The following is a 72089-nucleotide window of genomic DNA, read 5'->3' as shown; positions in this document are numbered from 1 at the left end:
AATAAATGCTGGAGAGGGTGTGGAGAAAAGGGAATCCTCTTACACTGTTGTTGGTGGGAATGCAAACTAGTACAGCCACTATGGAGAACAGTGTCAAGATTCCTTAAAAAAACTGGAAATAGAACTGCCATATGACCCAGCAATCCCACTGCTGGGCATACACACTGAGGAAACCAGAATGGAAAGAGACACGTGTACCCCATGTTCATCGCAGCACTGTTTATAATAGCCAGGACATGGAAGCAACCTAGATGTCCATCAGCAGACGAATGGATAAGAAAGCTGTGGTACATATACAGAATGGAGTATTACTCAGCCATTAAAAAGAATACATTTGAATCAGTTCTAATGAGGTGGATGAAACTGGAGCCGATTATACAGAGTGAAGTAAGCCAGAAAGAAAAACACCAATACAGTACACTAACACATATATATGGAATTTAGAAAGAAGGTAACGATAACCCTGTATGCGAGACAGCAAAAGAGACACAGATGTATTGAACAGTCTTTTGGACTCTGTGGGAGAGGGTGAGGGTGGGATGATATGGGAGAATGGCATTGAAACATGTGGAATAACATATGTGAAACGAATCACCAGTCCAGGTTTGATGCATGATACAGGGTGCTCAGGGCTGGTGCACTGGGATGATCCAGAGGGATGGGATGGGAAGGGAGGTGGGAGAGGGGATTCAGGATGGGGAACACATGTACACTCATGGCGAATTCAAATCAATGTATGGCAAAACCAATACAATATTGTAAAGTAAAATAAATAAATTAATTAATTAAAAAATAATTAGGTAGAGATAAGAAAAAAAAGAAAAGAGGGAGAAGATAGGATAGTGATAATTGTCTCAGCACAGAGAAGACAATTACAGCATAAATGCAGGAGTGTGGTATCATGCAAAGCCAGCTCCTTTGTCAGGTAGAAATCTAGAAGGCGTCAAGAAATAGAATCACCTGATTTGGTGAAACGTGGTAAAAGGAGAAAGAGGCAAGGGCTAAAAATAGGGGAACTGGTTGAAAACTTGCAAATCCAACAGCCCTCCTCACCATCTCCCCAGCCGGACAAGGCCCCCATCGTCACATTAGGGATGTGTTCATTTCTCTGGGGATAATAACAAATAACTAAACTGGAGGGCTTCACACTTGGAGTCCCAGGCCCAGCAGAGGCAAGTGAGTCAATGACTGAGCTGAAAGTTAGACATCTACCCCATACCTCCCTCACTTCTCCCTGAGCACTTCTGGGAGAGAGGGGCTATCACTTCTCTTTCCAGAGAAGGAAAATGGGTATGGAAAGTAGGGGAGCTGTCAGGGGGGGAAATGAGGTCAACAAATTGCTGTTTTACAAGTTTGAACTTAAATACAAAAACATAACCATCTTGATTACTGTAGCTTTGATTGCTGTAGCATGGAAGCAATCTAAATGTCGATCGACAGATGAGTTGATAAAGAAGATGTGGCACATATATACAATGGAATGTTACTCAGCCATAAAAAAGAACACAGTCATGCCATTTGCAGCAACATGGATGAACCTTAAGATTGTCATATTATAATAAGTGAAGTAAGTCAAATACAGAAAGACAAGTATCGCTTATGTGTGGAATCTTAAAAAAAAGAGGTGGGGGTTAGAAATGAACTTATTTACAAAACAGAAGTAGAATCACAATTGTAGAAAACGAGCATGCAACCGGGGGAAAGTGGGGGGAGGAGTTAATTGGGAGATATGGACAGACATATACACACTACTATATATAAAAACACATAGCCAATAAGGACCTACTGTATAGCACAGGGAACTCTATGCAGTACTCTGTTATGGCCTATATGGGAAAAGAAACTTTTAAAAAAAAGCGTGGGTACATGTCTGTGTATAACTGATTCACTTTTGTTGTTCAGCAGAAACTAACACAACATTGTGAATCAACTATACTCCAATAAAAATTTTAAAAAGTACAAAAATAAACAATCATCATGTTGTTTAAAAGAAATATTTCTGCAATAAAAAAACACAAAAAGATATTTTTTTTTTTTTAGCTTGAAGGCTGGCTTCTCTCATCACTATTTTACAAACTATTTTTGTCAAATTGACATTTTAAAAGCAGTTATGACATCATCACTGTTATTACTATTTTAAAAATTCAATTAAATAAATAAAAAGATATTTTATACAGGATATTTAACAAAAGTAAAAAGCTGCTCTAAAAATATTGATATTAGGTAAAATACATGTGGAAAAAAGCACCAAGAGAGGGGCACTATTAAAAATAAAAATGAATGAAAAAATAAAAATGAATGAATCAAAGAGTTGATGATTACATTTCTCTTCACTTCAAATGTTAGCCTAAAGAATTAAAGCAAAAACTGACAGAACTCTAAGCAGAACATGATATAGCCACAATTATAGTAGATATTTCAGAAACTGAGTTCTCAACCAGACAAAAAATTAGTAAGACTATAAGAATTTTGATAAAAATTAACAAGCTAGAAGATGTCGTAGATGTTTTATTTTCTTGCAGACTGTTACATGCCCATTGTCTAGAATAGTGCTTGGCCCATAACAGATACTAAGTATTCCCTGAATGAATTATTGGATGAATATAAAGAAAACTTTACTAACACATTTGTAAGTACTTGTGTGCATGCCTGCTAAGTCACTTCAGTTGTGTCTGACTCTGTGCTACCCTATGGACCACAGCCTGCCCGGCTCCTCTGTCCACGGAATTCTCCAAGCAAGAATACTGGGTTGGGTTGCTATGCCCTCCTCCAGGGAATCTTCCCAACCCAGGGATCAAACCCACTTATCTTACGCCTCCTGCATTGACAGGCAGATTCTTTACCACACTTGTTTAAAAACTGACTAGATACTAGGCTATACAGAAAACCAAAAAAAATTACAAATGATGGAGTTTGCATCCTATGACAAGATGGTGTTCATAATGACTTTTTAGAAGAATGTAAATCCTTCCTTTCTGAACATTTAAAAGAAGTTTGTATTTCCAGAGAGTAAAATATCGACGTTATAGAAAGGAAATGTGTGAACATTCTTAGTAGTTTCTGCTTTGCCAGAGTAGCTAGATTTGTAACTGGTCCCAAAGGAAGCACGTCACTTAACTCTACGGAAGCTTCAGTGCTCTGTTTTATAATCTTTCTGAGTTGGCCAATTTGTATCTTCAGCCCGTTCCAAGACTTATCTGTTGTTGTTTAGTCACTCAGTCGTGTCTGACTCTTTGCAAACCCATGGACTGTAGCCCACTGGGCTCCACTGTCCGTGGAATTTTCCAGGCATGAACACTGGAGTGGGTTGCCATTTCCTTCTCCAGGGGATCTTCTCAACCCAGAGGTCAAGCCTATATCTACCTGCAACAGCAGGTGGGTTCTTTACCACAGAGCCACCAAGGAAGCCGCAAGACTTATCTGCTTATCCATATAAAAGTCCTGTCCATCTTTCCTTTTTACCTCCCCAAATTTGTCAACCAAAGAATGCAATGTGGCTTATTTTTAATAATAAAAAGCATTCCAATTCACCCTATAGTAGGTTAAAAAGACATCTCCAGTAAAGAAGATATGGTACATATATACCATGGAGTATTACTCAGTCATAAAAAAGAACAAAACTGGGTCATTTGTAGTGATGTGGATGAATCTTGAGTCTGTCACAGAGTGAAGTAAGTCAGAAAGAGAAAAGCAAATATCATGTACTAATGCACATACATGGAATCTAGAAAAATGGTCCTGATGAACATATTTGCAAGAATACAGACAAGACAAAGAGAATGGTCTTGCAGACACAGTGGGGAAGAAGAGGGTGGGACAAATTGAGACAGTAGCACTGACATATAGACATGACCATGTGTAAAATAGATAAGCAGTGGGAACCTACAGTATAGCACACAGTTCAGCTTGGAAAGGAGGATCAAGAGAGAGGATATATGTATACACAGAGCTGAGTCACCCTGTTGTACAGCAGAAACTAACACAACATTGTAAAGCAGTTATACTCTAATTTAAAAAATAAATTTAATACTAGAAAAAAAAAGACATCCTCAGAAAGTTTTCACCTTGAATATGGCAACATTACCAGGTATAGAGTGAAGCCCAAATAAAATACACCACAGGGTAGGAACTGTCAACTGAAGGAGAGTTGATAAAGACACACATGTATAAATGGTATCCAAATTTAAAGAAGTTAATTTCTGAAATGTTTAAAGTTGCCCTCTTGGGGTTCACAATTTCTTCAGAAGGGAAAGAAACATCCCATCTTGATCTGGAATGGTCTTGGCATCCTCCCCCTGCTTCCTTCCCAAGTTTAAAGCCTCAATATCCATTCAAACTGGCACAGTCCTCCAATTAACTCTGCTTCAAAATATACCCCAGTTCAGTACTGTAAGACATTGTGTGGCTTATAAATGACTTAAGTTTTGTCCTCACTGATAACATTTTCCCAAAGTCAAACAGACTCTGCTTTTGTCTCTCTCCTTTTCTTGGTATAGCTTCACTTTATTTCAATACTTCTCTTATAATTGAGCAATTCCATAAAATCAAATAAAATGATTTATAATGGAATGATTACTCCAGGGTAACATTTCAAGTGAAATTAAGATTGAAATCTAATTTAAAAGCTTTAATGTAAATGGGTCATTAGAGGAGGCTCTTCGGGGAATTTGCAATTAAACTAAAGTGACAAGGGTTTTGTAGGGTGATAGACCTAAAGGTGTTAGAATACTGATACGTGCTCATCTCAGATGCAGCTGGCCTTATCACGACTGCTCAAAAAGATCAGAGTTGCTGAGTGAAGGCTGCAATCAGAGTCGAACAAAAACATTCCAACCCATTACAAGAATTTCTCATGAAAAGAAAAGTTTCGATTTATGGAAGGGATTTAATGAATTCATTATGTTTAATTGACATTAATTAATTGAATTAACCGTTGTTAACCATCACCATATTATTTTCATTTCAGTATCTTACTTTTACTAACTATCAGATCAGTCGCTCAGTTGTGTCCGACTCTTTGCGACCCCATGAATCACAGCACGCCAGGCCTCCCTGTCCATCATCAACTCCCGGAGTTCACTGAGACTCACGTCCATCGAGTCAGTGATGTCATCTAGCCATCTCATCCTCTGTCGTCCCCTTCTCCTCCTGCACCCAATCCCTCCCAGCATCAGAGTCTTTGCCAATGAGTCAACTCTTCGCATGAGGTGGCCAAAGTACTGGAGTTTCAGCTTTAGCATCATTCCTTCCAAAGAAATCCCAGGGCTGATCTCCTTCAGAATGGACTGGTTGGATCTCCTTGCAGTCCAAGGGACTCTCAAGAGTCTTCTCCAACACCACAGTTCAAAAGCATCAATTCTTCGGCACTCAGCCTTCTTCACAGTCCAACTCTCACATCCATACATGACCACAGGAAAAACCATAGCCTTAACTAGATAGACCTTTGTTGGCAAAGTAATGTCTCTGCTTTTGAATATGCTATCTAGGTTGGTCATAACTTTCCTTCCAAGGAGTAAGCGTCTTTTAATTTCATGGCTGCAGTCACCATCTGCAGTGATTTTGGAGCCCCCCAAAAGAAAGTCTGACACTGTTTCCCCTGTTTCCCCATCTATTTCCCATGAAATGATGGGACCAGATGCCATGATCTTCGTTTTCTGAATGTTGAGCTTTAAGCCAACTTTTTCACTCTCCACTTTCACTTTCATCAAGAGGCTTTTGAGTTCCTCTGCACTTTCTGCCATAAGGGTGGTGTCATCTGCATATCTGAGGTGATTGATATTTCTCCCAGCTTGTGTTTCTTCCAGTCCAGCATTTCTCATGATGTACTCTGCATAGAAGTTAAATAAGCAGGGTGACAATATATAGCCTTGAGGAACTCCTTTTCCTATTTGGAACCAGTCTGTTGTTCCATGTCCAGTTCTAACTGTTGCTTCCTGACCTGCATACAAATTTCTCAAGAGGCAGATCAGGTGGTCTGGTATTCCCATCTCTTTCAGAATTTTCCACAGTTTATTGTGATCCACACAGTCAAAGGCTTTGGCATAGTCAATAAAGCAGAAATAGATGCTTTTCTGGAACTCTCTTGCTTTTCCCATGATCCAGCAGATGTTGGCAATTTGATCTCTGGTTCCTCTGCCTTTTCTAAAACCAGCTTGAACATCAGGAAGTTCATGGTTCACATATTGCTGAAGCCTGGCTTGGAGAATTTTGAGGATTATTTTACTAGCGTGTGAGATGAGTGCAATTGTGCGGTAGTTTGAGCATTCTTTGGCATTGCCTTTCTTTGGGATTGGAATGAAAACTGACCTTTCCAGTCCTGTAGCCACTGCTGAGTTTTCCAAATTTGCTGGCATATTGAGTGCAGCACTTTCACAGCATCATCTTTCGGGATTTGGAATAGCTCAACTGGAATTCCATCACCTCCACTAGCTTTGTTCATAGTGATGCTTTCTAAGGCCCACTTGACTTCACATTCTAGGATGTCTGGCTCTAGGTCAGTGATCACACCATCGTGATTATCTGGGTCGTGAAGATCTTTTTTGTACAGTTCTTCTGTGTATTCTTGCCACCTCTTCTTAATATCTTCTGTTTCTGTTAGGTCCATACCATTTCTGTCCTTTATTGAGCCCATCTTTGCATGAAATGTTCCTTTGGTATCTCTGACTATAGAACTATTCATTTCACAATAACTAAGTTTTCTACTGATGCAATCTTTGATATATGATTTGTTACTATATTAATACAATCTCTAGACACAATAATTGCTGGGAAAGATTGAGGGCAGGCAGAGAAGGGTACGAAAGAGGATGAGATGGTTGGATGGCATCACTGACTCAATGGATGTGAGTTTGGGTAAACTCCAGGAGTTGGTGATGGACAGGGAAGCCTGGCGTGTTGTGGTTCATGGGGTCGCAAAGAGTCAGACACGACTGAGTGACTGAACTGAACTGAACTGACACACAATAATAGAATACTCTGCCTAGCCTCTTTGAATCCTACCCATCTTCACCTTCAGAGATTTCCTTTCTGCCTGTGTGGGTCTTTGACAATTAGTCATTTACTTTATTTTCTAAATTCTTTCTATTTTTGTTCTTAGCTCGTCTATTTAATAATGAAGCTTCCATGTGAATAGGTCCTAGTTCTCCAAAAAGAAACCATGATGAATTATTTTTTCTACAGTTGGAATACTGCCCTGCACATAAGAAGGGTAATAAATGTTTGATCTTATTAAGAATATGCTATGTGCTCAGTCACTCAGTCGTGTCCGACTCTTTGTGACCCCTTGGACTTAGCTCACCAGGCTCCTCTGTCCCTGAGGATTCTCCAGGCAAGAATACTGAAGTGGGTTGCCATGCCCTCATTCAAGGGATCTCTCAACCCAGGGATCAAACTCAGGTCTCCTGCATTGCGGCAGATTCTTTACCATCTGAACCACAAAGTGAGTGAAGTTGCTCAGTCCTGTCTGACTCCTAGTGACCCCATGGACTGCAGCCTACCAGGCTCCTCCGTCCATGGGATTTTCCAGGCAAGAGTACTGGAGTGGGATGCCATTGCCTTCTCCATCTGAACCACAAGGGAAGCCCAATTATATAAGGAGTTAACTTTTATTGATCATTTTAAATCAACAAGGCATTGTTAAGCCCTTAATGTAAATGATCTCATTTAATCTTTGCAATCATTCTAGATAGCAGAAATATTATTATCTCCATTTTTTAAACCTATATACCAAAGTTTAGAAATGTTTCAGTAACTTGTTCAAGGTCACAGAGTTAATGAGTGGAAGACACAGAATTTAAAACCACAATTACATGTAACCAAAGCCCGTGATTGTATCTATTATGCTTGACAGTTGAAGTTTGAGGTGAAACATGATCACAGGAAAACCAAGGTTATGATGGTTTCTTCCTACTGTGTATATCCATACATCTGATTGATTTTGTACATTAACAGATATAATTGGCCCCAGCTTTTCAAAAGCTGGACTCATTCAGAAAGAATAAAAATAAAATTCCTGAGCCATCCAACAGATGTTTCCAAATGTTTAGATTTATTTTTATGAAGGTTTTCTAAAAATCAATTTCAATTTATACACTTTATTTTTGTGGATGACAGAGATTTGAAAAGCTCTATTGAGAGCAGTGGCTGAAGTTTTACTTATTGCTTTTGAAACTCTCCAATTTTATATATTGATATATGACAGCTTTTGCAGAAGAAGCAACACAAATGGTTCATAAACCACTCTTTTTTTCTTGGCTAGCACCTAGAAGGCAAGGGTCTGGTGAGTGGAGAGGTGTTCAGATCATGAACCATATAGCTCAACAGCAGAAAATCAAGAGATTGCAAAAATCTCTTCAAGTAAAGGCATTTGGAGAGAAAATGAACAGTCTGAGATGTATACTTTTTTGCCATCCTCTCATAAGATACACAATCTTTCCTTCAGATGATTAAAATAATTATATCATTCATTTCAACGTTGTCATATTTGGCAACTTGCATAGATCTGACTGATGGAGCAGTGGGGGTGAGGGTAGATTAAGCTAGGTAATAGTTTCCAGAGAGAAGGAGAGAGCCAACAGCTAATAGATCATTAAGCACCTAGGTAGTTAGAAATATTGGCAACTCCTTTCAGCTTGTTCTGCCAGAACTTCACATGAAAAAGCAGATATTGTTGAACTATCTCCAATAATAGTCAGGTATCTGCCTGCCCTCTCAAGAATGAGCCTGGGTTGGCTTTTGTGGTCAGAGAAATGCTGTCTGGTTATTAGGAGTCATAGCTTAGTTCCATCTAGATCTGTTTTTTGGAGACTTATGTTTTATGTTGTGCAAGACACAGAGGAAATCTTCCAGGAAAGACGTCACATGTACAACCACAGCCTTCAGTCACGTGTACCCCGGCCCTCCACTCCAGCCGTCCTGGTCTTCCAGTGTTCCTTGCACATGTTCAGCTTCTTCCTGGCTTGCCTGCCACAGGGCCTTTGTGGGTGCTGCCCCTTCTACCCAGACTCCTCTTTTCTAAGCTCTTTTCATCCCTTGTAACTTCTCATCTTTTAAACTTAAGTTTCTATTCAAGTGCTACCTCCAGAGAAAGTTCCCTGACCATTTTGTGTACACACATACACACAAACACAAAATGGTTTGATACTTACAGAGAACTCTCTTTCCTTTTAAAAGCCATCCACTAATGAAAAAACAAAGAAAGATGGAGAAACTGCTACAGAATAGAAAAGACTAGAAGACCAGATGAATGTATACAGTGTGGTCTTCTGTATCAGATCAGGGGGGCAAAAAATAATATTAGTGAGAAGCCTAATGAAATCCAAGTAAAGTCTCTAGTTTAGTTCACAGAATTGTGTTGGGTTGGCCAAAAAGTTCCGGAAGTTCCAAAAAGTCCCACAACAGCACATGGGAAAACCCGAACGAACTTTTTGGCCAAGCCAATACCAATGTTCATATCTTAGTTTTGTCAAAGGTACCACAGTTAAGATTTCAGCACTAAGAAAAAGCTGGGCAGAAAATATATGGGAATTCTCTGTACTATATTGGCAAGTTCCCTGTCAATCTAAAATTATTCCAAAATAAATAGTATAGTGAAAAAAATTAACTTCTACATAATGTCTATACGTCCCAATAACTTTCCGTGTCATGAAGCACAACAATCAGCTACTTTTCCTGTTGCCTTGGTTTTCTTTCCCTTTCGTTGCTCCTAGCATGCTCAGATCTCAGTTTTCCAAAGACTTCTGAAAGAGGGCTTGCGTCCCTGGTTCGTTCAGGTGGGGGCATGATGGATGGGAAGTGTCATGAGAAGGGACGACTCCTGACAATCCTGGGCGCTGGGCTTGGTTCCTTTCTTTATTTCTGGGGTGTACTCCCCACAACTCGCTGGGCACAGACATCAGAAGGTTTCCTCTCTCCTTCCCTCAGATGGCCTATATTAGCCAGGTGTTTTGACACACTCGGAGATTTATTAAAAACTGTGGGTGTCACATTCCTGGTGGCGAGTTACAAAACATTCTGTACGGCCAGATGTTCTAAACGTAGAGACACATTTTCATTTGATATAAAAGAAAGTAAGATTTGGTTACAACAGGTAACAGCAGTCAGCAAGTTGTTTTCTTAACCCTTTGGGGACACAAAGATTAATCAGACACTGCCCCCAGAGAACCCATTAGAGAACAAAATATGTCTTCAGAGGGCCAGCTCTTTTGAAAGAGAAAAGCTGTGTTTATGACACAAAAATCACAGAATGAGTGGCCCCTTCTGATAATCTATATTTTAAGTAAAAGCTCTGCAACCCAGGCTCTGCCACTTACTAGCTGAATAACACTGGGCGATTTCCTTAACCTGTATACTCTAGTTTGTTCATCTGTAAAATGGGAACAATAATGATACTTTCACATGTGGATTTAATGAGTTAATTTCTATAAAATCCCGAGAATAGTGTCTGGTACACAGAAAAGTGTGTGCTCTGGTGGCTCAGACAGTAAAGAATCTGCTTGCAATGCAGGAGATCTGGGTTCAATCCCTGGGTCAGGAAGATTCCCTGGAGAAGGGAATGGCTACACAGCCCCGTATTCTTGCCTGGAGAATTCCATAGACAGAGGAGTCTGGCAGGTACGGTCCATGGGGTCGCAAAGAGTTGGACACCACTGAGCTACTAACACTCACTTTCACTTTTCCCCCGAGAATAGTGTCTGATACACAGAAAAGACTCAATAAATACCAGCTGCTACCACTGTTATTAAAATAAATATGTAAATAGCAAATAATGCTAACAGGATTAGAATTAGGTTGAAAAACTACCATCTATTACTGCTCTTCAATAACTTATTGTAAGCCATTCTTCTACTTCATAGTTCATGGAACCTACCATTAAAGTAAGAGTATCATTTTATTTGCTGATTAGTGCAAAGCATAAGCAAAAGAGTAATGTACACATCTATTCTTTTCCAATAGAATACAATACCTTTCCCCTCGCTTTGCCCAAAAGATGTTTCTCAAAGTAGAGTGCAAAATAATAATTCTGTCATTTGAGAAAAAACTCTCATTAACTTACATTATTATTATATGTGATTGGTCATCCTTCTTGAGATACGAAATTCTGGTATTTCCTGTTTATTTAATGTTCCTATCAGGTAGCTAATGATATATGTGATTTTATAAGGCATTTTTCCACTACCACTATCATTTCAATCTCCTGGATCAATTAAATGGCTCTGATGATTTGTGACAATCTTCAGGTATTGCAAGATAAAGCTTTTGCCATTTTAACTGGTAGGTTAATTCTGATAACGATGACAGACTGGAATGAGCTCATGATTTCATGAGACAGAATCCCTCAAAATCCCCATGCTACTAGAGAGAGCACGAAACCTCTCCAGTAGTAAGGCCTGTCTGTCCTGCCCCTGCCTTACTTTCTGCCATCTTACCTTAAAGGTGGGTTTTAAGGAAAAAACAAAGGAAGAGAAGAGAGAAAAGTTGTGTGATTGCTTTTTTAAATATTTATTTATGTAGTCACTTCTTTAGCTGCATCAGGCCTTAGTCGTGGGCACGCAGGTTCTGGAGCACACGGGCCCAGTAGCTGCATATGCAGGCTTAGTTACCCCGTGGCATGTGGGATCTTAGTTCCCAGACCAGGTGTGGAACCCACATCCCCTGCATTAGAAGGCAGATTCTTACCCACTAGACCACCAGAGAAGTCCCCGGGGAGGAAAGCTCAGTGGTCTTTCTATACAGGTTTGTCAAACCTCAGAACTAGGAAAGCAGAGATTATGTCCCCAGGACACTATCTTGTAAACATAACCTTCTACTTTGCTTAATATGATTAGCTTTATGGAAAGACTTCCACATTATAGAAAAAACACCCTCAAAGAAACAACTGAAGGTGACCCTTGAACAACCCAGTTTGAACTTCATGGGTCCACTTGCATGTGGGGGAAGTCGCTCCAATTGTGTCTGACCCTTTGTGACCCCATGGCCTGTAGCCCGTCAGGCTGCTCTGTCCATGGGATTCTCCAGGCAAGAATACTGGAGTGGGTGGCCATGCCCTCTTCCAGGGGAATCTTCCCAACCCAGGAATCGAACCTGCATCTTTTGCATCTCCTGCACTGGCAGGTGGGTTCTTTACCACTAGAGCCACCTGGGTGACTTTGGACAAGGTCACTCAAATTTCATCTGTCAAACAGGTAACATTTCATGTATCAATGCATAGAAGACCCCTAGGTTCTATGATGACCTGATGTACATAACTCATTCCAGCAATTCTGAGAGGTCTCATGAGAGATGAGGACACCGAGGCTGAGGAGAGAGGGCCTTACTCAAGGTCGCAGTAATTGCTAGAGCGGGAGATCAAACTGATATCTCGTCTGACGCTAAATAACAAAATTAGCTATCCTGCTGAGCTCCTGCAAGAAGCCAGTACAGCGCCCTCTACGTATCAACTGATGTAAATTTTGCAGTAATTGTTGGAGGTAGTACTATCATCTGGGTTTCCCAGGTGGCGCTAGTGGGAAAGAACCCACCTGCCGACACAGGAGGTGTGGTTCAATCCCTGGGTCGGGAAGACTCCCTGGAGAAGTGCAGGGCAACCCACTTCAGCACTGTTGCCTGGAGAATCCCATGGACAGAGGAGCCTGGTGACTACAGCCCATGGGGTCCCAAAGAGTCAGACACAACCGAAGTGACTTAGCACGCATGGGCACAAGTACTATCATTATCCTTACTTCCCAGACTACAAAATCCATTCTGAGGATACATTTCTCATCGTGTAGCCCCCTCATTTATATGTGCATGTATGACATTTTCCTAACGTCTTTGTGACACATTTAAACACAAAGTGCTAATATAAGCCATGCACATGTTTCCCAAAATGTTTTGAGTGGGTTTTCCCTTTCGCTCTAGCTTCCTATCAAATACTTTTCTCCAGGCTCCTTTGTGGCGTATGGAGAAGGACAGAATTTATCCTCAACTGACAGAGCTCCTTTAGGTCTATATGCGTATGTGCTAAAATGCCAATCTCATTTACAAGACATCACCATCAGTGTAAAAACTGCTTGTGGAGTGGCTTCCCTGGTGGTCCACCGGGTAGGAATTGGCCTGCCAATGGAGAGGATATGAGTTTGAGCCCTGGCCCAGGAGGACCACACATGCCATGGGGCAACTATGCTTCATCAGCCATAAAGAGAGAAGCTGGAGTGTCCCAGAGCCTGTGCACCGCAACAGCAGAGCAGTCCCTGCTCACCGCAAATAGAGAAAGCCGGAGAGCAGCAGCAAAGACCCAGCACAGCCAGAAATAAATGAATACAAATTTACAGATAAAAATAAACACTGATTGTGATTTTCTACCACCTCTACATTTTCCTCCTGAAGAACAAGATAACATTTTATTGTTTCAAAACCACCAAGAAGCCACAAATTTAATGAGAAATTAATGACCAGGAGAATGATTGCAGTCAAATTCTGAACCAAGTTGAACCTCCGGGTTTTTTCAATGTTCAATCAAATATCACCATCCTGGCGTGTGAGTTTATTTTTTCTTGGCATCATGTAACTTCCTGTTTCTAAGAAAAAAGGATTAAAGTGTCCCATAAAAAAAAATAGCTCCAAAAGCTTCTTGGACATCAAAGGGACCTTACACAACAACATTTTGATGAGTTAAGTGTAAAGGAATCAAAAACACATGGATTAAATTTCCCATAAAACCCACATGTGTTTAAAAATCAAGGGAAAACGTGCTTGGCCAAATGCGTTTGGGGTTTTGTCAAACCCCAAACATTTGAGGAATAGTGTGAGATGTTTAAGGAACACAAAACACAGCTGGATCGGCCTGTATCAGTCCAACAGCATATGCCAGTGGGAGATGATAAGGAAGATAAACCCACAAAACTGTAGCTTGGGCCTAAAAACCACATCCCTGATGACTGATAAGTAATGTTTTCACTGCCTCTAAACTTAGAAAATTACAATTTATATAACCTGTTAGAAGTCGCTTAGTAAAGAACTCTCTACTTTAAAAAAAAGGGGGGAAAGAATCATCATTTTCAACCTTTCGATTTTCCAGCCTAACCAGATGGAATCTTTTCCACCCCTTTCAAACCTTAATCAAGTTGCCCCATGCTTTGTATTATCTTTGACTTAGCTTTGCTAGACTAAGCACATTATTAATTGATTCTCCTTTTATTTACAATACTATTGCTTGAAATATATACTAGAGTGTATAATTGAATTTGGGGTTTACTGTAATTAAAAAAGTCAAAAGAGCAATAAACATAAACGTTGGTAAATAATTGCCTCTGAGAACCAGCATAAATCATCAAGATTAAATGATTTTATATCACATTTCAACTCCTTAATTTTAATTTATGATTGCCAACCTACTTCAGTCATTGCTGACTAGAATTTCTTGTCAGTGCTTTCCATCTTTAGAGGTGATGGCAAGGAACTCCTGAAGATTCTCTTTCTCTGGGGGCTGAAATAATGGATCCATGTCTTTTCCTTCCTATCATTTTCCCAGAGCATTCTACTTATTTTAAAAATTAGCCCAAGTAATGGGGAGCACAATTTGATTGTGGATTTAAGTACTTTTTCAAATCTACTTTCCAATTTAATAGATAAGATTTTTCATTTGGGGGAAGATCTAGTTTATAGATGTATAAATAAATAGAAACAGTGACAGATTTTATTTTCTTGGGCTCCAAAATCACTGTGGATGGTGACTGCAGCCACAGAATTAAAAGACACTTGCTCCTTGGAAGAAAAGCTATGACCAACCTAGGCAGCATATTAAAAAGCAGAGACATCACTGCCAACAAATGTCCATATAGTCAAAGTGATGGTTTTTCCAGTATTCATGTACAGATGAGAGAGTTGGACCACAAAGAAGGCTGAGCACCAAAGAATTGATGCTTTTGAATTGTGGTATTGGAGAAGACTCTTGAGAGTCCCTTGGACTGCAAGGAGATCTAACCAGTCAATCGTGAAGGAAATCAGTCCTGAATATTCATTGGAGGGACTGATGCTGAAGCTGAAGCTCTGATACTTTGGCCACCTGATGCAAAGAACTGACTAATTGGAAAAGACCCTGATGCTGGGAAAGACTGAGGGCAGGAGGAGAAGTGGGTGACAGAGGATGAGATGGTAGGATGGCATCACTGACTCAGTGGACTTGAGTTTGAAGCAAGCGCCGGGAGTTGGTGATGGACAGGGTGGCCCGGCATGCTGCAATCCATGGGGTCTCAAAGAGGTGGACACGACTTAGTGATGGAACAACAACAAATAAATAAGTGTTTCCTTTGGCTAAGCAATACTGAATATAATGTTTTGAGTGATAAAAATAATTATTGAGAGCACTGACACGATTTCCAAGATGGTATAAAAGTTCATGATCCCATGGTTTGTGCTTTCTTGACCTCGCCCACAAGTAGTTAATCAGCAATATTGCAAATTCCTAATTCTTCTTTTCAATACAGACAACACAGAGTACTCTGTAAGAACATAATGCAATGAAAACATAAATAAACACCAAGTATTTTTCCCAAATGAAAGCACACAGTTATGGGAACTCAGTGCATATTTTTCTACTCTCCGTCTCAGTCTCTGCAACACGAATTAGCAGCTTCTCCACACTTGAGTCCGAGCTCTGCTCTCCACGTGACAACGTCCGGCGAGGTCACGTCTCAGGAGCTAACCCTGTACATGAATGAAAACAGCAAAAGCACCCAGGAGAGAATTCATTGCTAATCATTCGCTTAGCCATCATTTGCTAAGATCGGAGTCAGACACTTTAAGACATTAGCTTTAAAGCTCACAGCAACAACCTGGGCAGGGAGATTTCCACTGCTTCTGTTTCACCACCGAGGAGGACGCTGAATCTCAAAAAGATTAAGCTGCTTGCCCATGAATAAGCAGACAGACGTGTTTGGTCACAAAGCCCATACCCTCTCCTCAACTCTGTTGCCTCTTATATATTTAAGGCAAATAAAAGAAAACAGTGACCATGTCTTAGGAGACTGAAGAGAGGGACCACAGGAGAGACAAGAGGAATATAATCCTGTCTTAAGAGACTGGCAGCCTCTCACATCGATATGGTTTGTAGTCTCTGAAATCGCAGATCCTGTTCTGTTGCCCACCCTAACGGCTATTCTATGTCCCAGCGTGATACATCTTTCTCTCCAGACATGACTTGGATCGGTTTGCTGCATTTATACTCTTTTAAATTTCTTTTGCACATGCTCAGGGCATCATTTTGGAGAGCAGTCAATTGCTCAGGGAACTGATTCCATGATGCTTTCAAGGCTGTCACCTGTTTCTCATTATTTCTTTCCTGAGCTTAGCGAACGGACATGAGTGTTCTCTACGGTGGGAATGAAAAGTCTGTGGCCAGAAAAACAAAATCACACTCACCATCATCGTGCTCTTCCTATTATAGTCTCGTCTCCCTGGTCAGCGTGATGCGTCCTGGAATGAAGAGAAAACCTGCTCAACAACAAGGACTTTTATTCACTGCAGCCTTAGAGGCCTTCCCGTTAATGTCCAGGGTCAGGAACTAGGCTGATGGGTCACATGAGGTTGGCAGCATATGGTAAAATAATTAGCAGGTCATCCTAGACTCGAGCAGGTGCTGTCCTGTGAATGAGAACCACAGAGAGTTTGCAGCAGGCCAAGATCATGCAGAATGGTGCCAAAACCCAAAATCACTACATGAGAGCAAATCAACAAAGTGAGACCACGAAAGAGGAACAGCTCCTCCAAAAAGAGATGAGAAAAATGTGCTGTCTTGACAATAAGAATAATTTAAATTAAGTTAAACTAAGATGGGAGGAAATGAGAAGAGATAGAAAAAACAGATACATTCAGCTATAAAATACCAAATACATGCATTTCAGGCAGTTTAAGAAAACTGGAAGCAAATATCTTTAAAAGCCTAACATGAGTAGTCAATAGATAAATGGACAAATAAAGAGAATAGACAGTTTACAAAGAGAAGAAATATGAAGGAAAATATCCCTTTTCACTAGAAATAAATCTACTTTTTCAAATGGTGTATTCTTCTGGTCAGTTAAATTCATACTTTTTAAAGTGCATCATTCCCATTGAAGATGAGAATCAAAGGAAATAAACACTTTCAAACATTGCTGATGGTACTCTGAATTAGCATAAATCTTTTACAAAGAAATCTGGCAATGGATATCAAAGTCCCCCAATATTTATATATTTTGGCTGCCTTAGAAACTGACTCTAAGGAAAAAATCTTTAGTATACATACAAAGATATTCGTTACAGCATTATTTATGGTCAACATACAGAAATAAACCCCAAAATATCCTGAAAAGGAAAAATGACAGATCCAGTCAATGAAATATGACAGCAAAAGTGATTTTGTGTATGTGTTTGCTACATTTATTTTGATTTTTTTTAGCTTTCTGTTTTATATTGGAGTATAACTGATTATCAGTGTTGTGGTGGTTTCAGGGGCACAGCAGAGCGACTCAGCCGTACACACACCCGTATCCATTCTGAAAAAGTGATTATTATGAAGACTAAACACTTTGGAAGTGCTTTTGCGATCATATTGATTGAGAAAGAGCAAGCAAAAAATTCTATGATAATAAATACAAACAAACAAATTTTGTATCAGAAAAAGGAGACTGAAAAGAAACATACTAAAATAACAGCAAGGATTGTACAAGCATGGTGGAACTCTCGCTATTATATATTTTTTCTTCATTTGCCACACCTTCCTCAATGTGATTGCATCACTTTTATTAATGCGATTTTTAAGGAGTAGAGCTAACATTTTAAAATCACTGTCTTTTTAAATAACTCATTGAAGGATCAGAGAAAAAAACCCAAACACTGACAAGACACACACAGCATTTATATTTAAGGGAAAGATAACAGGAAGGCATCTAAATAGGTCCTATAATCTATAAAGAGATAAACCTCTTTTATCTGGAAGACAATGTATTGAATGTATTGAAACATGCAGAAAAGCTTGGTGAAGAGGAATACATGCCAAAAGAAATGAATTTCCTTCTAAAATACGTTGAAATGTACATAGATAAGGAAGTAAAAAACAGATTTCTATGAGGTAGCCTGGGCTACAGTCTTCTGTTCTCGCCATTTTAGGCCGTATGGACTCAGTAAACAAGTCTGTTTGACATTGTCTCAGAGTATCTTCCCTGAGGCCAGAAGGCTCTATTAGATTTCTTGAATCCTATTCTGACTCTGTAATTCTACAGACTGTATTAAACAATAAACAATTAAGAATTAAATAATAAGGAGGCTTCCCTGGTGGCTCAGTGGTAAAGAACCGCCTGCCAATGCAGGAGACGTGGGTTCGATCCCTGGGTCAGGAAGATCACCTGGAGAAGGAAATGGCAACTTCCTCTGGTATTCTTGCCTGGGACGTCCCATTCACAGAGGAGCCTGGCAGGCTACAGTCCATGGGGTCACTAAAGAGTCGGACAAGACTTAGTGACTAAAACAACAACAACAAATTGGGATGTCTCATGGTATCATATTGGGTAGGTGGTACTGGAGGCCAGGTGGGGATAGGAGGGGTTAGAAGAAGACAAGTTCTTCCACCGTCTTCAGAAATACCTTCATCCCACACTTGTAGAGACCACATCAAGACAATATTCCATCTGGCTCCAGAAATGAGAAGTTAAAACATAGGTGTTTCCAATGTAGGTGGAGCAGACAAGAAACAAAATCAATTGTATAAAGGGCTTGCTTTTTTGCAGAGTGTGCCATAGATAAGGGCATCCCTGGAGGCGCTAGTGGTAAAAGAAACTGCCTGCCAAGGCAGGAGACCTAAGAGTTGCCGGTTCGCTCCCTGGGTCAGGACGATCTCCTGGAGAAGGGCATGGCAACCCACTCCAGTATTCTTGCCTGGAGAATCCCATGTACAGAGGAGCCTGGCGGGCTACAGTCCATGGGGTCGAACAGAGTCAGACATGACGGAAGGGACTTAGCATGCCCAGCACACCCATAGATGAAGGTCATTAAGAGTTTAGATATTGTCTGTGATATTCTGAAGAGTTAATAATCTAGTTCTAAGATAAACATAACTGCATAAAGGAAGAGATAGTTAATTTCTAAACAAAAAATGAAAAAGAACAAAGGAGGCAAGAACTATTATAGAATAAAGCCCTTGGTTGGTGTAACATTTGCTCCTGAAGTATACAGTCTAACATCTTTGCCCAAGGAATGCGTCACAGAAACTTTACTGGGAACAGCAAGACATCAGAGTGGAGACGTTATTTGTCTCTCTGGTTGTAGGCATTTGTTCGTGAAATATACACCAAACGATAAGACCCTCTTCATGTTTTAAAGCACATTCTTATAAGCATCATGGCTCATCAGTTTTCCATTCTTAGTGGTATTTTGTTAATTATATTGTTAAGATTCAACATGTTTTTAAGAAGTTGTATTTTACAGGAACTACCCCTGCGCTAGAGTCAATAATTTCTCTTTGGCTGATTATGGACCAAATCAAGGGACAAGAGAAGCCCTGAGATTCGATACAGTAAAGTGTTCTGCACTCCTCAAATTCACAAGAGGACTCATTAAACTTGGTTGTCCATCCTCAACTGAATTCCACACAGTTTCGATGTTTGGGTGAGAGAGAGGCTGTGTAAAGATAACAGAAGAAAGATGGACTGTTCCTCTATACCCTTGTCTACTTGTTTGCTTTCTTGCTCTTAAATTTCAAAATCCTACAGCAACTGAAAAGGGCTTATCTGTGTTCTGCTGAGAGGGGATTTAGGCAATAATGAAAGGAAATTGAGGTTCAGCTTGAAGAATGCCTGCCTGTGCTGGCATGGCAAGTATGTTGTTTTCTGGAAAATATATGCAACTCCTCTTCCCTAAAAAACTCTGTGTTTTGTTATGATGGTAAATATGCCACCTTTTCCTGTGGGCCTGCTGTTACTCTGCTTGGTATTTAGCAGAGAGGACAAAAGTCTACTTTCGTGCCAAGGATAAAGTCTCAAATTGATGAGACTTTGCAAATGAGAGCTCATGGCAGTCTTTTAGAAATATTGTTATTGTCCCTGGAAATAGAAGTAGACGTCTCCTCTTCATCCAGACTTTCAGAGCATCTATTGTCCCCAAATGACTCCACCAGCCTGGAATTTACCGAGTTTGAAGCCATTGATTTAAGGTGCTATATGTAGCTCATACCTGCAGTTTTGGGTAAGGTGAAAGCAGTATTTTCAACCAAACAATACTGTGCTCGAATTATCCCTTCTGTCTTCTTTAAAATACAAAAGATTGCTCCTCAGACAAGAAAAATTACTATAAAATACACTAATTGATTAAATATATACTAGAATAATACATCTACTTGTAAGCTGTGCACTTACTTTTCTAGCAATCCAGTCTTAATTCAGAAAATATCATAAATAAATATGACACTTTGGCCAGAAGAGGACCTTAATTTCAATGATATCAACCATTATTTCCTGAAATCCAAGTGGCAGGAAGTGACATTTACTGGGAACTCACTCTGGAAAAGAGATGATATCAAATCGTTTGGCGACAGAAAATGAGATGGTTGGATGGCATCACTGACTCAATGGACATGAGGTTGAGCAAACTCTGGGAGATGGTGAAGGACAGGGAAACCTGGCCTGCTACAGTTCATGCAATTACAAGGAGTTGGACACAACTTAGCGAATAAACGACAAATGTCTATTATCTCCGTTGATTATAAAGATCTACTTTTGAAATAAATGTCATTATCCCTATTGCATAGATAAGGAAACCGAGGCAGAGAAAAATTAAGTAAACTTCCTAAGGTAATTCAGCTGATAAGTAAAAAATCCAATAATGAATCTCAAATTTTACGCTATTTACTACATCATTGCTAAATAACTATTATGGAAGTGCTAGTGGCTTATAGAATTCATTAATTCATCTCTCCTTTAAAAAAAAATATGCATCTATGAGCACAAAACTGAGAGTATTCAAGAGATTAAAGAACAAGGAAAATAAATACAGAAGGAGCCTATAAAGGTTCCTAAAAAGTCAAAGGGCAGGATTAGCAGGTGTTACAATAGGATGTAATTAAGACATACCATGATAAGCACCAAATATTTCATCCTGAAACATTTAAGAGAATGATGTATCTAGATTAAGATTGATAAGAAAATTATTCATATGAGACAAGTTGTACTGGAGTTTCATTTTGAGGTCTTTTTAAAAAAATATAATTGTGTAAAAGTTCTGGTGTAATGGGTTTCATTGGGATGGAATTTTTCTGCCAATGAGTGAGTGTCCGATGTGAACATCCTGCTGTCTTAGAATGGTCACCACTGGAGGTCAGAGAGCACACTTGATTGATTTTTGATGGAGAAATTGATACATTGATAAAGCAATCTAGTTGATTTTGAGGCAGCCCCTGATGGGATCTACCACGCTTGGAGAGAAATGGCTTTGACTCTGGGATTTGGTGACAAAAATGTAAGAGCCTGCCGCACCTGAGGCTGAGTTCATGCTGGTTCCTGGTCCAAAAGTCAGATATGTTTTAGGCCTGATGGACGTGTTTCAATGCCAACGTCGGCTTCTCTCGGTTGTATTCTGTTGGCTTCTGCTGGCCCCAGTCCATGCCTAGCTACTGGCACGGCTCCTCCTCCTTGGTTAAGTAGGGGGTTCTAACACTTGCAGATTACTCTTATCCCTGAGCCCCCCACCTTTCCCAGAATCTTCCTGTTTAAACTATTATCTGGTCATAACAAGCTGGGCAAGATTCATGAAATCCCCACACACAATCCAAAAGCATTTTGTCATGTTTCTCTGCCTAGATGGTGCAATTCACAGCAAAGTGGGTTTGAGGGGATGGGCAGAAGTGGGGGAGCATTCTTCTCATTCTTTTTCTCAAGCACCTTCTGGAGATTTTTTTGCTTTTCTGTTTTGCTTTTCCATTGTCATGACTGCTCAGAAATAAGAAAGCATCCCAAATATTTCGACTTACATTTTCTTACATGGAGACATGTCAACCATGCGTTCGATGACAGACGGTTGTATGTGTGTGTGTGTGTGTGTTTAAATAACTTTGCCCCATTCTCTAAATCACAGATAATCATGAGCAGAGTTGGTGGTTGTTTTTTTTTTTTTCAAATGGTTGCAAATCCCCAGCCCATGTGATAAAAGATGCTGACATTAATATTCTGGTGTGCAAGCTAATTCCTTCAGCCCAGCTGTGAGGCAGAGGCTCTGTGACCGAGGTGAGACTGCGGCAATGTGCAGCGTGTGCAGGGTCCCCTGAAAGGCTGATCTGTTACTGCACCTTGTGCAAATTATGGCAGCTCGACTGTTTCCATGGATGAGCAGAAGTGGCTGTTTTCTTGCTGCTGCGTTCAATTTACTGACTGCCTCGAAAGGTTCAGAGCGGGCCCTTGGTTTGACTATTAACTATTTACATCCTGTCACTTTCTAGACTTCAATCATCCTTGACCCCTCTAGCTTATAGAGGAGCGATCAGTAAACATAATAGTGTGAAGTCCTTCCCTGGTAGCTCAGCTGGTAAAGAATCCGCCTGCAGTGCAGGAGACCCCAATTCGCTTCCTGGGTCGGGAAGATCCACTGGAGAAGAGATAGGCTACCCACTCCAGTATCCTTGGGCTTCTCTGGTGGCTCAGTGGTAAAGAATTTATCTGCAACTCAGAGACCTGGCTTCAATCCCTGAGTTGGGAAGATTCCCTGGAGACGGGAACAGCTACCCACTCCAGTATTCTGACCTGGAGAATTCCACGGACTGTACAGTCCATGAGTCATAAAGAGTCGGACACAACTAAGCAACTTTCACTTTCAGTTTTTCAGAGCATTTAGCTCCTGTCTCTGCAATGTGTTCATTAAGCAAATCTCTATGTCACTTGGGGCCCCATAGATCAAGCCACCCGGTGTTCTAAAGAGTAACAGGTTGCAAAGACTATTCGCAAAGGAAAAGGACCCCCACCTTCCTTATCACTCTTGGGATATATACCAGCAATTAACCCTGTACTTTCTTATATTATCATGTAGCTATCATTTCTTGCACATTTTCCTATCCTCCCATATAGATTTTCAGGTCCTTTTGTGTGTGTGTGTGTGTGTGTGTGTGTGTGTGAGTGAGTATGTGTGTGTGTGTTTCCTTCTCCAGAGGACAGGGAGCCATTTAAGATTTTTAAGGAAGAAAGATATTTTTATATATTTATTTATATTATTTTTGGCCACACTTCAGGGCACATGGGATCTTAGTTCCCAGTAAGGGACTGAATCCATGCCCTCTGCACTGGAAGCTTGGAGTCTTAACCACTGGACCACCAGAGAAGTCCCAAGGTCTTTTTCCAAAAATTCATTTTTTTATACAATCCTAAAAGGTTACACTCCATTTATAGTTACTACAAAATATTGACTATATTCCATGTATTGCACTTTAGCCTTTAACCTATCTTACACCAAGAGTTTGTATGTCCCACTCCCCCTTCCTTACGTTGGCTCCCCACCACTGCCAACCTCTAGTTTGTTCTCTGTATATCTGTGGGTCTGCTTCTTTCTCGTATGTGGTGTGTGTGTGTGTGTGTGTGAATATATGTATTCACAATGCAGTACTTCTCCACCATAAAATGAAATGTTGTCATTTGCAGCAATATGGATAGATTTGGAAAGCATTATGCTCAGAGAAAAAAGTCAGATTTTCAGGTACTCGATTTTAAAAAGTAGTATCTCCTTCAAATCCTCTTCAGCTTCTAACCAAACACCTGGTTTAAACACAACCCTTCCTGCATGAAATATAGTGTGAGGCACATAGTAAATGCTCCATATATGCTTTTTGCTACTGAAATTAAAAATGGAAATGACTGGGGGGAAAGCAACAAGCTTTGACATGATTAGAGAGCATCTGGGTCACTGGGGCAGAGTCCTCTTTTTCTTCCCACCCCTTCTAGCCTCTGGATTGCCGTGTGGAACTCTAGGGCTCTGCCCTGGCTCTGGGTACAGCTAAACAAGGCCCTCTGCAAACAGTTCTGCCCATCAAGCCCTCCAGCCCAATCTCTGTGACTTGCACCCTATGGCACCTTGTTCTCCTGCTGCAACCGACTCTGCGTCCTGCCTGTGGCTGCCTGTTCCTTTACTGCTTCCTGTTCTCATGTTCTACCTGAACATCCTTCTCCTCCTGACCCATAGCCAGGTGACTCCTCCCCACGGAAGGCTTTTGTGACCTACTCCATCGAACTGATCCCTCTTTTTGTACCCTCAGCGTTATCTGTACACTTTAGCATCATTGAACTTATGTGTAAGACCACTCTCTCACCTACCGGATATACGTTCTCAGCAAAGAGGGCTGTCTTGTTTATCCTTGAGTGCTTGTGTGCTAAGTTTCTTCAGTCATGTCTGACTCTTCTGTGACCCCATGGACTGTAGCCCACCAAGCTCCTCTGTCCATGGAATTTCCCAGGCAAGAATAATGGACAGGGTTGCCATTTTCTACTCCAGGGGTTCTTCCCAACCCAGGGATCAAACCTGCATCTCTTGCATCTCCTGCACTGGCAGGCAGATTCTTTACCACTGTGCCACATGGGAAGCCCTAGTTTAAATGTAAGCAAGCACATAACTGGAAAACACAACTGGAGAATGTTATAAGGGCTCATCCTACTAGATGAATCAAACCAGATTTGCTAAGAGCAGAATCCCTCCACCCTCCCAAATCTGTAGCAATGGCACAGCACCACACATGAAAAAAAGTGCTAGCTCTGTTTCGACTGAAGTAAATCAGAAGTTTTAATAAGATGTTGACCCATTCTTAGAAGAGCTGATGCCTTTTTTAAAATCAAAACAGTGGTGGAATAGGTCAAGAAACCTAAAACAGAGAGGCTTGCGTTGTCTCTGCTTGAGCTTGGACAATTAATTTAACATCCCTCAATTTCTGGTTTCTTAGGCAATCAGTGAAGATATAATTCCATCCACCTTGTAAGGTTATCATGGAGAATTAAGTGCCAAAAAGTATGAATTCATTGAATGCTAATTTCCTTCCCTAACTTCATCCTGAGTTTCCTTGCTATAGGTTTTGGGATACTGAGTGGAGATAATCCAACTGTTAAAGGGGTGTTTAAAACGATGACCCGAAAAGCATATACTGTGATCACACTCTAATATCCCCTATGAAAAAGAAGCCTTGAGGAATTTAATGCCGTGTCTGTAATAAACAACCTTTATCAAAATTTAAGTTGCTTTCTATGCATTCCACACTAGAGAGAGGTTTAGCTTTAGTTGCCTTTTCATCTGCAAAAGCAATGTTGCATCGGTCAATCAGTCGCTGAAATGGTCTTATCTAAGCCTGATGATTCTGATCCAACACAAGTCTGCAGAGATTAACTACCATGGGAGTACATCATGTCAACTCATTCTACTTCCACAGGCTTCCCCACAATGCTTCATCCCTCTATCAGCCAGCTGTCATTGAAAGCCTACCAGGTACTGAGGCCAGAGGGTACGAAGTGGCATCATCATTTCTCAGAGAATGCATGATCTCGTTGGAGAGAAAAACACAGCGATTACAAGATAGCTCACAATGCCCAGCTATGCACGAGGCACTCTAAATGAATGATAAAGACCACGTGTGCTCTGGGAGGTCAGAGGCGGGCACAGCCCCGCTGGGCAGCACTGCAAGCCCAGACTGCACCAGAATGGGAGGTTTAAGTGAGGCCAAATACAAGAGACCACATGGAAAGAATAGCAGGGGAGAGGAGAGTGGGCTGCTGAAAAGGCAGGCAGCATGAAAGCAGGCTCACGTGGGGCGGCGCACGGTCTCACGCATGACACGGTGAGAACGCAGGGCTCCTTGGGGCATGCGTGACCCTCCGGCACAGTGAGAGACCCAGCAACCAAGCCAGGAACCCCTGAATCCTTGAGCAACAGATCCCGGATAGCAAGTGCTGGGGAAAATGGAATTTGCGATCCTGAAAACGATGTGTACCAACTGTTCTGGGTGAAGCTGTATTTGTCGCCCTTCGCAGCCTGATTTCCACATACCTTAAATTTTGCTTTCGAAATGACAGCTCCTGCTATGAGCAGATCACAGCACTTATAGACAAAACCTGTGTGTTGGTGATCTGTAATTTCCTGTCAAGTTGCACTGGGAAGTAGGATAACTAAAACAGCCTTCTAGAACTTGTCTTGCTGAGCCCTGTCAAACCCGTTTCCACCCGCCATTATCATCTTACTGCTTTCCCTAGAAATGCAGTTTCCTAGAAATGCCAAATATGGAGACCAAATAGTGGTCAAGATCATCAGTGGGAAGACCAGAAAAAAAAGTGGGGGGGGGAGTAAATGAAATTTTAATATAAATTTCTTTCCCATTCACAAATGTAGCATGATGTGAACACAACACCCAAAAATAGTGAGGACACTATGAGCAGACTCACTCTGCATGTGACCTGAAGCTGGAAAAGAGTACAGAGACTCTTCACCACCAATCTAGAACCTACCTTCAGAATCCTGGGCACGGAGGCTCTCTCAGTCTAAGCAGACGAATTGACTAAATGTTTACTCTTGAACTTCTTTGAACACTAACTTCTGCTTTTCAGTTTGTCGTGTCAATTTGTCTGAAATGGAAAACTGAATAGTTATTTCAAAAGTACAGATGGAGCCCCTTGTTTATAGTATAATTCTTTACACCAAATGGAACTGCAGGAGGTTCAAAATTTGTAAAGGTCTTCCAAAAATCCAAACACATTATTCATTTCAACAAATCTGACAATTTTTGAACTACAGAAATTTTTGAACAATTTTTTTAGTCCGTTCGTGTTAACTGAGGTTAATTTGAAGATACTGCTACTTTCCAAAAAGAAGTAGTTGAATTCCAGAAGGCAATTTACACCAGAACATAATTCAGTCAGACTCTTCTATCTTGGGTGAACAAAGAAAATACCTGTACTAAGGACATTAAAATTAAAAAAAAAAAAATCTAGTTGAACTCATTTTACAGTTAGCAGATAAATGCTTTTAACAAGGTGGTAATGGGTTTTAATCCACTTGCATGAAAGATATAATACAGACATTAGCTTTTCCCATCTCGTTAATTCTTATACTATTGTAATTACATTTGTTATAAGCATTTAGTTTTGTGCTTTAAAAAAAATGAATTTTTTTTGTTTTTTGGTGAAGTGGGAGGAGTGAAATTTCATGGAAAAATAAAATGATTTTAATTTATTTCAGTAAATCATGTTGACTAGAGAGATTACGGCCTAAACTAGCTGATATGTTGACAATCCACCGTGGACAAGGTGTTCTCATTATAGAGAATTTTCAAAGCATGTTTTTGGAGGAAGTGCTGGAAATGTACTTTTTTTTTTTTTTGGTTCTGGGGATTTGGGGCATATTTTTAAATTTTAATGCTAAAGTTGCTACCTATAAAGAAAGATGAACACAGAACAGGGAAAGCAAGAAGTCCTGCCAATTGTGGGACTTTTAGACTTTTTTTTTTTTTTCCAATAGAGAAATATAAATTGCTGCTTGAAACAAAATTAGTGTCTGTCTTTGGATCCCCTCTATGAGACAGTGTTTGATCTCTTTTAGAGGGGAGAGAAATCCGAACCTGAGTTTTCCCAATCACCTTTGCATTTTACTGCTGACAGACACAATAAAAATAAGAGCACTAAGCCCAGGAGAGCAGGTTCCCAAAGGAAAAATAGGTGACTTGCAAAGAGACTTTGATAATGAGGTGAACCAGCCACTTCAGTGCACCTTTCTGATACCATCAAAGATCTTGTAGAGAGAAGGAAATCTAACCTCTTTCTTCTTAAAAATGAATCTCGTTCAAAACAACAAAAGAGAAATTTGGAATTTCATGAGGATTACTCAGAATCCTCCAAAATAGTCTTAGCTTTGTCAAATCTGGATTTCAATGTCAGTAATTTAGGGCTAGCTTTATGAATACAATGGCTATCTCCAGCAGCTGGGCCATATTATTTCAGGACTTTTTTTTTTATGCTGAAGTTGGCTATAAGTTCTATGCTTGATTTATGAAGCAAAACACTCTATTTACTGTACAATGCCATAGTGCTGACATGCGGGGTCAGTCCGTAATGCATTTGGAGTGGAGCGTGGGAACGGGGTTAAATGAGCAACATGCAATGGTTTATGAATGTAAAATGTGGCTTTTACAAAAAGAAAGCAAGATTCGAAGGGCCCACATGAAAATTGGGACAAACAGTAGCAAGCTGTTTGAATTTATTTGTAAGCACAAAGATTATATTTGACTAGGCAACTTTGGACGGAAGAGCGGAAAAATGTAAAAAATAAATAAAAATGAACATACAGACTTCCCAACAACCCTCAGGGTAGTAGGAAGACTTCTCATGCTCATCCGTCTCTTCCACTGTAATAATTGCTTCCTTTTTTTAGGCAGTCAGAAATATGGGAAATAAAAAGGGTCAAGAGGAATATTTTTTAAATTGATCAGAACTGTCAAATATGGGCCATCAGTAAGCTGAAAAGCCTTAGACTTCTGCACTAATTTAATACAGAGATAATTTCATCCTATTCTGAATTTTAATTCTAAAATAAAAATGAGGCACTCATGTACCTTCTTTCTTACAGAATCAACAAAAGAGATAAAGGGATGAAAGGAAGAGAGGGCCACTGATTTTCTCTCCTGTTAAGATTTCTTCTTTTTTTCTGAGAGGAGGGGAGCAATTTTCCAAATGTTACCAAATGACCATGAAAATCATGTGGAGTCCAGGTGTGAAATTGTTGTTGTTCAGTCACTCAGTCATGGTCGACTCTTTTCGACCCTGTGGACTGCTGCGCGCCAGGCTTCCCTATCCTTCACTACCTCCCAGAGATTGCTCAAACTCGTGTCCACTGAGTTGATGGTGCCATCCAACCGTCTCATCCTCTGTCGTCCCCTTTCCCTCCTGCCTTCAGTGTTTCCCAGCATCAGGGTCTTTTCCAATGAGTTGATTCGTCACATCAGGTGGCCAAAGTATTAGAGCTTCAGCTTCAGCATCAGTCCTTCCAATGAATATTCAGGTGTGAGATGGGAGAATATAAAATGGGAAAGAGCTCATCATATGATCTGCTGGTTCTTGATCTGTGAATTCCAACCACTACCCCCTCCCCCAGCCCCGCCATTCAAATCCTTCTAAAATCCTATATTTAATTAGAGATAGCAGAACTTGAGAATGAAACCCTCCAATCTGTATCACATGGGAACTGAAGGATGCCTTTCTTTACATGATGAATGTCAGACAGTGTACCAACAGGGTCAAATTTGTTTTAGGACTATAATACTGGAAGATGCGAGTCCCAGATATTCAACAGCATGAACAGAAAAACAGGCAAGAACTTGGCCAGACCTGCGAAACAGCTGCAAAGTCATTGGGAAAAAGGACAGAAAATGTGAATGAGAAAAACACCTTTGTAGAAACCAATCATTCTGGAGGCCGATTAATCTTGTTTTCATTCCAGACTAGGCTGCAACTGCTGCTTAATGTCTATCAGAACTGGACACTATTTTACAGTGAAAAGAAAATGTACTTAAAAAAAAATCCAACTGATAGCTTTTGAGAAAACATTCATACAATTTTTTCCAGATTCTCCTCTGACATGAGTGGCAACTATGCCAGGGTTACCACGTGACCACACGGATGCAGCTCCTGAAAGTGGAATAGCCGTTTGCAAAACATGAATGCTGCCTTCAACAAGTTCGCTCTATGAAGAAAGTAGTCAAAAAGATAATGCCCTAAAGCAACTGAATACTGTAAATATATCTTGCAGGGAGATTATTCTTAGATATGAAGGGTGTGACCCAAATGCTTCAGTGAAACTTACTTTCTCGCTAGCTAGGGAAAGAATGACAAATACCTCCTAATTTGATTAACTCAGGATGAGAGCTGTGGGTCTCCTGCCATCGTTGTGACTGATAAGATTCCAGCTTAACAGCTGCAGTCAGGGAATAATAGCACTGCCTTTATTTGGGACAAGTTCACTATCAAAGTGAAAATGTTACCAGTCCAAGGCAAGAAGAAAAGTGCAGGGGTCCGTGCCCCTAAGAGTCTTGGAAGGCCTCCACGTCTTGGCTTGAATTAAAGGGTCTGATTTGGTAGGGTCTGCAGCACCAGTAGATGAGTTGTGGTTGTTTAGTTGCTAAGTCATATCTGACTCTTTGCGACCCCATGGACTATAGCCCACCAGGCTCCTCCATCCATGGGATTTCCCAGGCAAGAGTACTGGAGGGGGCTGCCATTTCCTTCTCCAGGGGATCTTCCCGATCTGGAATGAAACCTGGGTCTCCTGCATTGGCCAGCAGATTCTTTACTGCTGAACCCTCAGGGAAGCCCCAAGAGATCAGTAGATAATCCAACATCCGTGAGGCGGATGCCAACTCAGCCCACAGCACCATTAGATAACTGTTCTTTCTTTTGAAACAGAGTAGGGAGCACAATGAGACTTTTGTAATATTAAAATGTCCCCTGCTCCCCATTGACGTTCTGAGAAGCCATTTGATAGTTTGCATCAAGTGAAACAGCCTGAAGGAGCGCAAGCCCACAGACGGGTACTGCCTGGAAGGGAAAGTCTCTGAGTCCTGTCCGATTCTTTGCAACCTCCAGGCCAGAACACTGGAGTGGTAGCCTTTCCCTTCTCCAGTACAGCCTACTACAATGCAAATGCTGACTCTGCTTAGCTTCCTGTAAGCCCGTGTCAATACAGTAAAGGACTAAGAGAAGGAGTTGCAATGAAGTCCTAACTTTTTTGAAAGAAAACTTTTAAAAAACTTAGAGACAAAATAATATTAGATAGAAAACATGTGAAGGAAAATACAACATCAAGCAATAAAAATGGAAAGAGTTTTCCAGGGGATTCAGCTCTTCACCCCTTTCCCCCTCTCACCTCTGCATGCTGACACCAAGTGACTCTTCCTGATCAACGCTCAACCTTCCAGTCACCTTTGACTTCCTGTATGCATCTCCTCCAAGTCGTGAAAATTCTCAACCACGATCCTCTTTTGTTTCCTCCGTTTTCAGTCTTATCACCTTTGTTGAGGCTCTTGTCACATCTTATTGTGTCTCTTTGTCCCCTCTCTTCTCTTTTCACTTCAATTCATGCCATAAACCAGCGCCAAAGTAACCATCTTAGGAAGGACGTCTGGTGTTCCACGCCCCTGCCCTGAAATCTCCAGGTGCTCCCAGCTCCCTAAGGACGTGAACTGCTGACCCCTCATCGTTGCTCTCATGGGTCTGTACGCTGCACCTCCAACTTATTTTGGAGTCTACCTGTACACTAGGTCCTCCAGCCCAACGCTAATTACCAGATTCCCTACACCTAACGTTTACTGCCTACAATTGTTTTTTGTTTTGTTTTACTGAAGTATAGATGTTTACAAGGTTGTGTTAGTTTCAGGTGGACAGCAAAGTGATTCGGTCATATATGCATATATATATATTCTTTTTCAGATTCTCTTCCCTTATAGGTTATCACAAAATATTGAGTGTAGTTCCTTGTACTACATAGTAGTCCTTGTTGGTTATAAATAAATAATAATAGTGTGTATATGTTGAGCTTCCCAGGTGGCTCAGTAGGAAAGAATACACCTGCCAATGCAGGAGTCATGGGAGATGCAGGTTCGATCCCTGGGTGGGGAAGATCTGCTGGAGAAGGAAATGGCAACCAGCTCCAGTATTCCTGCCTAGAAAACTCCATGGACAGAGGAGCCTGGCGGGCTGCAATCCATGGAGTTGCAAAGAATCAGACACAATTGAGTGACACCCGTGCACACATGCAGTGTGTATATGTTAATCCTAAACTCCTAAATTTTTTTTTTTTTTGGCCGGGAGAAATATCAATAACCTCAGATATGCAGATGACACCACCCTTATGGCAGAAAGTGAAGAAGAACTAAAGAGCCTCTTGATGAAAGTGAAAGAGGAGCGTGAAAAAGTTGGCTTAAAGCTCAACATTCAGAAAACTAAGATCATGGCATCCGGTCCCATCACTTCATAGGAAATAGATGGGGAAACAGTGGAAACAGTGGCTGATTTTATTTTGGGGGGCTCCAAAATCACTGCAGATGGTGACTGCAGCCATGAAATTAAAATATACTTACTCTTTGGAAGGCAAGTTATGACCAACCTAGACAGCATATTACAAAGCAGAGACATTACTTTGTCAACAAAGGTCCATGTAGTCAAGGCTATGGTTTTTCCAGTAGTCATGTATGGATGTGAGAGTTGGACTATAAAGAAAGCTAAGCGCCGAAGAATTGATGCTTTTGAACTGTGGTGCTGGAGAAGACTCTTGAGAGTCCCTTGGACTGCAAGGAGATCCAACCAGTTCATCCTAAAGGAGATCAGTCCTGGGTGTTCATTGGAAGGACTGATGTTGAAGCTGAAACTCCAATACTTTGGCCATCTGATGCAAAGAGCTGACTCATTGGAAAAGACCCTGATGCTGGGAAAGATTGAAGGCAGGAGGAGAAGGGGACAACAGAGGATGAGATGGTTGGATGCCATCACTGATTCAATGGACATGGGTTTGGGTGGACTCCAGGAGTTGGTGATGGACAGGGAGGCCTGGTGTGCTGCAGTTCATGGGGTCGCAAAGACTTGGACATGACTGAGCAGCTGAACTGAACTGAACTGAAACTCCTAATTTATCCTTCCCCCCTAATGCTTACAATTGTTAAACTTTACTCATCTTTAAGACACATTTCACACATTATTTCCATCTGATAAAATTGCTCCTATTTATCAGGTAGATGTAATATCCCTTCTCTATTAAATCTTCTTTTTGGCAATTATTTTATGTTGTCCACTTCAGTAGCTACCTGGTTACTTATCTCATTGCACCAAGTTTAAACTCCTTGAGGGTAAGAATCTCTTACACATTTCTGGTATTCCCTGTAGCACTCTGAATAGTGCCTTAGATGTAATAACATACTCCAACTACTTGTTCCTTGGAAGAAAAGCTATGACCAACCTAGACAGCATATTAAAAAGCAGAGACATTACTTTGCCAACAAAGGTCCATCTAGTCAAAGCTCTGGATTTTCCAGTAGTCACGGATAGATGTAAGAGTTGGACTATAAAGAAAGCTCAGTGCCTAAGAATTGATGCTTTTAAACTGTGGTGTTGGAGAAGACTCTTGAGAGTCCCTTGGACTGAAAGAAAATCCAACCAGTCAATCCTAAAGGAAATCAGACCTGAATATTTATTGGAAGGACTGATGCTGAAGCTGAAGCTCCAATACTTTGGCCCCCTAATTCGAAGAACGGACTCATTAGAGAAGACCCTGATGCTGAAAGATTGAAGGCAGAAGGAGAGGGGAGGACAGAGGATGAGATGGTTGGAAGGCATTACCAACTTCATGGACATGAATTTGAGCAAGCTCCAAGAGTTGGTGATGAACAAGGAAGCCTGGCATGCTGCAGTCCCTGGGGTGACAAAGAGTCAGACATGACTGAGCAACTGAACTGAACTGAACTTCATAAAATGTACTCTGTCTTGAACAAGATGGAAATATAAAATTCAATAAGAAAGAAAAATAAAACTTTATGGATTTTCCATAAAAAAAGAGGTAGGCTTTGAAAGGCATTATGTTTCACAACAGCTGAGACATTCATAAAATATTCGTTCAAAAAAAGAAAGTAGAAAAACTCATTTTAGGGGAAAGTCTTAATGAATATATATCAGTCACCCTTCAGAAGTAGAAAATGTTACCATTGTTCCCAAATAAAAAACCATAAAAATGAAAATGGCAAGAACTATCAGGTCATCTTGGTTTTCACCCTGTCAACTCAAGATCTTGACTTTATTCCATTCCTCACCATGACTGGAAGCAGAGGTCAGTTTTGTTCTATTCTCAAGGATGACAAAGGATGAGATGGTTGGATGGGCTCACTGACTCAATGGACACGAGTCTGAGTAAACTCTGGGAGTTGGTGATGGACAGGGAGGCCTGACATGCTGCAGTCCATGGGGTCGCAAAGAGTTGGACACAACTGAGCGACTGAACTGAACTGAACTGAACAAGTCTTTTCACAAATGAATATGAAAATGAACCAAATTATTTTAAAAGACTGGGGTCCTCAACAAGTAATAATTTGCTCTGCTTATCAACCAAAGCATCTCAACATGTTTAAGGTCACTGGTTGCACAGTGGAGGCTGCCACTCTCATTCTCTTTCCCTTGAATAAGTTGGTCTGCTCTTCCTTCACTTTCTTTATCCTCTAGAACTTATAGAATAAGAAACAGTCAAAGGGGCGTGCCTGGTGGCTTAGTGGTAAAGAACCTGCCTGCCAATGCAGGAGATGCAAGAGACAAGAGTTCGATCCCTGGATCAGGAAGATCTCCTGGAGTAGGAAGTGGCAACCACTCCAGCATTCTTGCCTGGACAATTCCAGGGATAGAGAAACCTGGCAGTCCATGGGGTTGCAAAGAGTTGGACACAACTGAAGCTACTTAGCGTGTGTGCACACAGTCAGAATAATATGACTCGCAAATGTATATATCACAGCACTTCACATATTTGTAGGAACCACTGTCATAAGTAAAATAAGAATTTATTTATAATTTTTTTAAAAAATTGTATGAATGCATGAATTTTAGAACTGTAGACATTGAGAGCAGGATGGGACCCTGGAAACCCACTCATCCAACTCCATCCTTTTATAAACATGGAAGCTGAGTCGCACAGCTACTTAATGGAATGTGTTCTCTGGGAATGAATCTACTGCATGGTGCTAATTACAGTAGTGTTTATGTAGCTCTCATAGAACTGTGATGAAGTCCTGTGATCACCAAGTTGCTATCTGTCTTCAATGGTATTAACTCCTCCATCCTGGAGTCCAGAGAGTGGAGTCCAGCAGGAAGGGCCAAAGACCTCTGCCCTAGACCTGTTCTCCCCACCAACTAGATGAGTGAGCTTGGGCAAGTCACTTACCAACTCTAGGCTTCAGTGTGCTTACCAAGAAGAAGGAAAGGACTGCTCAAGATGATCTCTGAGTTCCCTTTTCTCACTAACATTCTATGAGCCTGTAAACTATTACAAGAACTTCCTCGATCAAAGTGAAAGTGAAGTTGCTCAGTCGTGTCCGACTCTTTGCGACCCGGTGGACTGTAGCCCGCCAGGCTCCTCCGTCCATGGGATTCTCCAGGCAAAAATACTGGAGTGGGTTGCCATTTCCTTCTCCAGGGGATCTTCCCGACCCAGGGATTGAACCCAGGTCTCCCGCATTGCACTCAGAGGTTTTGGTCAAAGCTTACAGAAAATTGGCTCCTGGGGTTTTAGCAGAAGCCAGGATTACACAGCCAGCCAATGGCAGTCTCACAGTTAGAACCTAATTCTCTGGACTCCTTGCCTGTCTATCTACTTTGGTCCCCTATAGTACACGTAATTCAGAGAAGGCGATGGCACCCCACTCCAGTACTCTTGCCTGGAAAATCCCATGGATGGAGGAGCCTGGTGGGCTGCAGTCCATGGGGTCACTGAGGGTCGGACACGACTGAGCGACTTCACTTTCACTTTTCACTTTCATGCATTGGAGAAGGAAATGGCAACCCACTCCAGTGTTCTTGCCTGGAGAATCCCAGGGACGGGGGATCCCGGTGGGTTGCTGTCTGTGGGGTCGCACAGAGTTGGACACGACTGAAGCGACTTAGCAGCAGCAGCAGTATAGGTAATTATGTTACATATACTTCCATCTGTCCCTAGGAAGTGTGGAATCACAGATCAACACCACTATGGAAAAAAGTAGGAGACAATGATGAAGTCCACACTTGGTAACTTGAGGTCTTCTAGTTTGGGAGATATGTCCAAGTAGTGGCCATCATTGGTATTATTGTTGCTGTTATTGTCATTCTGGTCATTACTAATGACTTATATTTGAGGGATGCCTTAGATCACATTGCATGTATGATCTTAAGTCCACAGCTATACTCTGAAATATTTAGAGAGGTTGCTTTTTTAATAAAAAAGGATAAAAGAGGTTGCATTATTTTATATTTTATATAAATATTTTATATTTTTAAATATTTTATATTTTATAAAAGAGGTTGCATTATTTTATAAGCATGGTGATTGATGCTCTAAGACTGCACTCTCCAAAAAGTTAGCCCTTAGCCACATGTGGTTATTTAGATTTAAACAAATTAAAATAAAAATATAATTCTGTTTCTTGTTCTCATAGCCCCATTTCAAGTGCTTAACAGTCGTGTGTGGGTAGTGGCTACCACACTGGATATAACATATCTGGAGCATCTCCATTACTGCAGAATGTTCTATTGGAAAGCACAGCCCTAAGAAATTGCAACTCATCCGTTCCACCTAGCTAGTACCTGGCAGAGCCTGAGCTTGGTCTTCTGACCTCAGGTCACATGGCCTCATCCCAGGGGTGCTTCTTCTCACCCCCTGGCCTACAGATAGTTCCTTTGCCCTTTAATTAGCTGTGTTCGTTAAAGAAAAGCAAGCCAACTTTCAAAATCTCTTTAAGGGATTCACAGTGAGGGAGCACCATTCTCGTTTACAGGATGTACTGGGAACTCTGACTCAAGAGTTGAATCCAGCACACCTACTAGCAATCTAAAAATTAAGTGTTTATTGCTCTGTGCCTTCTAAACACCAAAGAATTTTTAACTTGTATCAGTGTCAGGGCCTCTACATTTCAAACACCAATTCTGAATCTTGAGTCCATCAAAAAGAGGCAAGAGCAAAACTGGAATTCCACCACTTGGAAACGATAGCCAGAGTGATTTTACTCACATTTATCATCCATGTTTTCTTTAAAAAATAAACAAATATCAATAAATAGATGTACTAAAGGAGCAAGCTGAACATGAATTTACCTGTACTGAATTTTACACAGTTATGAGACTTGCTATTATCCACTTGGGCATCTGTACACAAACAGTTCAAAACTGGGAGCATATATTAAAGCACCACCAAAAGGGCAGCAAAGCTTAGGGAACTTTTTTGCAACCCATTTTGAAAAACCAAAGGTATATCCTAACATGGAAACAGCATGACATCTGGAAAATGTGAGTTCTGAGGCCCTATGAGGTCTTCAGCAGACTCTTCTTTGACTATTTCCTAATTGTGTGGCCTCTAGTGAATCCCTTAGCCCCTGTGGGGCTCAGTTTTCTCAACTGGAAAATGGAATCAAAATTACCAACCTCACAGGGTTCCCTTGAGGACCAAAGATGACGCACACGTGTAGTACTGAGCACAGTGACTGGTGACAGACAGGAGGTATTGTTATTACCATTAGGACTTTCAAGGGGAAAGGACTCACACACCACATGGTATAGTCACTCCCATTATTGCTTTGGTTGAAAAAACTGAAGCCATTAGTAAGTGAAATTTGTTCACCTAAAAAAATTACCAATCTAAATTGTTACCTAATTGCTAGTCTCCATCCCATCTCACCTGAACTGTATTTATTTATAATAAACTTCTCATTGAGTAGTTAACAAAACATTGGATCCAGAGCAGCTTGTTTTTAGATGTCAATTACATACATGTATGTTTATATATTTTACCCTGGGGAGAAAACACAAACACTCATCTTGTACCTATGTTTTAGAAGAACAAGTTCTATCGTAACTTCTAAATTCATTATTAGCAAAGGTTGTATTTAAGATTCCTGTGTCTACTGCTTAATAACCCCCAAATTAGTCTCGATGGAATTAGCTGTAATTAAGGACATTGTGAAATATGGTGGGGCAAACAGAATTACACTGTATTACTTTATTAATAATATTCTTTAACTACACTGTAAATTGCTATTAGGCCTACATATTACTGCCTGGATATGGAAATAGTCTTTTGCTATGCTAATCTAACACAATTTTCTTTTAAATGTAAACAAATTATAGTCTATTAATATGCTGTTCTACTTGCATAGTTAATTATTGTAACAGTAAGGAATAAAATTGTTCTGCTTTCTCTGTTTCTGATGGAAAAAGGGCTACATAAATAGTTTAATAGGGAACTAATTATGCAAAAAATTTAGATGCCTAAAATGTGTTTGTAATTACATTAAAATGGTCTTCTGTTCAAATATTGGAAAGCCTGCTAATTGGAGGCTAGCTGAAAATTTAAATATTGTGAATCAATGATTTTAATACAGTACATGTTTGGTTGTGTTTCTGTTCATATTTGTCTTGAAAATTAAGTGAATATTTAACAGTGTTTAATAAGAGGGGGTCCAAGTTTCATACCAATGAAGTTAGTCTCCTGAAGACTGGAATTTTAAACGTGTATTTTACAGAATTCTCTTTAAGGGGTATGGGCAACTTTAGGCTCAATAACAACAAAAGTATCCTCCAATACTGCTTGGAGGATAAGTTGATATGAAAAGAAAATGTGATGTAGACCAACCAAATCAAAGAGTTCAAGAAAATGCCCCACAACACGCAAACCCGAGTCGATACCGTTGTAAATTACTAAATTGTTTTAGATAAATAAACACATGTAGCACATCGCCTGCCTACTCTCCAAGGATTCCCAAGTGCATCACCTTATCCAGCTGTAATTAAGGAGTGTTAAAGACACACAGCCATGTTCTAAATGATTTTTTTTTTGTGGCAGCCGAGCTTTTATTTTGATGCGAGATGGAGGATCTAAATCTGAGAAAAATGCAATGCTAAAATAAGCCCACTCTTTTGGAGAGAATTTCAACAACCTGTCCTGAATTTTAAACTATTTTGGAAAAAAAAGAAGGGCAAACTGTTCATTATAATTTTTACGACAATACAAATGAGAGTACTGCATATGCAACCAGGATTAATTGCACAGATAATTGGGAGCCCAGAAATAACTTTATAATTTAAAATTCTTGCTTACTTAACAGAGCTGTTGTGGGGATCAAGAGATAGAACGTACTTGAAAGCATGTTGAAGACTATAAAGCCCACAAGGAAGGTAGCAAGACAGTCACCACGGTTATTAGTAATAATGAAGAGGATGAAATGCAATTTGTCCCATAATGTAATCCCCTCTGGATAGCTCCTTCCATACAAAGTTCTCTAGCTAGCAAACTTCTCTAGCTGCCTTGTGGTACAAGGCAATGGTTAAGCTTGAGCTCTGGAAGTAACAGACCAAAGCTGTGACCTCTGGATCTATCTTTTAGGGCCCAAAGGACTGATGGATTGCAGGACGACCTGTTTTCATCTCTATCTAGTACCAGGAACAGTCACAAACTGTCAGTTGACTCATTGCTCATAACACTGCCACATTCTTTGACCAAAAGGAATTTTTTGCTGATTTTGAAAAAGAAAGAAAAAAGTCTCCAACATTAGATTCAAATGTGAACCCTCTCAAGGATACTCACCAACCACTGGGCAAAGCCAACACCGTACATGGTCAAGACTTTCCGCCCTCTTAGCAGTTCAGACCTACTACCTCTGTGTGCTCTCTGCTTTACTCAGCCTAGGGGATCCCTTGTTGTTAAGTCATGTCTGATTCTTTGTGACCCTATGAACTGCAGCATGCCAGGCTTCCCTGTCCTTCACTATCTCCCTAAGTTTGCTCAAACTCATGTACATTGCCATCCAACCATCTCATCCTCTGCCACCCCCTTCTACCCTTGCACTCAATCTTTCCCAGCTTCAGGGTCTTTTCCAATGAGTTGACTCTTCGTGTCAATTGGTCAAGGGATTGGAGCTTCAACTTCAGCAGCAGTCTTTCCAAAGAATATTTAGGGTTGTTCCTTTAGAATTGACTGGTTTGATCTCCTTGCAGTCCAAGGGACTCTCAAGAGTCTTCTCCAGCACTACAGCTTCTGAAAGCATCAGTTCTTCGGTGCTTAGCCTTCTTTAGGGTCCAGCTCTCACATCCATTCATGACTACTGGAATAAACAAAGCTTTGTCTATACGGACCTTTGTTGGCAAAGTGATGTCTCTGCTTTTTAATATGATGTCTAGGTTTGTCATGGCTTTTCTTCCAAGGAGCAAGCATCTTTTAATTTCATGGCTGCAGTCACCACCCACAGTGATTTTGGAGCCCAAGAATATGAAATCTAACAGTTTCTTTTTCCCCATCCATTTGCCATGAAGTAATAGGGCTGGATGCCATGACTGTAGTTTTTTGAATGTTGGGTTTTAAGCCTACTTTTTCACTCTCCTCTTTCACCTTCATCAAGAGGCTCTTCATTCAGTTCCTCTTCACTTTCTGCCATAAGAGTGATGTCATTTGCATATCTGAGGTAATCGATGTTTCTCCTGGCAATCTTGATTCCAGCTTGTGAGTCATCCAGCTCAGCATTTCATATGATGTACTCTGCTACTGTTGCTGCTAAGTCGCTTCAGTCATGTCTGACTCTGTGCAACCCCATAGAAGGCAACCCACCAGGCTCCCCCATCCCTGGGATTCTCCAGGCAAGAACACTGGAGTGGCTTGCCATTTCCTTCTCCAATGCAGGAAAGTGAAAAGTGAGAGTGAAGTCACTCAGTCATGTCCAACTCCTAGCGACCCCATGGACTGCAGCCTAGCAGGCTCCTCTGTCCATGGGATTTTCCAGGCAAGAGTACTGGAGTGGGGTGCCATCGCCTTCTCCGACGATGTACTCTGTATATACATTAAATGAGCAGGGTGACAGTATACATCCTTGACATACTCCTTTCCCAGTTTTGAACTAGTCCATTGCTCCATGTCCAGTTATAACTGTTGCTTCCTGTCCCGCATACAGATTTCTTAGGAGGCAGGTAAGGTGGTCTGGTATTCCCATCTCTATAAGAATAAGCCACAGTTTGCTGTGATCCACACAGTGAAAGGTTTTAGTGTAGTCAATAAAGCAGAAGTAGACTTCTTTTTGAAATTTCCTTGCTTTTTCTATGACCCAGCATATGCTGGCAATTTGATATCTGGTTCTTCTGCCTTTTCTAAGTCCAGCTTGTACATCTGGAATTTTTTGGTTCACATACTGTTGAATCCTAGTTTGAAGGATTTTGAACATAATCATGCTAGCATGTAAAATGAGTGCAACTGTACAATAATTTGATCATTCTTTGGCATTGCCTTTCTTTGGATTGGAATGCAAACTGATCTTTTCCAGTCCTGTGGCCACTGCTGAGCTTTCCAAATTTGTTGGCATATGGAGTGCAGCACTTTAACAGCATCATTTTTAGGATTTGAAATAGCTTAACTGCAATTCCATCACCTCCACTAGTTTTGTTCATAGTGGTGCTTCCTTAAACCCACTTGACTTCGCATTCCAGGATATCTGGCTCTAGGTGAGTGACCACACCATCGTGGTTAACTGGGTCATTAAGAGATTTTTTGTACAGTTCTTCTGTGTATTCTTGCCATCTCTTCTTAATCTCTTCTGCTTTTGTTAGGTCCTTGCTGTTTTTGTCCTTTATTGTGCCCATCTTTTCATGAATGTTCCCCTCATATCTCCATTTTCTTAAAGAGATCGCTAGTCTTTCCTATTCTATTGTTTTCCTCTATTTCTTTGCACTGTTCACTTAGGCTGTCTTATCTCTCCTTGCTGTTCTCTGGAACTCTGCATTCAGTTTGGTGTATCTCTCCCTTTCTCTCATTCCCCAAAATGCCACAACCCCAACCACATCCGGGCTGTTGTGCCTGCTGTTCTCCACGCCCGGAGTGCTCCCTCCTTCTCCTGTTAGTCTTCCTTTCAGGCTGAGCTCAGGTCTCTCTCTGCCTCTCCCAGCCTGTGGCGGGCGCTCCATGCTCAGGGCCTGCTTCCTCCCGCCAGCGTATGATGTCTGTGCCACCCTTTTGGCACTTGGTTTGTTGTTTCACTTTCTTAGTCTTATATGTATTTTACTCTAAGTGATAATCTGTCCTTGGAGTATTTTATCTATCTTTATGTTTCTAGTACAAAATTCAACCCACCTCATAAAAGGGTCTGTAGAGATCCTTGGTCCCACATGAAGTTAGAAGCACATGGCGCTCAAGGAAGTTGTGGAAATGTTCTTAAGTCAGGCTAGTGAGCTCGCCCAAAGCCATCCATTTAAATGGACAAAGCAAGCTGGAGAGTCCGAGCCTACTGACCATTCTATTAGTCCACAGGCTAGACTGCTGTAGGTGTCTGAGAAGGCTTCTTGGGTTATGACAGAACAGGATAGTTCATAGCAAATATTTTGGTGAGGTGGTGCTTTGCCTAATTCCATTCTGCCATTATCCACCTCTGTGTATACACAGTACTAATACCGGAGCTAGGCATGAAACACAATTCTGAAAATTCTCAAATCTATCTCTTCTTCTTTTTTTTTTTTTTTTTTTGCCACACTGGGCATGAAGGATCTTAGTTCCCCCAAGGATCAAGCTCGTGCCCCCTGCAGTGGAAATTCAGAATCCTAACCACTCAACCACTAGGGAATTCCCTCTCCTGTCTCTTTTCAAAATAGAAACTTTAAAGATGTATGTTCTGTATTTCCTATTCTTTTAGAGTATTTCTTCCACCTCATGAAAGCCAGAGGACAATCACATGCTCTTCTGATAAGAATAATCATAAACCCATTCCACCTCCCACAGGGAGTTTAGCCATCAGTATCTACCCTTTTAAAAATGCCACCAGGACTTTTATACCAGTGGAAAGTTATGTAGTGGTTGATGCAATCGTCAATTAATGTATTCTCTTTTTTCTTCCCACAATTATTAATGAGCAGTGAAATGCCAACATGGTGGAAACAGAAGGGAAAAGAAAGAACAGCAAAGACACTGATCGTTTAAAACTAAAGGAGCAGCTCATGAATAACGGAGAGCTATGTGCATACAAATTGCCAGAAGAAATCATTTCTACTTTTCCATGATATTGTTCTTAGTCCTCTTTACTTTATTCAGAAAGGTTCTATTCCCCAGGCCAAGAGGGTATTTTTATCCCATACAAATACTCATGAGAATTTTTTTTTAATGGCTAAATTCTGGTAAGTGGAACAATCAGCCTAAATAGAATACTTTTTCTAAGTTAAAATTCTTATTACAGAGAGAAGACCACTGTCCCCCTATAGTCTTTAATTACCATCTGCTATGTTCCTGACTGCAGAATCCTGGAAGAACCTTGTCCAATGTGCTGTCACAGAGAGAACCCAAAGACATAGCCAATGGAAAGTAGGTCACTGGGAGAAGCTGAGCCTACTAATCTAATTTTTTGCAATTGAAATATATGGTGCTTTCTTGACCTTTTGCTATTTTTGCCACTGGTTATATTATTGTTGCTGTTGTTCAGTCACTCAGTCATGTCTGACTCTTTGTGATCCCATGACCTGCAGCACGCCAGGGTTTCTTGTCCTTCACTATCTCCCAGAGTTTGCTCAAACCCACATCCATTGAGTCAGTGATGCCATCCAATCATCTCATCCTCTCCTCCTCCTGCCCTCAATCTTTTCCAGCATTAAGGACTTTTCCATCAAGTGGCCAAAGTATTGGAGCTTCAGCTTCAGTTATCAGCCTTTCCAATGAGTATTCAGGGTTCATTTCCTTTCAGATTGACTAGTTTGTTCTCCCTGCAGTCCAAGGGACTCTCAAGAGTCTTCTCCAGCACCACAATTCAAAAGCATCAATTCTTTGGTGCTCAGACTTCTTTGTGGTCCAACTGTCTCATCTGTACATGACTACTGGAAACCATCGGTTTCACTATATGGACCTTTGTTGGCAAAGTAATATCTCTGCTTTTTAATATGCTATCTTCATATTTGCTCTTGGCAAATTTACCACTTTGTGTTTTCTATGACAGACTGTATTATCTTGATCAGGAGAAAAGAAATTATTTTAAGGACAACGGCAGCTTCTTATATCAAACCTCCTTTTAACGTGTGTCTTATGGCTTGGGTAGGTGTATGAAGGAAAAACTGACTGACTTGCTTTGAGCATCCAAAGGCTGTGAAATGTAAACCAGTACAACCATTATATGGAGAAAGCAATGGCACCCCACTCCAGTACTCTTGCCTGGAAAATCCCATGGACGGAGGAGCCTGGTGGGCTACAGTCCATGGGGTCGCTAGGAGTCGGTCACGAATGAGAGACTTCACTTCCACTTTTCACTTTCATGCATTGGAGAAGGAAATGGCAACTCACTCCAGTGTTCTTGCCTGGAGAATCCCAGGGACAGGGGAGCTTAGCACAGGGACTTAGCACAACCATTATAGAGAACAGTATGGATGCTCCTTAGAAAACTAAATATAGAGGTAATATATGATCCAGCAATCATATTCCTGAGCATATATCTGGAGAAAACCATAATTCAAAAAGATACACGCACCCCAGTGTTCATTACAGAACGATCTACAATAGCCAAGATATACATGTGTGTGTTCGTGTATGCTAAGTCGCTTCAGTCATGTCCAGCTCTTTGCGACCCTGTGGACTGTAGCCCCCCAGGCTCCTCTGTCCATGGAGTTCTTCAAGCAAGAATACTGGAGTGGGTTGTCATGCCCTCCTACAGTGGATCTTCTTGACCCAGGGATTAAACTCCGATCTTCTGCATTTGCAGGCAGGTTCTTCACCACTAACGCCACCTGGGAAGCCCACAGCCAAAATATGCAAGCAAAGTCCATCGACAGAGGAATGGATGGAGAAGATGTGTACATACATACAATGGAATATTACTCAGCCATAGAAAGGATGAAATAACGCCATTTTCCACAACATGGATGGACTTAAAGCTTATCATACTAAGTCAGTGAGACAAAGACAAATATCATATGATAACTCTTACATGTGGAATCTAATAAAAATGACACAAATGAATTTATTTATAAAACAGAAACAGAATCATAGCTCTCTACATCAAACTTATGGATACTAAAGGGGAAACATTGAGGGGAGTGGTATATTAGCAGATTGGGATTAACATATACACACTACTATACATATTAGGTTGGTGCAAAAGTAATTGCAGTTTGCATTGTTGAACTTTGCTATTTGATACTGGAATATATTCTTAAATAAATGTGGCTATGTTATACACCATGTTAATACCAGTGGGAATTTTCTCTATGACTCATGGAGTCAAGTTGGTGCTCTATCCAGGCACATTGAAAGACCCAGTTGTTGCATATTGCAAAGACTTGCTGTAAATACAGAAAGAGATGGAGAGATGCAACTCAAAAACAAATTCTGTACAAAGGCTTAAAATAAAGTTGGTAGTATTTACTAGAAAAGTATAAAGAAATTAATAATTACATGCTATTTAAAATACAATGTATGTTAAAGGGGCAAAAAACCCCAAATCATCTATGTCAGTTATTCACCTTATATGCTTTCTGTAACTTTATATTTCTCTTCGATTATGAAGTGAGGACATTGAAAAAAACAGAATTAATGCAAATGTCTTTTTCAACTCTTCATTTTCACAAACCTGAAGGTAATCTAAAGGATTTGTCCTGTGGTTTCTTTATCCTAGAAAATCTAATAGGATCTTAATAATTAGGGGCAAAAACACCACAGTATGAGAAAGCAACAGCACTTATATGAGAGGTGAGATGAAAGCTATGCTGAGTGGAGTCTAACTGTGGCTGATATTCAGCAAAACAAGGAGACACAAAAGAGTATCTATTGTACAATTTCATTTTCATAATATTTAAGAACAGACTGATTACATGGCATAGAAATCAAAATAGTGGTTGTGTATGAATCCACAGGGCTCCCTGGTGGCTCAGCAGTAAAGAAACCACCTGCAATGCAGAAGACATGGGTCCAGTCCTTGGGTCAGGAAGATTCTCTGGAGGAGGAAATGGCAACCCACTCCAGTATTCTTACCTGGGAAATCCCATGGACAGAGGAGCCTGGCAGGGCTATGGTCCATGGGATCACAAAAGAGCTGCACACAGCTGACGAAACAACAACAAATCCACAAGGAAACTTTGGTGCTAACAGAAATGTTCTTTATCTTGATTTAGGAGATGATTATATAAAAACTTACTGAGGTGCATTTAACATTTCACTGTATGTAAATTATACCTCAATTGAGTACTGTGAAAAACTAAGTAAGGTATTATTCCTGGCCTCAGGGTATATATTCCTCAGAGTGACAATATTAAAATTTTAAAGAGCTCTATACTATTTCAAGAAAGAATTTATTGAGTGAGACTTAAGAGAATGAAAGAGAGGGGAGAGGGAAACTTATTTCTAGTGTGGTAAATGGCATGAGATGTGTTGGGAAGTTGTGATCAATTTTTAAGCTTAAGTAGCACACCCTAGGTGATCAAAATAAGTCTGACTGAGGTAAGAGAACCAGGTAAAAGCCTTGAGTTTTTACGAAAATAGCACATATTTTGTAGCTGAATATTTCTATCAATGCACTTCCTGTCTATAGAATTTTGGAAATTCAATAGCCTTTCTTCATTTTGTATTTTATCTGTCCCTTTCAGTTCAAGCTGACATTATTTCTACTGGTATGAAATTATCAAGAACCTTGTGGGTCTCCTGTGTATGTCTTTCAATGAGACAAGAAGCTTCTCCACACAATAAACTGTGGAAAATCCTGAAAGAGATGGGAATACCAGACCACCTGACCTGCCTCTTGAGAAATTTGTATGTAGGTCAGGAAGCAACAGTTAGAACTGGACATGGAACAACAGACTGGTTCCAAATAGGAAAAGGAGTACATCAAGGCTATATATTGTCACCCTGCTTATTTAACTTCTATGCAGAGTAAATCATCAGAAACGCTGGGCTGGAAGAAGCACAAACCGGAATCAAGATTGCCGGGAGAAATATCAATAACCTCAGAGATGCAGATGACACCACCCTTATGGCAGAAAGTGCAGAGGAACTCAAAAGCCTCTTGATGAAAGTGAAAGAGGAGAGTGAAAAAGCTGGCTTAAAGCTCAACATTCAGAAAACGAAGATCATGGCATCCGGTCCCACCACTTCGTGGGAAATAGATGGGGAAACAGTGGAAACAGTGTCAGACTTTATTTTTTGGGCTCCAAAATCACTGCAGATGGTGACTGCAGCCATGAAATTAAAAGACGCTTACTCCTTGGAAGGAAAGTTATGACCAACCTAGATAGCATATTCAAAAGCAGAGACATTACTTTGCCAACAAAGGTCTGTCTAGTCAAGGCTATGGTTTTTCCTGTGGTCATGTATGGATGTGAGAGTTGGACTGTGAAGAAAGCTGAGCGCCAAAGAATTGATGCTTTTGAACTGTGGTGTTGAGGAAGACTCTTGAGAGTCCCTTGGACTGGAAGGAGATCCAACCAGTCCATTCTGAAGGAGATCAGCCCTGGGATTTCTTTGGAAGGAATGATGCGAAAGCTGAAACTCCAGTACTTTGGCCACCTCATGCGAAGAGTTGACTCATTGGAAAAGACTCTGATTCTGGGAGGGATTGGGGGCAGGAGGAGAAGGGGACGACAGAGGATGAGATGGCTGGATGGCATCATTGACTCGATGGACGTGAATCTCAGTGAACTCCGGGAGTTGGTGATGGACAGGGAGGCCTGGTGTGCTGTGATTCGAGGTCACAAAGAGTCGGACACGACTGAGTGACTGAACTGAACTGAACTGATCCTAGATAATCTCATCTCTATTTTGGTTTCTACTGAGCTGCCTGAGGGAATCTAAAAATCACATATTTAATCTTTTCAAAGAGTCTTTTGTGACTGAATACTCTGACCTTCTGATTTCAGCAAAAGGCTTTCCAGGCACTCTTCAGTTTTGTTGTTGTTGTTGTTTTCCCTTAGTGCAGTTTCCTGACAGTGAATCTAATATTAGGACCTTTTGCAATCTGGGTAGGCAGAACATTTCTCAAGTCATCAGGTCATGGTTGCATTTTATTGGTTTTCCCTCAATTTATCTCTTTCCTCTCACATTTTACTATCAGCAGCAAGAAGAAACCAGACTGAACCTTCAACACTTTGCTTGGAGATCTCAGCTAAATATCTCGGTTAATCATTTACAAGTTCTGCTTCCCACATAATGGCAGGACACATTTCTCCTAAGCTTTCTGCCACTATTTAACAAGAATTTCCTTCCTCCAGTTTTCAATAACATGCTCCTTATTTCCTACTGAGCCCTCACCAACAATGTCTATAAAGTCCATAATTCTACCAACAGTCTGTTCATGACAATTTACATGTTCTCTAAGGTGATATATGCTTTCTCTACTATACTTCTCACTTTTTGAGCCCTCAATAGCAGCGTCATTAACATCCATATACTTCTTTATCATGCTTCTCAAAATTCATTCAACCTCTGCCCATTGCCCAATTCCAAAGCCACTTTCATATTTTAAGTATTCGATATGTCAGCATGTCACTTTCAGGTAGGTACTACAATCTGTATTAGTACTCTGAGGCTGCTACCACAATATCTAACTTGGTTTTTCAAAAAATATGGTATTAATAATGACATTAATATCCTACATGATATAAAATCTCTTATGATATACTTGAGAGCCATATGTGCCTGTCCTTCATTATTATGTCAATAGAATTATTTTATATTTTAATATCCAAATTTCCAATTATCTTTCACCCAGGTTAAACACAGCAGAACTCACAAAGCTAAAAACTATGATTTAGGTTGATCTCTTAGTAATAATTTTTAGTAGTAAATACTTCGTAAAATAATATACAAATACTGAAAACAGGTTACGTACCTTAAGGGATTCCATGACAATTAAGAATAGGATTGTTTAAGACACCGATTTAAAAAAATTGAGGAAGACACAAATAAATGGAAAGATATCCTGTGTTGTAGAGTGGAAGAATTAATATTTTTTAAATGTCCATATAACTCAAAGCCATGCACAGATTCAATGTAAACCCTGTCAAAATGCCAATGGCATACTTTACAGAAATATAAAACATAATGCCAATATTCATATGGAACAAGGGACCCTGAATAGGAAAAGCAATCTGGAGAAAAAAGAACAAAATGGAGGAATCACACTTCCTAATTGCACACTGTGGTTACCAAGCTATAATAATCAAAATGGTATGGTACTGGCATAAAAACAGACACATAGACCAGTGAAACATTATCAAAAGCCCACAAATAAACTCATGCATATACCATCAGCTAATTGACATTCGAACCAAGGACACAATGGGAAAAGCATAGTCCATCCAATTAATGGTCTGAGGAAAGCTGATATTCACATGCAAAAGAATGAAACTGGATCCATGGATCCCTGTCTTACACTACTCATTAAAAAAATTAACTCAAAATGAATTAAAGGTGTGAATTTAAGACAGAAACCATAAAACTTCTGAAAGAAAACATAGGGAAAAACTTCTTAAATGGCCCTTGGCAATTATTAAATGATACCAAAATCACAAACAACAAAAGAAAAAATCAGTAAGTGGGACTACATCAAACTGAAAAGCTTCTGTACAGCAAAGAAATCATCAGTGAAATGAAAAGGCAAGCTGTGGAATGGAAGAAAGTATCTGCATAGCATACTTTTGATAGTGTGTTAATATTAAAACTATGTAAGGAATACATATAACTTAATAGCAAAAACAGCAAATAATCAAGAAAATGGGCAGAGAGCCCGAATGGACATTTTTCCAAAAAAAAAAAAAACCACACACACAGTAAACAAGTACAGAAAAAAAGTGTTCAAACCACTAATCCTCAGGGAAATGCAAATAAAATACTACACTGAGCTATCACCTCACAGCTGCGAGGATGGCTATTATCAAAAAGACAAGAAAAAACAGGTGTTGGTGAGGCTGTGGAGAAAAGGGAATCCTTGTGCACTCTTGGTAGGAATGTAAATTGTTACTGCCATTAGAAAGATTCTTAAAAACGTTGAAAAATAGAACTATCCTCTGATTGAGCAATCCCACTTCCAAGCATTCACCTGACGGAAGTGAAATCACTGTCTTAAAGAGACACCAGTACTTTCACACGCACTGCAGCATTATTCACAACCGCAGTGACATGGAACCAAAGAAACAACATAAGTCTCCAGGCACAGATGATGAACGGATAAAGAACATGCAAGACAGATACATACATACAAATACACATGCACATGTTCATGCAATGGAATACTATTCAGCCATCAAAAGAAGCAACTCCTACCATTTGCAACAACGCAGATGAAACAAGGACATTATGCTAAGTGAACCAAGACAGGGAAAGACAAAAACTGCATGATCCCATCTATATGAGGAATCTAAAAAGACTGAACTCACAGAAACAGCATATTTCTCCTGTTCGTTGACAGGAGAAATAAGGAGATGGTGTTCAAAGGGTACGAATTTTCATTTATAAGATAAATAAGTTCTGAGGATCTAGTGGACAGCATTGTTCTATGGTTGACAATGCTTTATTGTATACTTGAAAGTTGCTAAGAGAATAAATCTTGAATGTTCTCACCAAAAAAAGGTAACTGTGAAGTGGCAGATGTATTAGCCAAGCTTATGGTGCTAATCATTTTGCAATATGGACATGTATCAACTCATCACCTGGTACACTTTCAACCTACACAGTGTTATAGGTCCATTTTATGTCAATAAAGATGGGGGGCGTGGTGAAGGACAGAGGTGTTTAAATTTTTCTGCCAAGTCATGTCGGTTTGTCTGACAGATGTCCTTAGTCATGTCTACTTTGAACCATATTTATATTCAGAATATGAATAATATTACAATCCACTCCTATAGTCTCAGTTATATTTACCTAGAGACTGATGACAATAAATACCGAGACATCTTTAATTCATTTTTCCTTTCCAGGTAGCCAGCATGATATAACTCAGTAAATTTCACTAGAGTGAATTTTCACATGAAGAAACAGCCTCTATGCACTTCAGTCATTGAAATATGGCAGTTGAGATGCTTCATGTATGTTAATTTTGAATATACTTAACCTATTTCCTAGATCATTTTCTGCATTGGTTATCTGTGTTGTTTCATTTGAATTATAAAATTCATGAGTGCTAGATTGCATTTTCTTTGTTTTGTTGGAACAGAAGTTAACTGTCACAGATGTAATGGGAGCTTAATATTAATGATTAATATTAAGATCATCTTGATCATAACTTCCACATCACAAAAATTGCTTCAAGAGATCAATGCAGTAATTATTGATTAGGGCTGTTCTAACCTACAAAATGGGGCTTCCCTGGTCGCTCAGCGGTAAAGAATCCACCGGCCAGTGCGGGAGATGTGGGTTCGATCCCTGGATCAGGAAGATCCTCTGAAGAAGGAAATGGCAACCCACTGCAGTAGTCTTGCCAAGAAATCCTATGGACAGAGGAACCTGCTGGGCTGCAGTCAACGGGATCTCAAGGAGTCAGACATGACTGAGTGACTCAACAACAACAACCTATAAAACACTCAGAAGGAAAACTGTTGGGATTTTTTTTCTTCCTTTCTTCCTTCATTCTCTCCTTCTCTTCTTTCCTCTTTCCTTCCTACCCGCCTAGCGTTTTCTTCCTTTTCTTTTCTTTTCTTTTTTATTGCTTAGAAGCATGAATATAAGCTCCAAAATAGTTAAAAGTAAGACCTTGTATAGCTAAGCATTTGGTATCTAAAACTAAGAGTTAGAAGTCCATAACCAAAAAGAGCCTCTTGTGAAATGATCTTTACGAGGGTTAGAGTCTGCTGGGAGTTACAGTCTGCATGCAGAGACCAGGAAGACACTTACCTGACATTCATTTCTTGTGAATTCCCTAAATTAAAGAACATCCTCTAAATATTAGATGAGATAAATTTTCACCATAGACATTACCGATTTGATGGAGAAAAAGAGAGGAATAAAGAACCAAAGGGTAATTTTATATGGAGTAGGGTCTGTGTGTACAGATTCTGTATGGAGCAGGGTCTTTGGGACAGATTTTGTGAACACCTATCGGCAGTAAGGGACCAGACGAGGGCGCAGCTCGTGAAGGAGGAGCACGTAGTGACCGAAAAGTGAAGAAAAATAACAGGAAAATAACAAGAAAATGAGGACATCTTGGAATCTAAGATGTCATGGCTAAAACACTACACAGGGCACTAATTGTCTTTCCATTTCTTCATATACAAAGGATTTTAAAATACAAATGTAAATACTTAACCTTATTAGAAAATAGAAGGATAAAAATGTTTCTGAAGTAACTGGGCAGTCTGAATGAAAAACCTTAAAAAAGTACCTTCATTTTGATGCAGAAACGCAAATGCTAAGTTTTTCTCCTGGGGAAATAATCGAACAAATATGCCAAAGATCTGTACATGTACTAAAACTAATGTTGCACCATTATTTATAATCTTGAAAAATATTAAGTGACCTAAATGTTTGTCGACAGAGAATTAACTGAATAAATAAACACTAAACAGTGAAATCCTCATAACTGCTAAAAATGATTATAAAGTTCTTTATTTGTTGACCTGGAAAAAATTTTCCATGATAATTTGAGTCAAAAAAATTACATACAGCATATTCACAATGCTGTGTGTAAACTATGGTTCCCTTTTTTGTTGTTGTTAAAAATTTACATATGTATAGAAAACAAAATCCTCACCTGTGTGTGATTATCACTAAAGTAGGATTATGGCTAATTTTTATTTTGTTTTTTTGTATGCCTTTTCTCCATAAACAGGAAAATAGACAACAAGGTCAATATTAATCATTGGAATTAAATACATAAACTTAGGAGTGGCTTAACTGCATGCCCTGAGCATGGCAGTTCCCAACTAGCTTTGAATTATTTGTTTGTCTGACTGACTGACTGAGTGACTGACTGATTCAAGCGTGTCACTAGTGGGAAGCAGGCCAAAAGCTTAAGGAATTACAGAGGGAGACTGATGTGGTTAAATGCTAACGTTGATTCGATTTTGGTGGCAGCTGCAGAATGGTTCCTATTTGCTTCCTTTAATTGCTAGGAGGGTATTTAAGTTGTCAAGCTCTAAGTGGCTGCCCTCAACAGGCCTCAATTTATCTAGCACTTTCTTCTTACATCTCCTTGGAGACCTGTGATAATCCTATGACTCTAGGGACTGTCATTCCCTTTTTAGATAAGGAAACTGAAGCACAGAAGAGTGAATGACCCAGTAAGAGGCCTGCACACTACTTAGAGAAATGCTAACGGCTATAACAAACAAAGACCAAAGTTTCAGCAACTTAATACAATAAATCTTACTTTTTCATTATCTTGAGGCCCCGAAAAGGTGTTCTGGCAGACGGGGAGTCCCTCATGTGGTGATTCAGAGACCCAGCCTCCTTGCACCTGCCTCCGTTAGTCTTCAAAGCTTCTGCAACCTGTAAGGGGAAGGGGAAAGAGCAAGGAAAATAAGTATTCGTGCTTATTTTACTTATTTAAAAGTATTGAGCTCTTTGGTTCCAAAATGATACACATAACTTGTACTGATATCTTCTGGGCTGAACAAGTGACATGAATCCCACCAGGACACAAGACGATGGTGCTGAGAAATAATCCTTGCCTGGGCTGATGCTTTTTAGTGCAATGCTATGCTACCTTGGAAGAAAAGCTACAACAAACCTAGACAGTGTATTAAAAAGCAAAGACATCACTTTGTTGGCAAACAAAGGTCCATATAGTCAAACCTATGGTTTTTCTACTGGTCATGTACAGATGTGAGAGTTGGACCATAAAGAAGGCTGAGTGCCAAAGAATTGATGCTTTCAAACTGTGGTACTGGAGAAGACTCTTGAGAGTCCCTTGGAGAATAGAAGATCAAACCAGTCCATCCGAAAGGAAATCAACCCTGAATATTCACTAGAAGGACTGATGCTGAAGCTGAAGCTCCAATACTTTAGCCACCTGATGCAAAGAGCTGACTTATTGGAAAAGACCCTGATGCTGGGAAAGATTGAGGGCAGGAGGAGAAGGGGGTGACAGAGGATGAGATGATTGGATGGCATCATCGATTCAATGGACATGAGTTTGAGCAAGCTCTGGGAAATAGTGAAGGATAGGGAAGCTTGGCGTGCTGCAGTCCAACGGGGCACAAAGAGTTAGACGTGACTGAACAACAACAAAATGCTACTAAAGACAAAGACAATGCTGCAAAGCAGTAAGTAGAGTCTCCAGGACTCAGAATAGATACACGACCAAACCCAGTGTTTTTGCTACCACAACACGCTAACCCTGCTTCTGGAATTAGTTCAGCCTGCCTCATGGCTTTCGAGTGAGTTAGAGCCTGAATCTAACACGGGACATACTGGAGAGAGAGGACCGCCATCCATGGGAAGAATGCTTGAACAGACCATGAGAAGGTCCAGGCTTAAGCCCTGCCTCTGCTGTATCTGACTGAAGAGGCCTGAATACATCTTGAAATTTCTCTCTTTTTTTTTTTTATCTTAGAGACACTATATTTCCAGATCTTTCCTACTTAAGCTTCTGGATTCTTCCATTAATTTTCCCTAAGATGCTCAAACATTCTGATAATGTTATTAGACTCTATGAGAGGATTTTAACAGTAAGGAGTAGCTAACAAAACCATACACCATTGACATATTTCATGCAACAGTTTAAAAAAGAAAAGAAACATTAGTAGCCTTGGGAATCCTGGCTTGGGTAACTGCTCAGTTTCCGTTAGGCTATTGAAAATATTGGGGTAAATTTGTCTATGCCTATTAACTACCTCTCTGGACCAGCTGAGAGCCACAGATCTCCATGGCTTCCCAAAGCCACAGATCATCTGACAAAAAATCTTTTGTTTCTATAATCTTAACAAGAGAATTCCAGTCACACACACCCCTCCCCATAAAGAGTGTATGCCTGAGATACTGCTGTCCTCCTTCTCCACTTGTCTGAATCCAGAAGTGTATATTGAGCTGAAAGTGGTTGGAAGTGATGGACAGGGAGAGAATATTGAAAAGCTCACTCAGGAAGGGAAATAACAACTCTATCAGAAACCTTGTTGTCTGTCACAGTGTTTGAACTAGTTAACTAGTGAAAATATAATGTTTTCTTCATCTGTCATAAATCCATAATCATCACTCCATCTTCAAAATCTCAGACTCATCCCCTCTTCATTTTCTCCATGCAATATATCAGAGAGAAAAACAGGAGCATTAACTAAAGGACTCCATGTATCCCTTCCCTCTACTAGCTCTGTCAAATCTTAACATTTTGGCAACATGTACTTCTGATTTTTAAGAGATATGATTATAATAAATAATCTTTAATGCATCGATAATGTGTCTCTATTCCACTTTCCTATTTCCTTCCCCTGAGAGACTACTAAAATGAATCGACATAGCTCCTAATCTAGTGTTTACCATTTTCATGCATAAATGTTAATAATAAAGAGTTTTTCTGTGCATGATGCAAAACTTTACATAAATGGTATCATATTGTATACATTATCCTATATTTATTTCATTTGCTGTTTAAAATACTTTTGAAATTTAATTATTAAATATACATTCATTGTAAGAGCTACAAAGCCTTCTTTTGCATAAATACACCAAATGTTAAAACCCATTTTCCCTGTGGCAGATTGTGACATACCACATTAACATTCTGATACATGTTTCCTTGTGCACAAGTATGAGAGTTTCTGTGATACACAAATGCTGAAATGGGTCAGACTCAGCCATCTCTTCAACTTTACTGTGCTGTGCTGTATTGCACTTACTTACTCAGTCATGTCTGATTCTTTGCAACCCCATGGACTGTAGCCCACCAGACTCCTCTGTCCATTGCATTCTCCAGGCAAGAATACTGGAGTGGGTTGCCATGCTCTCCTCCAGGGGATCTTCCCAATCCAGGGATTGAACCCAGGTCTCCCGCATTGTAGGCATATTCTTTACCACTGAGTCATAAGGGAAGCCCAAGAATACTGGAGTGGGTAACCTATCCCTTCTCCAGGGGATCTTTCCAGCCCAGGAATCAAACCGGGGTCTCCTGCCTTGCAGGCAGATTCTTGTGACAAATTTCTTTCAAAGGTGGCTGTGATACATTCTGAAAATTCTTGTTACTTCACTTACTTGCTAAAATCATTTTTAATGATCCAACTGGTTTAAATTTTTTATCAACAGTCCCTGTGATCATGTAAACATGAATATATTGGCCATTTGGATACTTATTTTTGAATTGATTGTTCACTTCTTTTGCCTGTTTTTATATTAGATTTTTTCTCAATGATTTGTAAGGACTTGTACTTCCTGTCTAGTAGTCTCCTATTAGTTATTGACTGTAAATATATTCTTCCAGTGTTTGGTTGTTTGGTTTTTGTTGGTGGTGGTGGTGTTTAACATTCCTTTGTTTTTTTTTGTTTATAATAATCTGAAATTTTAGTGCAGTGATAGTCATAAATCTTTTCCCTTATGATTGCTACTTTTTGCATCTTATTTAAAGAAGATATCTTCACCAATCAAGATATTTTATTTTTTTTTCTGAAAGTATTGTTTTTGCAGTAACATTTAGATGCTTTATATCCCTGGAATTTGGGAAACCAACTCTTCCAGCTTCATTTGTTGAGCTAAAACAGCTTATTCCACTACTTCATTATTTTTAAGAATTACACTAATTTTTCTTGACTTTATGTTTTAGTAATAGTTTTCAAATTATACAATAACTATTTTTATTATTTCACAGTTTAGCCATGGAAATAATTAACATCTTTACAATTTTAAAGTTTTTCACCCAAAATATCGGCTTACCTCTTTATTCTGACATTCATTCTTTTTTACTTTAATAAGGCACTCCACAAAAAATCTAGCTCATTTTTATTAAATTAACTTCTATGCACCTTACTGTATCTTTTTACTACTTGAAACATCTTAATTATATTTTAACTGGTTATTTCTTTGAAGAGAAACAGTATTCAGTCTTCGCATATGGACGTCTCTGAATCATCAGCCTTTCTAAATTCTTCTATTAATTCTAATAACTGTTCTACAGAGATTCTCAATTTTTCCATATAGAACCATTTTGTCTCTTTCTGAGCGCTTAGTCACTCAATTGTGTTCCACTCTTTGTGAGCCTTTGAATGATAGCCCACCAGGCTCTTCTGTCCAAGGAATTTCTCGGGTAACAATACTGGAGTGAGTTGCTATTTTTCTCCTCCAGGGAATCTTCCCACCCCAGGAATCAAACCCAAGTCTTCCATGTCTCCCACACTGCAGGCAGATTCTTTACCTGCTGAGGCATTGGGTACATTTGTTTTTGCTTTTCTTGTTACACTGGTAAGGCTGCAGGTAAAATACTGAAGAGTATTAATAATAGGAATCCATTCTTGTCTTTTTTCTGACCAAAATGGATTCTCATTAATGATTCACAGATACCTGATGTTTTTTCAAAGTTTCTCAAATTTATTTTTTCAGGTTTGAAAATTTTACTTCTATTTCTAATGTACTGTGAGTTTTGTATTTTGTTCTTATTTTTTAATTATAAATGAACATAGAGTTTCACCACTTTTATCTACCTCTATTAAGATAACTACACCCTTTTTTAAATTAAGATGTACAAGCTGGGTTTCAAAGAGGCAGAGGAACCAGAGACCAAACTGCCCACATTAGCTGGATCATGGAGAAAGCAGCAGAGTTCCAGAAAAAAATCTACTTCTGCTTCATTGACTACGAGAAAGCCTTTGATTGTGTGGATCACAACAAACTGTGGAAAATTCTAAAAGAGACAAGAGTACCAGACCACCTGATTCGTCTCCTGAGAAACCTGTATGCAGGTTCAAGAAGCAACAGTTAGAACCAGACATGGAACAACTGGTTCAAAATTGGGAAAGGAGTACAATAAGTCTGTATATTGTCACCCTGCTTATTTAACTTATATGCAGAGTACATCATGTGAAATGCCAGGCTGGATGAATCCCAAGCTGGAATCAAGATTGCTGGAAGAAATAACAACCTCAGATATGCAGATGATATCACTCTAATGGCAGAAAATGAAGAGAAACTAAAGAGCCTCTTGATGAAGGTGAAAGAGGAAAATGAAAGAGCTGGCTAGAAACTCAACATTACAAAAGTAAGATTGGGGCATCCAGCCCCATCATTTCATGACCAACAGAAGCGGAAAAAATGGAAACAATGATAGATTTATTTTCTTGGGCTCCAAATCACTACACATGGTGACTTTAGCCATGAAGTTAAAAGATATTTGCTCCTTGGAAGGAAAGCTATGACAAACCTAGACATCATATTAAAAAGCAGAGACATTACTTTGTCGACAGAAGTCCATATAGTCAAAGCTGTGGTTTTACCCAGTCCTGGAGAAGGGAATGGCAACCCACTCGAGTATTCTTGCCTGGAGAATCCCATGGATAGAGGAGCCTGATGGGCTACAGTCCAGGAGGTTGCAAAACACTGGACAGGACTGAGCGACCAGCAGTGTGGTGTTTGCAGCAGCCAGGCACAGGTGTGAGAGCTGGTCCATGAAGAAAGCTGAGCACCAAAGCAGTGACACTTTCAAGCTGTGGTGCTGGAGGAAACTCTTGAGAGTTCCTTGGAATGTAAGGACATCAAACCAGTCAACCCTGAATATTAACTGGAAGGACTAATGCTGAAGCTGAGGCTCCTATACATTGGCCACATGATGCAAAGAGCTGACTTATTGGAAAAGACCCTGATGCTGGGAAAGACTGAAGAAGGCAAAAGGAGAAGGGAGCAGCAGAGGATGAGATGATTAGATAGCATCACGGAGTCAATGGACATGAATTTGAGCAAACTCTGGGAGATAGTGGAGGACAGAAAAGTCTGCTGTGCTACCGTCCATGGGGGTTGTAAAGAGTCAGACACGACTTAGTGACTGAACCACAACAAATTATTGATATAAAATATTGTATTGGAGTTAGGTTTACAACAAAGGATTTAATGTCAAAAATATGTAAACAACTCAGTAGAAAAAAATGAATTTAAAAGAAAAAAACTGGGCAGAGGACTTGGATAGACATTTTTCTAAAGAAGATACATACACAGATAATAGATACATGAAAAAAGTGCTCAGTATCACTAATTACCAGGCAAATGCAATTCACATCACAAGTGAAATATCACTCCACACCTGTTAGAATGGCTATTATCAAATGCTGATGTATGGCAAAACCAATACAATATTGTAAAGTAAAAAAAATAATAATAAAAAAAAATAAAATAAAAAGAAATAACAAGGGTTAGAGAGGCTATCGATAAAAGCAAACTCTTGTGTACTATTGGTAGGAATGTAAATTGGTATAACCACAATGGAAAATAACATGGAGGTTCCTCAAAAAGTTAAAAGTTGAACTGTCTTATGACCCAACAATTCCACTTCTGGAAATTTATTCAAAGATAAAAAACCACCAGTTTGAAAAGATATCTACATCCCCATGTCCATTGCAGTCTTATTTATAATAGCCAAAACATGGAAACAGCCTAAGTATCCATGGACAGATAAATGAATAACCATATTTTTTCTCTGTTCATCAGCTAATTTGAAATACATTAGTACATTTTCTAAAGTTAAATTATTCTTACATGCTTGCAGTAAACTCTACTTGTTCATGTTTTCTAAAATATACTAGAGAGATAATTTATTGTCATTCTATTCAGGATGCATGTAATTAGGTAAGTATTATTAATCTATGTTTCTTTCTTTAACTCTCCTTTTAAAGTTTTTACCAAAGTTATAGTAATTTTGTCCTTCTCTATGCTCTGAAATAAAGAAAGACATGATACATGAGTCTCTTAAAAACTCTGGTCCTGAGACATGGCTTATTGTTTAGTAATATCATATAAAGATACCAATTGCTCATTTCTAGATATTATCACATTTATTCTATTTTTATTTCAATAGCTCTACTTTTATTACTATTATCTCAATTTTTTCTTATCTTTCTGTCCCTGTTTTAACTCTGGCTGCCTTCGTTTCATAATCTTTTTCTTTTTAATGAGTAAAATGTTTTTATGTATCTCTTTAAGCATTCTAAGCATTCTCATTTTAGTCTTTTAATACCATTAAGTTCACTCCTATTCTGTTTCTTGATTTTATTGATTATTTTGTTTAGCATCAGCCTTCTTTTTTTTGGGATATTTGTCTGTAGAATTTTTCTCTTCTCTCTCTGTTTTCATCTCTCTTTCTCTCTTTTCCTGGGTTCCCCCTTCCAGTCTGTACTTGTTAAGACGGATGCAGTCAACATCCAGTTTATGCAACAGTGAGTTTCTCTCCTGCTCCGTCTTGATTTGAGAGATACCACAAATCCAGTCATCAGATGGGTTGGCTCAATTCCTTGTTTTGAGACGGTGTTTTTGTCTGCTTGTCTGCCTGGGCCCACTGAGTCCTATAAAGCTACGACTTCAGACAGTGAGTCAGCAATAACTCTTTTTCAGCCTCATGTCAGGAGGTGGTTGGCCCACCTCAGTCCCTGGCTTCCAGCTGTAAATCTGGCCTGGTCTGTCGTCTGTCTCGACGCAGACAGCACAGCAGCTCCAAGCTGCCACTGTCTGCTGCCAGATTGGAAGCTGTCATATCTATACCTTCACCCCTGCTCGAATTTTGTGTTTCTGTTTATTTGTGATGCATAGAGATGTTTACTCATTTTTGTACCTAGCTATGTCGTTTTGGTTATCTGTTTTTTTAATTCCACCTGCAGTTGCCAAGTGTTTGAAATAAAGGATTTTCTTAAAGCATAATTTTACTTTGCAATTTTACCCCCAAACAGCTGTCCTTTTGTTTCTTAAATTCATCTTACATCTTTCCTAAAGACGAGTGAGAATTATGCACTTGAGTGACCTTCATGTGATCATATTAAATGAACAAATGAATGAGTGAATAAATGAATAAGAAAGGAGGAAGTTAAATAGCATGCATAATTAAATGAAATGAAGACATACAAGCTAACTCACAGAGGCTTAAATGATTAGAACAATTAATAAATCCCATAACTGAAAGTTAATAGGTAGAGTAGGTTTGGGGAGAGCCCGGTCAGGACTGCAGTTTTCTCCCTGCCATTCTCATAGCTCAGCCTTTCTTTGACCCAGTTGCAGAATACCTCCTAGCAGCGACTAAGACAACTTGCTTCTTCATTCACAAAAGAGAAAGAGAATGATTTCCCAACCTCTCTCAAGAGTAGAAATATAGATGTATACATACTGATGAGTCAGTATATACAGATTTATTGCCACAGGGACTAGGAATATGAAAGAGACATGGAACAGACCTGAACTCACTTGCAGCTTGCTGCCAACACCAACTGAGGTTAGCCTAGATCTACTAAACACCTCTAGAAGAAAACTCATGTACACAGACAAGAACAATTATTATATTAAACCACTGACTTTTACGTGTTTTTTAATATAGCATTAATGAGGTGGTAGCTAATTGATTCAGAGAGGAATGGAAAATGAAAGCAAGATGGTAGTATAAAAGGAAAAAACCGAATATTTTTAATTGCCCAAGATAACTCAGAAAATGGTTGACTGCAGCCATGAAATTAAAAGATGCTTACTCCTTGGAAGAAAAGCTGTGACCAACCTAGACAGCATATTAAAAAACAGAGACATTACTTTGCCAACAAAGATCCATCTAGTCAAAGCTATGGTTTTTCCAATAGTCAAGCATGGATGTGAGAGTTGGACTATAAGGAAAACTGAGTGCAGAAGAATTGATGCTTTTGAACTGTGATGTTGGAGAGGATTCTGGAGAGTCCCTTGGACTGCAAGGAGATCCAACCAGTCCATCCTAAAGGAAATCAGTCCTGGGTGTTCATTGGAAGGACTGATGCTGAAGCCGAAACTCCAGTACTTTGGCCACCTGATTCAAAGAACTGACTCATTTGAAAAGACCCTGATGTTGGGAAAGATTGAAGGTGGGAGGAGAAGGGGATGACAGAGGATGAGATGGTTGGATAGCATCACTGACTCAATGGACATTAGTGTGAGCAAGCTCCAGAAGTTGATGATGGACAGGGAGGCCTGGCATGCTGCAGTCCATGGGGTCACAAAGAGTCGGACACGACTGAGCAACTGAACTGAACTGAACTGCACTCAGAAAATAGGGCCAAATTGAAAGGTAAGTCCCCTGCCTCCATATGTTTTAGTTCTTGAAGGCACGCTTTGATTCTATAACATAGAAATGTTGCAGTGGGTCCATTATTCACTGCAGCACCATGGTTTCAATGAAGCCATATTATCACACAGATCTTTAGTACTCACCCCTCCTGCTGCTGCCGCTGCTAAGTCGCTTCAGTCATGTCCAACTCTGTGCGACCCCATAGACGGAAGCCCACCAGGCTCCCCTGTCCCTGGGATTCTCCAGGCAAGAACACTGGAGTGGCTTGCCATTTCCTTCTCCAATGCATGAAAGTGAAAAGTGAAAGGGAAGTCGCTCAGTCGTGTCCGACTCTTAGCGACCCTATGGACTGCAGCCTACCAGGCTCCTCCGTCCATGGGATTTTCCAGGCAAGAGTACTGGAGTGGAGTGCCTTATAGTGAGTAATAATTAAGATATATATTAATCAGTAATTAAGATATATATTAATTAATTAATATATTAAGTAAGTAAGAATTAAGATATCAGATCAGATCAGATCAGATCAGTCGCTCAGTCCTGTCTGACACTTCACGATCCCATGAATTGCAGCACGCCAGGCCTCCCTGTCTATCACCAACTCCCGGAGTTCACTCAGACTCACGTCCATTGAGTCAGTGATGCCATCCAGCCATCTTATCCTCTGCATCCCCTTCTCCTCCTGCACCCAATCCCTCCCAGCATCAGAGTCTTTTCCAATGAGTCAACTCTTCGCATGAGGTGGCCAGAGTACTGGAGTTTCAGCTTTAGCATCATTCCTTCCAAAGAAATCCCAGGGCTGATCTCCTTCAGAATGGACTGGTTGGATCTCCTTCCAGTCCAAGGGACTCTCAAGAGTCTTCTCCAACACCACAGTTCAAAAGCATCAATTCTTCAGCACTCAGCCTTCTTCACAGTCCAACTCTCACATCCATACATGACCACAGGAAAAACCATAGCCTTGACTAGACGGACCTTTGTTGGCAAAATAATGTCTCTGCTTTTGAATATACTATCTAGGTTGGTCATAATTTTCCTTCCAAGGAGTAAGCATCTTTTAATTTCATGGCTGCAGTCACCATCTGTAGTGATTTTGGAACCCAGAAAAATAAAGTCTGACACTGTTTCCACTGTTTCCTCATCTATTTCCCATGAAGTGGTGGGACCGGATGCCATGATCTTTGTTTTCTGAATGTTGAGCTTTAAGCCAACTTTTTCACTCTCCACTTTCACTTTCATCAAGAGGCTTTTGAGTTCCTCTTCACTTTCTGTCATAAGGGTGGTATCATCTGCATATCTGAGGTTATTGATATTTCTCCTGGCAATCTTGATTCCAGCTTGTGTTTCTTCCAGTCCAGCGTTTCTCATGATGTACTCTGCATATAAGTTAAATAAACAGGGTGACAATACACAGCCTTGATGAACTCCTTTTCCTATTTGGAACCAGTCTGTTGTTCCATGTCCAGTTCTAACTGTTGCTTCCTGACCTGCATACAAATTTCTCAAGAGGCAGATCAGGTGGTCTGGTATTCCCATCTCTTGAAGAATTTTCCACAGTTTATTGTGATCCACACAGTCAAAGGCTTTGGCATAGTCAATAAAGCAGAAATAGATGTTTTTCTGGAACTCTCTTGCTTTTTCCACGATCCAGCGGATGTTGGCAGTTTGATCTCTGGTTCCTCCGCCTTTTCTAAAACCAGCTTGAACATCAGGAAGTTCACGGTTCACATATTGCTGAAGCCTGACTTGGAGTATTCTGAGCATTACTTCACTAGCATGTGAGACGAGTGCAATTGTGCGGTAGTTTGAGCATTCTTTGGCATTGCCTTTCTTTGGGATTGGAATGAAAACTGACCTTTTCCAGTCCTGTGGCCACTGCTGAGTTTTCCAAATTTGCTGGCATATTGAGTGCAGCACTTTCACAGCATCATCTTTCGGATTTGGAATAGCTCAACTGGAATTCCATGACCTCCACTAGCTTGTTCGTAGTGATGCTTTCTAAGGCCCACTTGACTTCACATTCCAGGATGTCTGGCTCTAGGTCAGTGATCACACCATCGTGATTATCTGGGTCGTGAAGGTCTTTTTTGTACAGTTCTGTGTATTCTTGCCATCTCTTCTTAATATCTTGTGTTTCTGTTAGGTCCATACCATTTCTGTCCTTTATCAAGCTCATCTTTGCATGAAATGTTCCTTTGGTATCTCTGATTTTCTTGAAGAGATCCCTAGTCTTTCCCATTCTGTTGTTTTCCTCTATTTCTTTGCATTGATCGCTGAAGAAGGCTTTCTTATCTCTTCTTGCTATTCTTTGGAACTCTGCATTCAGATGTTTATATCTTTCCTTTTCTCCTTTGCTTTTCGCTTCTCTTCTTTTCACAGCTATTTGTAAGCCCTCCCCAGACAGCCATTTTGCTTTTTTGCATTTCTTTTCCATGGGGATGGTCTTGATCCCTGTCTCCTGTACAATGTCACGAACCTCATTCCATAGTTCATCAGGCACTCTATCTATCCGATTTAGGCCCATAAATCTATTTCTCACTTCCACTGTATAATCATAAGGGATTTGATTTAGGTCATACCTGAATGGTCTAGTGGTTTTCCCTACTTTCTTCAATTTAAGTCTGAATTTGGCAATAAGGAGTTCATGGTCTGAGCCACAGTCAGCTCCTGGTCTTGTTTCTGCTGACTGTATAGAGCTTCTCCATCTTTGGCTGCAAAGAATATAATCAATCTGATTTCGGTGTTGACCATCTGGTGATGTCCATGTGTAGAGTCTTCTCTTATGTTGTTGGAAGAGGGTGTTTGTTATGACCAGTGCATTTTCTTGGCAAAACTCTATTAGTCTTTGCCCTGCTTCATTCTGTATTCCAAGGCCAAATTTGCCTGTTACTCCAGGTGTTTCTTGACTTCCTACTTTTGCATTCCAGTCCCCTATAATGAAAAGGACATCTTTTTTGGGTGTTAGTTCTAAAAGGTCTTGTAGGTCTTCATAGAACCGTTCAACTTCAGCTTCTTCAGCATTACTGGTTGGGGCATAGACTTGGATTACTGTGATATTGAATGGTTTGCCTTGGAAACGAACAGAGATCATTCTGTCGTTTTTGAGATTGCATCCAAGTACTGCATTTCGGACTCTTTTGTTGACCATGATGGCCACTCCATTTCTTCTGAGGGATTCCTGCCCGCAGTAGTAGATATAATGGTCATCTGAGTTAAATTCACCCATTCCAGTCCATTTCAGTTTGCTGATTCCTAGAATGTCGACATTCACTTTGCCATCTCTTGTTTGACCACTTCCAATTTGCCGTGATTCATGGACCTGACATTCCAGGTTCCTATGCAATATTGCTCTTTACAGCATTGGACCTTGCTTCTATTACCAGTCACATCCACAGCTGGGTATTCTTTTTGCTTTGGCTCCATCCCTTCATTCTTTCTGGAGTTATTTCTCCACTGATCTCCAGTAGCATATTGGGCACCTACAGACCTGGGGAGTTCCTCTTTCAGTATCTTATCATTTTGCCTTTTCATACTGTTCATGGGGTTCTCAAGGCAAGAATACTGAAGTGGTTTGCCATTCCCTTCTCCAGTGGACCACATTCTGTCAGATCTCTCCATGACCCGCCCATCTTGGGTTGCCCCACGGGCATGGCTTAGTTTCATTGAGTTAGACAAGGCTGTGGTCCTAGAGTGATTAGATTGACTAGTTTTCTGTGAGTATGGTTTCAGTGTGTTTGCCCTCTGATGCCCTCTTGCAACACCTACCGTCTTACTTGGGTTTCTCTTACCTTGGGCGTGGGGTATCTCTTCACGGCTGCTCCAGCAAAGCGCAGCCAATGCTCCTTACCTTGAATGAGGGTTATCTCCTCACCACCACCCTTCCTGACCTTCAACGTGGGATAGCTCCTCTAGGTATATCAGTTATTAAATATAAAGAAATGGGCAATAACTAAAAACTATAAAACTTTTCTTCCTGTATTTCAATCACATATTATTATACAGTTGCTCTGTCAACTATGGCAGTGGCTAATTGCATGCAAATATTTAAATTAAATTAAAATTTAAAATTCAGGTCCTCAGTCACACAAGCCACATTTCATGTGCTCAGTGGTCACACGTTGCTGATGGCTACCATACTGAGCAGCCCCAGCACAGGATGTCTCTATCATTACAGCACTGTTAACGGGAGTATACAAAGCAAGCAGCATCTTCTTTCAATTAAGTCTAGTTGACTCATTTATGGAGCTTCATGAGTACTTTCAAAATGATGCACTTCACCAGGAATCCCTAGCTAAATACATCTCTCTTGAATTAAGACATGTGGAACCATACAATTCTGTCAGCAAAGCTGGCTGGATACGTTAAAGAAAATGTGTACAGGTAGTCATGTCCTCTGGCCTCCTGATTCAGCTGGAGCTTGCAGGATAAAAGAGCTTCTGTCTCCATCTGAAAGCATCTGGACGCATGCTCAGCAGTCATGCAGCTGTGCTTACCTCCAACTTACTGCCAAGCTCAGAAGGGAACAAAATAAATTAAAGGGATGGATCACAATGTTTACCAAGGATGAAAACTCCAAATCGAGAATGGTAAGAAGAATGAACTGGTGATAAAAAAGACTGAGCATTGAGAAAAGTACAAGTCTTAGTCCAGACTGGCTCCTGTCTAGAGACGTTACTTTCATTCTCTGGATTTTGTATTCTTATCTGTAAGGTAAACTGAGCATGATTTCATACTGCCAAATGCCATAATGCAGGATTTCCAGGATTATCAGGTTAAAATAATCTTCCAGTCTCACCTTCAAGGTCATCAGAAAGCTCTGCTTAATCTCCAGCCAGCGGACAATGTTCACTTGCTCTTTGTAGGAATCTGATAAGACATGAGCTAGAATATTTCCTTAAGGAATTATAAATGTCTACATATAGAGTAAGACCCTCTATGTGCTTGGAGCTCTTGCATCTTGAGAAGGAGCCACCCCATCCTACAATTTAGAATCTTAGCCTTGGTCACACACACACACACACCACAGACCGAAATTAAGTATTTAAAATATTATAGTTGCAATAACAACTCTTAAAATGCATAAAATATAAAAATGAATAAATGCCTGGTGTGAGCTGTTTTACAATTTCTTTTCCAAATGAAAGACACCTCCTGTTTCTTTTCATTTGGTGACTTGGCTTACACTTTCAATTTTATAGTCCAGACAACCAGCAAACTTAAACTCAAGCCTACTTTTGTTCTGTACAAAAGGAGCTTGTTTCAAAATAAAAAGGTTAATAAAAAATAAATAAAGGAGTTTGTTTGACTTTTTCTGAAAGGCAGATTATTGCCACGGAGAATGAGGTCATCACTCACTCCATAGGTATTATTATATTCCACCTGACTTTCCAAACTTGAATAAAAGTACCAACACTGAAGGCATTATTATTATACTTATCCATACAGATAATTCAACTGCAAACTGTCCTAGATTTCAAAAAAGGATTTAGAGGTTAAATATCAAGCTTTTTTCTTATTTATCAATATATTTGACACAGGAAAACAATTGAGGTAGAGACAATTCACTTAAAACTGCCAGCCATTCAATGCTTCAGCAATTAAATCCATTATTAACTTATGACTGCTAATCAGAATTTTCTAAATTTATTTATTTATTCTAAGAATACAATTCTCATTGAAATATATTATACATCCAAATCTGCCTGCAATGCAGGAAACCCGAGTTCAATCTCTGGGTCAGGAAGATCCCCTGGAGAAGGAAATGGCAACCCACTCCAGTCTTCTTATCTGGAGAATCCCATTGACAGAGGAGCCTGGAGAGCTACAGTGCATGGGGTCGCAAAGAATTGGACACGACTGAGCTACTAACACTTTCACTTTCACACATCCAAAAGAAGTGATTGAATTGCTCAAGAGGCAGCCAGGTACTGCCTGCAAGGCGAAGTGAGAAGGCACCATTGATGAAAGAGCACAAATGCAATGGTGACGTGGTTCTTGCTTTTGGGAAATGCACATGGAATCTGGTAGGGTTGAAAATGCAAGTTACTCGTTGTAGGTTTAGGCACAGGGAAATATAGGTGAATAACAAATGAAATGCAACCCATTCTGACCGGAAGGATCGGAGAAGGCTTAGCAGACACCGGGGCACTGGAGTTGAGCCTAGAACAGTAGGAAGCGTTTGACAGGCAAAATGGGAGAAAGGAAGCTCCTGTCCATAGGCTGGATGTATAAGGGCATTTTCAAGGTGAGGTGAAGGTTATCATGAGACTGAGCATGGGGCATGGGGTGGGAGGTGAGAGGAAATGGGTCAGGGGAGGCACCCTGAGAACAGATGGCTGAGAGCACCGAATGGCAGCTTAAGGGATCTGAACTGCGTGGGTAGACCATCAGAAGTTTGTCTGTGAGGCATCAAAGAGCTCTAAGCAGGGGACTGACATCCTCTTGTCTTTTGTATCCGAAGTTCAGTCTGACCGCCATGACATCCATGAAGGATGGATAAAGTTGGAATCAAAGAAGCCTGTTGGAAATGTTTTGCTGTCAAGGGATGGTGCAGGCTTCACATGGGGCAGGAAGGGCAGGAGGTGGACAAATATGACATTTCAGATCCATCACATTGGAAAGCACAAGGTTAGTATTTTTAGATTTGATGAATGAAGGCCTGACCTAGAGCAAATCACATTTGTTTCCATTTTACTTTTTTTGAAAATGTTATTTACTTTTGGGTGGGCTAAGATTTCCTATAAATATAGTATTAACATAAATATTATATATTTATATTAACATATTTCTATGCATACTCTTATCTATTGCATGACCCTAATAGAAAGCATAAGAACAAACACAGTAGGTATTTATTCATTCATCCGTTTATGTGGTCAAACCTTGACTAAACTCTTTAGTATATAGGACATGGATAATGTATACATACATAATGATTGTAAAAACCAAATACTTTTAATTGAAGTATAGTTGACTTGCAATATCATATTAGCTTCAGTTGTACAACACAGTGGTTCAATATTTTATAGCTTATATTCCATTTAAAATTATTATAAAATACGGGTTATATTCCCTGTGCTGTACTTTATATCCCTGTATCTTGTTTATTTTATAACTAGTAGTTTGTACCTCTTAAACCCCTTCCTCTATGTTGCCCTTACCTTACCTTCTCCCCACTCATAACCATAAGCTTGTTCTCTGTATCTATGAGTCTATTTCCATTATGTCATATTCATTTGTTTTATTGCTTAGTTTCTACATATAAGTGAAAACATACAGTGTTTGTCTTTCTCTGTCTGACTTAGTTCACTAAGCATAATATCCTCCGGGTCCACCCATGCTGTTGCAGGTGGCAACATTTTTCTTTTTTATGGCTGAGTAATATTCCATTGTGTTTATGTATATACATATATATGAAAAAAGTGAAAGGATTAGTCAGTCTGTAGTGTCCAACTCTTTGCAACCCATGGACTGTATCCTGCCAGGCTCCTCTGTCCATGGAACTCTCCAGGCAAGAATCCTGGGATGTGTGGCCATTCCCTTCTCCAGGAGATCTTCCTGACCCAGAGATCAAACCCTGGTCTCCTGCATTGCAGGAAAATTCTTCACCATCTGAGCCATCAGAGAAGCCCCACATATGTATATACCTGTGTGTTTATCACATCTTTTTATCTTATTTATCTATTCCTCTGTTGATGGATAAACCAAATATTTTCAGTGTTGGTAGAGAAGAAATTACTTCAGAAAACATTTTTGGAGTTGGTGATATTTGAACTGTGCCTGGGAGAATGAAAAAGGCTTGAATAAAGATGAAAGTGAAGTCGCTCAGTCGTGTCCAACTCTTTGCGACCCCATGGACTGTAGCCTATCAGGCTCCTCCATCCATGGGATTTTCCAGGCAAGAGTGCTGGAGTGGATTGCCATTTCCTTCTCCAGGGGATCTTCCCGACCCAGGCAGACGCTTTACCGTCTGAGCCACCAGGGAAGCCTTTGACTAAAGATGGGTCATGATGGGTAATGACAAAAGGCAAAAGTTCAAGTAGGTCCGATGTGTCTGGGAACTGGCTGGGAGTCGAAGTCAGCTGCAGAGTAGGGTTCATAAGCAGAAGCAGTGAAAGCTGATGTGGAAAAGGTAAGCTGGGAACAGATTTTTGGAGCACCTTAAAAATGACGACTTTCTCTAGAATACAACCGTCACTACTGAGGATTTTAATTAAGGATTTTTATTTTTATTTTATTTTTATTTTTTATTTTTTTGATTTTTTTTTAAATTTTATTTTATTTTTAAACTTTACATAGTTGTATTAGTTTTGCCAAATATCAAAATGAATCCGCCACAGGTATACATGCGTTCCCCATCCTGAACCCTCCTCCCTCCCCATACCATCCCTCTGGGTCATCCCAGTGCACTAGCCCCAAGCATCCAGTATCGTGCATCGAACCTGGACTGGCAACTCGTTTCTTACCTGATATTTACATGTTTCAATGTCATTCTCCCAAATCTTCCCACCCTCTCCCTCTCCCACAGAGTCCATAAGACTGTTCTATACATCAGTGTCTCTTTTGCTGTCTCATACACAGGGTTATTGTTACCATCTTTCTAAATTCCATATATATGCGTTAGTATACTGTATTTATGTTTTTCCTTCTGGCTTACTTCACTCTGTATAATAGGCTCCAGTTTCATCCACCTCATTAGAACTGATTCAAATGTATTCTTTTTAATGGCTGAGTAATACTCCATTGTGTATATGTACCACAGCTTTCTTATCCATTCATCTGCTGATGGACATCTAGGTTGCTTCCATGTCCTGGCTATTATAAACAGTGCTGCGATGAACATTGGGGTACATGTGTCTCTTTCCCTTCTGGTTTCCTCAGTGTGTATGCCCAGCAGTGGGATTGCTGGATCATAAGGCAGTTCTATTTCCAGTTTTTTGAGGAATCTCCACACTGTTCTCCATAGTGGCTGTACTAGTTTGCATTCCCACCAACAGTGTAAGAGGGTTCCCTTTTCTCCACACCCTCTCCAGCATTTATTATTTGTAGACTTTTGGATTGCAGCCATTCTGACTGGTGTGAAATGGTACCTCATAGTGGTTTTGATTTGCATTTCTCTGATAATGAGTGATGTTGAGCATCTTTTCATGTGTTTGTTAGTCATCTGTATGTCTTCTTTGGAGAAACGTCTATTTAGTTCTTTGGCCCATTTTTTGATTGGGTCATTTATTTTTCTGGAGTTGAGCTGTAGGAGTTGCTTGTATATTTTTGAGATTAGTTGTTTGTCAGTTGCTTTATTTGCTATTATTTTCTCCCATTCTGAAGGCTGTCTTTTCACCTTGCTAATAGTTTCCTTTGATGTGCAGAAGCTTTTAAGGTTAATTAGGTCCCATTTGTTTATTTTTGATTTTATTTCCAATATTCTGGGAAGTGGGTCATAGAGGATCCTGCTGTGATGTATGTCAGAGAGTGTTTTGCCTATGTTCTCCTCTAGGAGTTTTATAGTTTCTGGTCTTACGTTTAGATCTTTAATCCATTTTGAGTTTATTTTTGTGTATGGTGTTAGAAAGTGGTCTAGTTTCATTCTTTTACAAGTGGTTGACCAGATTTCCCAGCACCACTTGTTAAAGAGATTGTCTTTAATCCATTGTATATTCTTGCCTCCTTTGTCAAAGATAAGGTGTCCATATGTGCGTGGATTTATCTCTGGGCTTTCTATTTTATTCCATTGATCTATATTTCTGTCTTTGTGCCAGTACCATACTGTCTTGACACTTACACCTATGGATAGATCAACTAAACAGAAAATTAACAAGGAAACACAAACTTTAAACGATACAATAAACCAGTTAGACCTAATTGATATTTATAGGACATTTCATCCCAAAACAATGAATTTCACCTTTTTCTCAAGTGCACATGGAACCTTCTCCAGGATAGATCACATCCTGGGCCATAAAGCTAGCCTTGGTAAATTCAAAAAAATAGAAATCATTCCAAGCATTTTTTCTGACCACAATGCAGTAAGATTATATCTCATTACAGGAGAAAAACTATTAAAAATTCCAACATATGGAGGCTGAACAACACGCTGCTGAATAACCAACAAATCACAGAAGAAATCAAAAAAGAAATCAAAATTTGCATAGAAACGAATGAAAATGAAAACACAACAACCCAAAACCTGTGGGACATGGTAAAAGCAGTCCTAAGGGGAAAGTTCATAGCAATACAGGCACACCTCAAG

At 40.0% G+C, this 72089-nt stretch overlaps 1 long non-coding RNA gene across 1 annotated transcript; it reads right to left on the bottom strand.

The window, feature by feature from the left end:
- Positions 1–16398: 16398 nt before the first annotated feature.
- On the bottom strand, positions 16399–53131 carry LOC133237397 (uncharacterized). Its single transcript, XR_009733177.1, has 3 exons — positions 53018–53131; positions 26466–26582; positions 16399–16452 (listed from the first exon to the last, which is right to left on the bottom strand). It is a non-coding gene; the product is annotated as an uncharacterized LOC133237397 (long non-coding RNA).
- Positions 53132–72089: the final 18958 nt, after the last annotated feature.

This window comes from Bos javanicus, chromosome 24 (genome assembly GCF_032452875.1).
Source record: "Bos javanicus breed banteng chromosome 24, ARS-OSU_banteng_1.0, whole genome shotgun sequence".
Taxonomy (NCBI): Eukaryota; Metazoa; Chordata; class Mammalia; order Artiodactyla; family Bovidae; genus Bos; species Bos javanicus.
The sequence above is the reverse complement of the archived record's forward strand: the minus strand, read 5'-3'. Positions and strand labels throughout refer to the sequence as shown.